This window comes from Sander vitreus, chromosome 24 (genome assembly GCF_031162955.1).
Source record: "Sander vitreus isolate 19-12246 chromosome 24, sanVit1, whole genome shotgun sequence".
Classification (NCBI taxonomy): Eukaryota; Metazoa; Chordata; class Actinopteri; order Perciformes; family Percidae; genus Sander; species Sander vitreus.
In genome coordinates this window covers 8,616,689-8,688,777 of record NC_135878.1, presented here as the reverse complement: position 1 = coordinate 8,688,777, position 72,089 = coordinate 8,616,689, and the positions used below count along the sequence as shown (strand labels likewise).

Below are 72,089 nucleotides of genomic sequence, written 5' to 3'. Positions count from 1 at the left end.
TTATACTCTGCAAAGATCATTTAAGACACAAGTGCTGTCAGGGCAACTTGCCTGGCTTCAGTTTGCACTGAAAACAAAAGAGCAGAGTGTTAGGGTTTCTTTATTGGCTGTTTTAGTTCTGCTCTTTGTGATGATGAGTTTCTAGCATGATTTCCTGTTATATTGTGCTCTTTGTGTGATGACACACGTAAGGTTCTGCTGTGGCAGTACAGGCCGTTTTTTGCTAAGAGTGTATGTGTTCAAAACCTTTGTATTACTTCAAATTGTAATTTACTTAAATCAAACAATAATGAGGACAGGTGAACATGGTATGACAAATTTCCCTCCCATTCATGTTCTTTCCGCTGGACACAAACTCCTGAGCTTTTACTCCATGTGTTGCTACAACATTTTGTTTCCTGTCATTCATTTTGTCATCTGCCTTGTTTACCTGAAATGTCAGGATGTGAGTAATGGGGCTCTGAAGTGAGCTGTGTGCTGGAGGAAAAGGACCAGAGCAGGCCAGCCAGCCATACCAAACAGAGAGCCACAGAATTAGGATACAGGTAGATCCCAATCAGCGCTCCAGCTTCTCCAGACGCGAGCAATGGTTAACGTCTGAATTGTTTGACGCAACTGTGACACTGATGGAAACGCTAGGGTTATGGACTTTCTTTATATTGATAGAGCTAAGCTCTCAGGTTCCAGTTTTTGTGCTAAGCTGGGCTAAATATTAAACTAACATGTGTATTCTGATCTGATGCCCCTATCGGCAGGACGTCATCGACACCATTACAAATGACGAAACATTAAAAAAAAGTCCAAAGTGTCGTTTCTCTTGTGAGGACAGTTTTGTCTCGGACCCACTTCACAGAGATGAAACTGCATCATCTTCTCACTCAACTCTGGGTTTGATGGTAAACAAGCTAATTTCTCAAACTGTTCCTTTAAATCTTGTGAATCTTGAGAAGATAAAAGCCGATATAGAAGAAACAGAGGTCAAATATCAGGTCAGACATGCATTTCCCATCGAGAAAACAGCCATTTTACCTCAGTCGGTCAGTCAGTCAGACAGTCGTGGAGACAGAGGTTGATGAAAAATGAGCCATAACAGAAGGGTTCAACTCTGGCTCTGTAATTACTCTACAAATCTCTGATTTCCCCTCCTTCATCTCCTGACTATTTATAGCTGCTGCATTCCTCTCGGAGAATAAAATGATCTCTTTGAGACAGTACAATGCCAGAAATAACAGGTTTGGACAAACATTTGCTGAGGCGTGGTGGGCCTGGCTGACCATTACTGAGTTCCACTGTGGTTTCAGTGTACTGTTTTTCCCCCTCGTCCATTTATTCATCTGTTATTCTAAATGGCAGTGGGTTAGCTGGGGGGAGGTGGCGGGTAAGATGTGATGGTCCAACAAAAGAGCTTGTATGAACTATGATGAAATCATTTTGTCTGGCAGAGCGCAGCAAGGTCACCCGTTTTCTTACATGCAAAAGAAAACACACACTCATAAACACACACCTTCGTGTCTGCGAGTACTCAGGTGACTACAGGGCTCAGACCTCCCTCTTTGTGCTCAATTTTGTTTATGTTACAATCATAGGACTTCGCTGGCAAATATGATCAACTTAGACATGTGGCTTTGTGTGTATATGTGTATATGCAATCATGTGTGTGTGTGTGTGTGTGTGTGTGTGTGTGTGTGTGTGTGTGTGTGTGTGTGTGTGTGTGTGTGTGTGTGTGTGTGGGTGTCTTTACATGTGTTTAGGTTATCAGAGGAGGAAGGCTTTTCTATAGACTGTGTTTCTTGTCAACTTTTGTTTATCAAGACGAAACAAAGATCATACGTAGCCTGCTTAGCATCCAGGCTTTGTATCCAACGTATTCCCACCAGTATTCATACCATGCTCCACTGGGAAAATACATTTTAACTATGCACTACGGACCAGATGACCCACCCAATTCAAGTTATTTTACATACTGTACTCTTTATGCCACAGCCTCCCTTGCTTTAAAGGAATAGTGTGATGTTTTGAGAAAAAGGTTTATTCGCATTCTTGGCCTGAGAGTTCTAGTTGAGAAAATTGATGCCGGCAGTTGTTTTCACTTAAATATTCTATTGCTTAAGCAACCACGACTGGCACAGTACCGTAGCAGTTTAATTGTCATTGAAACATTCGCCCCTTTGTCAGATCTGTGACCAAACAAATGTTTAATCTACAACCACAAAAATGTCTTTGTTGGAGTATTATCTGTAGGTAGGTAGGTGTATTATAGCTGTTTTGTGACTTGTTAATTGAGTTTTTATATGATCTGCTTACTGCTAACTAAGCTAGCCATTATGCTAACTGTCTCAGGCTAATTTGTTGCTACAACATTCAAAATAACTGTTCATTTACTATTCATCGCCCTGTTATATATGTTTCTCCTCTTACTGTTACTCTTGTGGACTATGTGTATGTTTCCTACAGCTTACTATAAAGATAGTGATATTTTGGTATTTGAGCATAAAGCCTGATTCTGGCTCTATATACAGAACTCTTGTCAGTGTATCATATAGTGTAACATAGAAAGTGTAACCAGTCTGAGTTCTTTTCATAATAAGAGTCTAGTTTTATCAGTGCTATTCTGTCCAGTTCCTACACAGTTTTTCCCTCCTTTAGTGACACATTCTCTGTATCTCTAATATTTTTGTGCCATATGTTGTATGTATGTATGTACAGTGGGGCAAAAAAAGTATTTAGTCAGCTACCACTGTGCAAGTTCTCCCACTTAAAAAGATGAGAGAGGCCTGTAATTTTCATCATAGGTACACTTCCAGAAAAAATCCAGAAAATCACATAGTAGGATTTTTAATGAATTTATTTTTAATTATTTAAATTATGGTGGAAAATAAGTATTTGTTCAATAACAAAAGTTTATCTCTTTGTTATATACCCTTTGTTGGCAATGACAGAGGTCAAATGTTTTCTGTAAGTCTTCACAAGGTTTTCACACACTGTTGCTGGTATTTTGGCCCATTCCTCCATGCAGATCTCCATGGGGCTGTCGCTGGGCAACACGGACTTTCAACTCCCTCCAAAGATTTTCTATGGGGTTGAGATCTGGAGACTGGCTAGGCCACTCCAGGACCTTGAAATACTTCTTACGAGGCCACTCCTTTGTTGCCCGGGCGGTGTGTTTGGGATCATTGTCATGCTGAAAGACCCAGCCACGTTTTATCTTCAATGCCCTTGCTGATAGAAGGAGGTTTTCACTCAAAATCTCACGATACATGGCCCCAGTCATTCTTTCCTTTACACGGATCAGTCGTCCTGGTCCCTTTGCAGAAAAACAGCCCCAAAGCATGATGTTTCCAGCCCCCATGCTTCACAGTAGGTATGGTGTTCTTTGGATGCAACTCAGCATTCTTTCCCCTCCAAACACGATGAGTTGAGTTTTTACCAAAAAGTTCTATTTTGGTTTCATCTGACCATATGACATTCTCCCAATCCTCTTCTGGATCATCCAAATGCTCTCTAGCAAACTCCAAACGGGCCTGTACATGTACTGGCTTAAGCAGGGGGACACGTCTGGCACTGCAGGATTTGAGTCCCTGGCGGCGTAGTGTATTACTGATGGTAGCCTTTGTTACTTTGGTCCCAGCTCTCTGCAGGTCATTCACTAGGTCCCCCCATGTGGTTCTGGGATTTTTGCTCACCGTTCTTGTGATCATTTTGACCCCACGGGGTGAGATCTTGCGTGGAGCCCCGGATCGAGGGAGATTATTAATGGTCTTGTATGTCTTCCATTTTCTTATAATTTTTCCCACAGTTGATTTCTTCACACCAAGCTGCTTACCTATTGCAGATTCAGTCTTCCCAGCCTGGTGCAGGTCTACAATTTTGTTTCTGGTGTCCTTTGACAGCTCTTTGGTCTTGGCCATAGTGGAGTTTGGAGTGTGACTGTTTGAGGTTGTGGACAGGTATCTTTTATACTGATAACAAGTTCAAACAGGTGCCATTAATACAGGTAACGAGTGGAGGACAGAGGAGCCTCTTAATGAAGAAGTTACAGGTCTGTGAGAGCCAGAAATATTGCTTGTTTGTAGGTGACCAAATACTTATTTTCCCGAGGAATTTGCAAATAAATTCATTAAAATTCCTACAATGTGATTTTCTGGATTTCTTTTCTCATTTTGTCTCTCATAGTTGAAATGTACCTATGATGAAAATGACAGGCCTCTCTCATCTTTTTAAGTGGGAGAACTTGCACATTTGGTGGCTGACTAAATACTTTTTTGCCCCACTGTATGTTTGTACAGTATGTATGGCAATCTGCTACGTTCTCAGTGCCTGATAGATGGCCGTGTAGCATGGCCTGTATGATGCCTTTGGAGGGTCTCTATGGAACAAGGTAAAAACCCTACACTCCAGGCCAGACTATAGTTTCACTTCACAGGTGTAAGAGAGTAAAGAGGTGATATAACAGGCCCTTTTCACAGCAGACATTTTGACTCATTAAAAGGAAAAGCACAGTGTTCCTAATACAATTCGTGATGGCTTCTAAAAGAACAGTTAGACCAACACGTGATACTAAAACATCCTTATTGATTAATGCCATAAAAGATACGTGTCGACCACATTGTATCATATCAATATAACGACAGTATATTGTCCCTTCTCTGGCTTTCTCCACTGGTTGTTTGCTCTTTTGTGAAAATGCCTCACCACAATGGTGTTGCATTCCACAGCGACACCCGATGATTTCTCTAAATGTAGACATATTATTTAGGGTTTTATATGCCGGGGCCCTGGCTATAGTTAGTGGGTGTGCACACACTGACCTACAATAAAGTAAACACACTCAAACAAGGCTCTGGCCAGTGAACTTAAAGTGAAGCCAAGTCTCCGTGATGTTTCTTTTTTACCTCACTTAATTCCTTTATTAGATGTAGCAGGTACAACACAGTTATTATCACGATTCTGGGAGAAGAACCCACCCATCAAGTCTGGCACTGTGACATGGAGTCAATCCAGCTGGAGCTCATTTTATAGTATCTGTGAGCTCCCACTATAATACAATATTTCATCTGTGAGCCTGACTGGTAATGGTTATTTTCAGGGGTGTGTCATTACATGATACATGTTGTTCTGTAAAACTGCAGAAAAGGTTATATATAAGTCAAGGCCACTTTCCTTTGGCTTGAATCAGGCCTGAGAGTCATGTGGGATCAAAAAGCAGGGAATTGCCAATTGTAGCTGTACTTATGTACTAGTTTCTGCTCCATGTGACATTTTGAAAAAAACATGGTTCATGGGGGAGAGTGACAGAGACCGAGGGGATGACAAGTCGAGTCATTCTGCGATCATTACGGATGCGGGATCATGAATTATTTGGCACGAAGATAACACTAATTTTGCATTAGATTCACGGCCCAGTGCATCTACAAATTTTCACCCCCAACACACATACATTTGTTGCAATGCCCCTCCTGACACCCTGTTGTTTGTGTATAGTGAATGTAGGTCAGAAATTTGTGTATGTGTGAATTTGTCTGTCTCTCTTTTTTGTGTGTGTGTGTGTGTGTGTGTGTGTGTGTGTGTGTGTGTGTGTGTGTGTGTGAGTGTGTGTGTGTGTGTGGCAGCAATAGACGCACAGTGTGCTATGGAGGTCTCTTGACACAACTACAAATATGAATCTACACACACACACACACACACACACACACACACACACACACACACACGCGCGTAATCCATCGGTAGGCCAGTTTAATATTTCATTTGGCTGACGGACGGCGTCTGCTGCTCTGTGAGCCAAACATCATTACAACACACTAAGTGACTTAACTCTAATTAGAGCTGAAAATCACATTAAAGCTGCTCTGTGATACAGGAAGTAGCTTACCTTACCCCCCCCCCCCAACTCACTAGTTTGGGTTTCTTTCGAAAATGCACCTTGCAGACACAGTATCAAACAAGTAACTATAACACCTTTAAATAAAGTCTAATTAAAGTGTCAGTAAACTGATTGCATATGACAAACAAATAGCACAGCAGACGTTATAGGCAGTGTTGGGCAAACTACATACGGATATCACCTTATTTTTTATCATGATTCATCATCATTCAAATCTCATTTCTTCCTTTACATAACTCATTTTAATTTGCCTACTGATGCACACAGTTCATGTTTTCACATTTTGCTTTTTATTTAACTTCCATTATTGCTGCTTAATGTTGACTCTCAGCAACAACAACACTAACAATCATCTATCATTTTTTGCTATTATTTGGCACTGACGCAGCATAGAAATAAAACAAAACCATAGCACTTTTATCAGTGATCCTGTGCATCCTGTGTGTTTGAATGTGCATGTTTATGTGTATAATTTATGAATGATGAGGGAGTAAACAGCTTCCACTTTGGTAACATACTTTTGCACTTTAAATGTGTGTGTGTGTGTGTGTGTGTGTGTGTGTGTGTGTGTGTGTGTGTGTGTGTGTGTGTGTGTGTGTGTGTGTTTGGGTGTAAGCAGCCTGTTTATATGTCTTCTGTTTCTTTGTTTCCTTCTTTCTTTTTATTTTGCTGGTCTGTGGGTGGTATTAGAGGAAAGATCAGGGATCACAGACATTATAATATGTTGTGCTGGGACATAACATGATGCATCACAAATTGAGAGTAAGAAGTACCATATAAATTGCAGAAGCAAAGCAAATGTGTTATCACATCGCCGCAAGGACCATTACAGCAAACATAACCGCCATTTTACTACTAATCTGTAACAACAAAAACTCTGGAAAGTGCCTGTGGCGTCCCACAGGCATATAGCAAGCCCTGATAAGCATTTACGGGGAAGATTTAATTCAGAATGAGGTGAAATGAGCAGTGAAAAACAGAAAGGTGTAGCACAGGATATTGCAGCGCTTTGAAGAATTGGAGACGCACTACAAGGTGAAAACAAGCTGGGGCAGGAAACAAGAAAAATGAAGGACCATAATTCTTGCAGCGGAACGAACCACAAAACAATAAATTGGTCCGAGGCCCTGGGTGTAATTTTGGGCCAGTGAGTGGCTATTTTTTTCTGAAGACAATTGAAATCCAAAGAAAAGTCTATGGTTTATGGACAGTCACAGGTCAGGGGTCGTTAACTTCCAGAAATGGAAATCTATCATTAAGATTTCCTTCTCAGTAAAGGTCCTCCCTGATCTTTCTAAATAAAGGGCTGTATTCAGTAAACAAGTGTTTTCTTCTTCTTAAAGGTCCAGTGTGTAACGTGTTTAGTTGTTCGTTATCAAAATCTGTGTTTCCCGTTCATAAACGTGTCCTTTTTCATGACTATTTACCTCCACCATCAATTCCAAGTATTCCTTTTGGCTTGAAATTTTACATTTGCGTTCACATGAACTGGGGTAGACGCTCCATATTCATGCTCCATCTTGAAATACGTTAGCCGGTAAGGGACATACAGGACATACTGCTCCGCTTTTTGCGTTTTCGCTGTCACATGACAAACTCACCAGTGCTGCTAATGCTGCTAATGGGTATGGTAGCTTCCTGGCCCCCGGCAAGTTTGAAGAAGAAAACATAGAGGACCACACGTGTTCAAAATCCATATTTCAGGAACAGGAGTCTTCTTCTTCGCCCAGAAAAAGAAAAAGGAGATTGAAAAGAGCAAGAGACCGTCTTTTTGAAGCGTGAAGGCTACCGTAGCTGTAATACGTACTTTGAACTGCGTGGCGCGAGAGAGTTGATTGCGATATATGATCTCAACGCTAGATGGGAGAAATTCCTACACATTGGACCTTTAAACTTGCTACAGTAGCTACCTCACTATCACACTCTCTCCATCCGGATTAAACCATCTTGGATTGCTACTTTAAGCACCTTTATTAGAAACATGAACTTTTAAAACCTCACCAACCCCCTTGTTGTTCATCCCCCCCATTTATTCCCCTGCACAGCACCATGCTTCAGCCATTGCGGGAGTCAGAGATGTCCTTGTTTTCTCCTCCCTCCATCCCTTCATCCCTCGCTGTGTTTGCACTGAACAGATGCCAGCGCTGGGTAAAGTCCTCTCCAGAGGGGCTGCCAGCGGCATATTGGTTTATAATTAATGGAATTAGGGCCGCTGTCTGCCGAGGAGGCTTCGGTCCCAGTGTAGGATAGACTGCTGCCTGCCAGGAAGACAGAGGACTGGAGAGATCGAAGAGGACAGACAGAGATTGACGGATGCAGTTGGATCATTGTCGATCCACTGGAAGGCCCCGGTGGTTTACTCAACACATTCAGGATCTTCATCTTCTTTATCAGTTTGTCTTCTTCTGGTCCAGTCGGCGACACAGTTAACTTTCTATATTCTTAAAGGTACACTACCTAGTGTTTTCAAGCACACAATATACACACATTTCATCCTATCACAAATGAATTGGCTGCAGTGGATTCTGTTCTGACAGTGCTGACCTTTGAGGGAACAGCAAGTCCAAAATGAAGAACGCTATCTGTGAATTTTTTGTAACTGGCTATCTGAGATGGACATGTCAACAAAAAGTCACGTCCTAGACAAACATACAATGGAAATAATCAAGATGAACACTGGCAACCAGCTAATGCTAGCCACTTCACTGCTATACATGCCTCTGGAGATAGGGAGACCCCCTTAACCCACCTGGCCGACAATAAGAAATAATGTTACTACTGGGCAAACTTCAAGATATTGCTTAACCACACTGAAATCACATGTTCCATCCATGTTTAAAAAAAAAAAAAAAAAAAATCTGTTTATTGATAAATGTTTAGCTTTTAATACTGAAGAAGTAACAATATGAAAAGTTGTTATGGAACACAAGAATACCCCATGGACTGCTAAATAAAATACAATTGTCATGCAAATACAATATTGCATATTAAATATTGATACTTTAATTAATAACTTGGTACGTTTTGAATTAAATATTTAACATTGTTTTGTGCAGATTACTTGACATTTATCAAGTCCCACACGCGCTGCTGTAAAAATAATGGCCACTGTCACCAGAGAAGGTGTGAGAATAAAAAGTCTAATGAAAGAGGAAAGTCACAGCTCAGCCATTGGCCTCTTTCACAACAGACATTTTGACTTGTCACAGGAGGGAAAACACAGATGTTACAAATAGCATTCAATTTATCAGGTATCCCAGTAAGTCATGACAGTGTGACAGTCAGTGAGACAGCATGCACGATAAAAGGACCCTGAAACTGAAGCAGCTTAATGGAACTCAGGAATCGTTCATTTTTTATTATTTACACCTGTGCTTTTCCTACTGTGGCATGTCAAAATGTCTTCTGTGAGAACGCCTTTTTGTGTTTTGTTCTCCAGAAATAAAGGTACAGAGGTGTGTGTGTGTATCTATGTGTGTGTGTGTGTGTGTGTGTGTGTGTGTGTGTGTGTGTGTGTGTGTGTGTGTGTGTGTGGAGTTTCTGAAAGAATAATGCACAGACAAGGACAGTTTTGATCCGTGGATGATGGTGGGTTAACGACACAGTGGTTATCACACACACACACACACACACACACACACACACACACACACACACACACACACACACACACACACACACGCACACACCTATTCATGCCCACTAACCTCATTTTAGTCACTTGCGAGTTCTCCTCCCCGAGTTAATCCAGTTAGAGCTGCTCAATCCAGCAGCAGCCGTAAATGCTTCTCCTGCTGTGCCCTGATGCAGCCGAACCTTCCAATCCACCTGAATGTGACATGATACTGCGGCCACACCAGATACACACTCAGCTGCATAAGCATTACACACTCATTTGACCTTTACCATGTTTTGGTTGTGTTTTGTTTTGCAAAGTTAAATCTCCATGAAAGGTGCTGTGGCTATTCTTCGTGGATGAATGTGAACGTTTCTAGATATTTCCTGTGCAATGAACTTATCATCAAACATAATTATTTACACTAAATGTCTTCTGTTAAAAAAACCTATGGTGCAGTATATCAGATGCTCATATCCTATGCCTATGCAGAGACAACTCTCCATAGATCACTCTATTCAGTTAGTCTCACCTTTTTGGTTTGCCAGCTCTTCAGATCCCACCTCTGCATAACTAATCTGTGCAGCCCCTGATAAATATTTCAGAGATGAGTAGTTTTACCAGTGCAGGGCAAAGAAATTTGGGGCTTGCTGCAAAAGATTCAATAAATGTACAGACTTCCTCCGTTCTCCGGCTCGATTACATACCCGTTGCACCAACTCTCTCTTTTCTATAGTTTAGTGCCAACGTGACTTTCAGGCATCATGTTGATAATGCAGCTTGTTTGTCTCAAAACTTCACTGTTATGACATTTGTGTTCGATCACATTATAAACAGGCAGTGTGGCTGGCAATGCCGAACCACTAATTGTTGTAATTGTTAGCAGGCTGCAAATATGGGGCTGCCTGGTCTGAAGACTGTGTGTGTAGGACTTTGTGTATGTGAACATGCTTATGTGTGTGTGTGTGTGTGTGTGTGTGTGCGTGCGTGGCTTTTTGTGTTTCTTGAATATACACCTACAATGTGTGTGCATCATGCATGTGTGTGTGTACATGTGTATGTGTGTGTGATTACTACTCTGAAGACCTCCTCTCTCTGTTTACATTCCAGCTAAGCTTCAAACACTCATGGTTAGATATCGGATAGACAGAAGAGAGGAAGGAAGGAAGAAGGAAATAATGAAAGAAGGGGGGGGGGGGAGGGGAAAAGAGTAAGGAAAAGGAAGAAAAAAAAGGAAAAGTAGGAGAGGGCAGAAGAGTCTGGCAACAACGATCTCTCTCTGTCACCACACCACGCAGTATACATACACACAACAAAATGCAAAGGTTTGTCATTTTGGGAAATATGTTTCTTTGCTTTCGTGCTGATTTAGTTAGATTAGAAGACTGATACCACTCTCATGTCTGTATGTGTTAAATAGGAAGCTAGAGTAAGGAGGCAGTTAGCTTAGCTTAGCTTAGCGCTGGTCTGCAAACAGCTTGCACCCCTCAAAGTTACAAAATAGTGACTCAAATTGAACTTGAAAACAAATCCAAACCCACTCTGTTCTGTCTTGTGAGAGGGAGACGGGGCACCAGTCGACAAGCAGTAAAGAGCGCTGCGGGCCCGTGGCGGCACTGTGGAGGAACAGCCGGTGTTAATCCAACCCGGTAATGGTTCAGCAGGCTGCAGTGAGAACCAGTGAAGGAGGGAAGGAGCGTGAAATCCCAGACACCTGGTGGCTCTTTCTGCACAAGAGTGTGTGCAGCTGGTGTCGAGAGCCCACAGCCACCCGGCCAGCTGTGCTTCCTCGACGGCTCCACTGGCTTACACTGAGGAGGTTACAGGGACTGATATGATATTGGCCTGCTTAAAGAGTTTAAGAGTGCCCCTGCTGTGGTCCAGTCAAATCCACCTTCTATGTTATGGATGTGATGCATTTTGTTTAATTAATTATCTATGCTTATTGGTTTCAGTGTTCTTAGTAGTGTCTGGCTCTGTTTCAAAAGCTTTTTTACTCTGACAAAAGAAAGTTTCATAAGGAAAGAAATTATTCTTGAATTATGAACATTATAACATTCTAAGGGATTTGTTTTGCTATATGCTTTTATGTTTTTGACATACTATAATCAAAACTATACTTAGCATAGCGTGCTGCTAGCTTGGAAGTTATAACGTCCCTGTAAAATACAGGAAGTTTTAGTTGTTGGCAGTGGCAGAGGAGAACTAGGTTTGGAAGTTCATAAAAGATTTGAGATTGCCTCAGTTTATGACTTAACTAACCTTTTTTTTTTAATTATAGAGTATACTACATGAAATTTCAAAACAATGGAATTAAATTAAAATGAGAAATTGAATGTTGGGTGTTAGTGTGACGTTATTACCTAACTGGATTTTTCCATAATATGGTTTCATAAGTGCCTGTAAATTGATTCTGCGTTGGATTTCTATTGAAAGTCACCAAAGCTGGCAGTGGTGGATAGGGTGTGAAATCCAGGGTTGGTGAAGCGAACTCACTGTGCAATGACACAATTATTTACAGAGCGTAAATTAAGCCACTGCTGCCTTATGTAATCACAGAATTAATAGCTCATTGACTCACTCACTTCTGCTAGTCAGTAGGCCGGTGATGTGGTTAAAAGCTCAGCGAGGCAATAAGAGGTATGATGCTGCCGTTAATACAATCGCTTTAGTTTTACCATCATTGACCATGATCGATCCACATTTTACAAGACGCCAAACAGAAGTTTTAAATTGGGCTTTTCTGCAAAACCGTGTTGCACCATTCAATTTCATACAACCCGCTCTGTTGCATGAGAATCAATGCCATTATTGTTTTTCTCTTCGTGTGCATTCTGCCATGAAAAATATTTAAGAAAACCTCTGTCTTTGCCTCTCTTTGTCTATTGTCACAAGTAGCTGAAATGAGCTTCCTCCTCAGGGTGCCAACAGGGGACCCAAGACACTCCCCTGTGGGACTCCACATGACGATTTCAAAGAGAAGTTAAGGATAAAATGAGTTTTTCCTCATGATGTCAGGCTAAACAAAACATCCATCAGTTGCAGAGAAACATTAATGCATCAATGAGCGAGCCAAAAAGAATTTGCCCATTATTAAAGTTGTTCCAAGACAGAGACTGAACACTCTAATTTAGCTTCAAATTTACTTGCTGGCAAGTTTTTTTTATATCAACAATCTTTGTACTACATGAAATAAATTAACAGATTCCAGACTTTTAGAAGCCATATTAGTCTTTAATTGCTTTTCATTTTTCCTCCTAAAAGAAATTGCTTTCAAATGTCTTTTTGTGGACGTAAAAATGTTACTGGCTCAATGTAACGCGATTTAGAGGCGCACATCAAAACCTGCTGGTCGGCCACAAATGCACCAGAGCAGCCATAATGAAATGTTTGTTTTTTAAGGAGATGTGATGTGGTTGTTTTCTGACTCGTTTCATCTTTGGGTGTTTTAGGGGTGTTTTCACCATCTGTGTGTGTGTGTGTGTGTGTGTGTGTGTGTGTGTGTGTGTGTGTGTGTGTGTGTGTGTGTGTGTGTCATGGACCAAAAGTTGTGTTGAGTGTTTTTTCTTGAATATTTTTCAATAACAGCTAAGTTTCTAATCGGCTTAGCCTTTATTCCAACCTGTAACATTCTATTCACTACTTTCATTTCTGGGTCATGAGGTTTGTTGCATTGCTGGACACAGTTCTAAAAAGGAGCAACTTTGAGTTTTACAATGCATAGCCTAAGTCAAGCAATCAGAAAACCAGAGGCTTTCTATAATTGCTTGAGTTTAGCCTGAACCACTTCATACTATGTAGAAGTGAAAATAAAGAAGTATGCACACAAATATTTACTCTAATCTTGAATTGCATTATAGAACCAGTATGGTAGGTTCAACAAATGCTTACAACAGACAGGGCAATAACTTTAACTTTTGATAATAACTTTTAAATTAACAAATTACAATTGAAAAAACCTTTCCCTAATTAGGCTACAAGGCCTTACAGTACCCTTCTCGTTGCATACATGGCATTGCAACACACACACACACACACACACACACACAAGTCTTCAAAACATCACACATAGTGTCACGTGTTGGCTTCACTGACTTACCGTGTGTTGTGTTCAATGGTGTGTAAAGTGCTGCCGCTGCGGGTATTAGCCTGTTTATCAGAGTGTGTATTAACGTGCTGCAGCGCAGTGGGCTGGGGGAACAGAGTGTGTTGTGTGTGTGTGTATGTGTATGAGCGTGCTAGCAGGGGATCACAGGTGTGTTTGCGAGCTCCACAGAGAGCCTCCCCCCCCATAACCCCTACGCCCCCACCCTGAGCATCCTGGGTAATATCAGCGCACCGAGCACCTGCGTCCCTATCCCACAACACACACACACACACACACACACACACACACACACACACACACACACACACACACACACACACCTCTAATGGCCCTGTATCAGCTTGGCATATGGCTCTAATAGCCAGCTGTGTGAGCAGAAATCCAGTGGACCGTACCAACATCCACTGATGCAGTTGTAACATTAGATGTGCGTTAACTATGATGAACACACCAAATAAGAAAATTGTATGCTTTAGCTCTGACTAGTTTTAGGGACACAGGGCTCATGTATATTTATTTTCGGAAGATGACGAGTCTGTGTTAGGCTTCCCACCGGCATTCTTATGTAAAATTCAGTTACTTTTCCATGATTTTCCATAACAAAATCAGCTGTTTGTCATCCTGACTTCCACTCCAGTTGGGCTGAAAATCATCCAAAACAAAAAAGTACCTATGTTTGTATATTTGTTAACCCTCTGCTTTTGTTATTGGGAGCAAGGTCAAGTTAATTACTGAGATCTGAGAACACATCACTAAAAAAAAAAAAGTGATTCAAACTTTTTTGGAAGTGAAAACATAGGTGAATGGTAAAATTATTTTCTGGTTAAACTTTGATCTTCTGTAATTAGTTTCCCCGTGCAATGAGGGATCATTTCAGCTGCACCCACTTTCACTTTTAACTCCAAATAAAGTAGGTAATTGGGGAAAATGGTTTACAACTTTGTTTGCCCCATCAGACTTAGTTGTAGCGACGTTGAACTAAGCTCCCAGAGAGCTCCTTTTCCTGCCCTAACAAGCTCTGCTAATCTAATGCTTGAGGTCATAGATGGTTGATGTAAAGATTAGAGCCATGGTTGAGGGTAGGGGATGGTCTAATCCTAGTGAAAAGTGGCAGAATTCAAATGTAGCACTGAGAGCTGTCACTTGTAGTCTGTTCAGCTGGTCTGTTAAGCAGTCATTTCACACACAAATATTAAGTTTTCACTCAAGGCCAAACACTTAGTCGAGGAGCGGTTGACAGATGGAGATACAGACATTTGTTAGCGTGGCAGTTGCTTAATTGTTTCAAATTGTTATCAGGTGCCCTGGCAAGTAGACATGAAGCTGCACGGAGTTAGCTACGACTCATAAATTAATCCGTTTCTCATGACTCCCAGAGCGAAATAAGAGAAATCTGCACACAGCATATACCCGTCGTATGTACATATGTATATGAGGTACTGTGGTTTGTTACATAAGCTCCAATAGTGTGACCGCAGCGATAACCCCCACACACACTCAACACGAGGTTGCATTTGTCCTCCGTCACGAGATGATGGACGACAGATTGTGGACTGCGGATGGGTCCAGTGCGGCGTTGACCACGTCCAGTTTCACCTTTATCCCCATAGCGACAGCTGAGAGTCGCGTTGATCCCTGACGACTGGCCACTGACACAGTGTCATTTATCATCTTCACACTCAGACTGGCTGCTTCTGTGCATTTCTTCATTTACATTTCTCATACAGTGCTCAAAATGTGTGTTGTATAGGAAATTTAAAAAGACTAGTCTGTGCCCCCCCACCCTTCTAATTGCATGGTACATTTTGTATTTTACATTCATATGTCTGTGGGTTGGTGAGGACTTTGTATTTGCATTTGACAGCTGTTATTTTTTATAAAGTTTGTGGATGAAGTTGAGCATAGGATCAGGACAGCTTTCTTGCCAACTTTTACATGGCAGCACTGAGCCTCTCTTTTACATCTGTGCATCTTAAGTCATTATCTTGTATTACATGTAGTGACTTTTTCGGACGATTATGGGACATTTGGTGCAAGCAGGAGCAGGTCTGACAAGTGATAATTACAACAGGAATGTCTGATTTCATCGGCCGATGGAAGCAGGGTGCAGTTTGAGACGCACTGTGGTTCGGCAGGATGCTGCCGTTAGCTTTATCACAGAGCTACTGCACACTGGGATTGGCTTTTCAAGAGATTTTTCAAAAGACAAACGGGCCAAACTTTCCACACAGAGAATACTTTGGAAAACATTTTATCAGATTTTCATGTCCTGCCCACAACAGAATCAAAGAGCAATGATAAAACATCAAAGTGGAACAAATCAGAAACCTTGTGTGATTCCAGGACAGATATGATTGTCAAACTGAAATACTAATAATGTGCATTCATACCCTGTTCCTTTGTGGCACAAATTACACAAAACAGTGGCAGTGACAGTGGTTGCCTCCCACATATGACGACAGATTCAGTTTTGCAGGTGGTTTGTCAACATTTACATCATAATGTACTCACAATCATGTTCTCTTCCAGTCAAACCGTAAATAAAGAATCACTCTTTTAAACTGTGTAACACTGAGTTCAAACTTTCTCAGATTTTGCTCCTTTTAGTCACATTTGCAAAGACATTTGTAGTCATATCAAAGAAAATAGAAAATAATTACAACAATAATACTCAGATTTTAGTCAATATAAAGTTAGTAATAAATATCAATGGGAGGGTAGTGTGGAGCTGATTTACTGTCAGTAAAGGCTAGAGGTGCACATAGAGCTCCTTTATTGAAAGGACCTCCTAAAGCATAATTATACATTTAAAAAAGATAATGTAAAGTGGGCTTAAGTTTGGGTGGAGGTGATCATGTTATTGCCCTGCAAATGCTGGTCTCATGAGGTATACTGCCCATTGTCAGTACAGTTTATTCTTGGTCCCAATATGAATGCATCTCACACCAACAACAAGAGCCAAGAGTTCCCACCTCTGCTCAGAGAAAAGTTCTGACTGCAGTTTCTCAAATTATTTTAATTGATTCGTAAGTTTTTAATTTATTCCTAATATCTTAACCAGAAAAATAACTGAGGTTTGTGTGGTGAGTTTGGAAGGTTGGCAGCAAACTCCAAATCAGTTTGGCATTTGGCATGTTGTATGTGGGAAACTCCAGGTCTGTTCATTTTACGGCATCCATGGAGAGTCACAGTAGTTCTTTAAAGTTTACTTTCTGCTATATAAAGCACAACAAAAAGAAGCCAAACACTTCCCTTACAGTATTTCTCCTCACAAACTTATCTTTTTTTCCCTGTGAGAACATGTCAAATTCAATTACATTTAGATTACACCTTAAGAGCCAAACTTTTGAGTGTCGAACACTTCACCTCCAAATACAATAAACGTTAGCTTAAAAAGGTGGCTGAAGATTCCGAACTTCTCCAATCACTCGTGCAGCTAAATCCACTTCTCCTCAATCAATATAATGCATATAATCTGTATCCATCCAGTCGTCATAATACTTGGATACTAAATACACAGCTTCCATGTTGCACTAGGATGATGATTGTGAATGAAGCTGTGTACTTCGACAGAACTGTAAAAGAAGTGGATTGTGCTGCAGGAGTAGTTTAAGAACGTTTTACAGTCACCTCTAGAGCCTACAGACTTGTTCCGAAATTTTTTGTGGAATGCCACTTTGAACCCCTTGTTTTTCCAGCATATTGTAGTGTTGATCTAATGCTGTTTAAAATGCGTTCCTATCCCTTAGAAGAAGAAAAAAACAACTGGGTGAAACCCAGAAGATTTAGGAGGAAATGTTTCTTTACGGGCAGCATCAAACCAAAAATACTGGAAGCATTTGAACGTAGTGGTAGTACCGCCGGATCCCTTTTTAAGTCAAACCTTACTTAAATATTTGTCCACAGTTCTTCAGATATTAACGAGCTCTGATCATCAGCTCTGGTAAAGGGGCTGAATGTGTGTGTGTGTTTATTCACAGGTCATCTGTGTGTGTTGGCTTCACAGTTTGATGGTGTCCTTTGCGTTCATCGAAGGTTTTCCTCAGTTCTTGCTTCTCTGCTGTTATCTCTGCTGCTCTGCAGAGTGGGGGCTGTCCATGCTGCTGTAGGGGGACAGGGAGGAAGTCGCTGGCCCTGAGGCTTTCCCATCATCCCCATCTTCCTTCTCCATTTCCACATCTCTTTCTTCTCCACCGTCTTCTCCCTTTGTTCTGAACACCTCCGCTGATCCTCTCCCATCCTCGCTCGACTCCTCAGACACAGAAAGGCCCTCCTCCCCTCGACTCTCCCCCGCACAGACGCCCCCCTCGCTGGGACTCAAGCTCTCCCGGTAGTCCTCCCCGGGGACGGGCTCTCTGACCAAGTTGTGGTGCTTGACGTTGTAGCGCTGGTTCTGGAAGAACTTGACGATTGTGTGCTTGGGTAGATCCAGCTGGGCTGCCAGGGTGTGGATGGCCTCCTGGTCGGGGTAGAGCCCCACATCACCGATGAAGCTCTGCAGGATTCCAAGAGCCTCGAGGGAAATCCGTGTCCGTGAGCGGGCCTTCTTCGGTCCGCCTCCTCCGGGGGTGGGGCTCATGCCGCGCTCCTCTGAGCCGTGCAAGACCAGCAACGGGATGGGCTTTGGGTCTTCGTGAATCGGAGATGGAGTGGTCAGAGGCGGTCTGTGGAGGGCCTGTAAAGAAAAGAACACAAAGGAATAAACTTGTTTTGTATGTGTAAAGATGTTACTAAGAGCATTTTAAAGATTACCAATGAGCGTGAAGTTCTTTCTTGACCTTGATTGCCAAAAATCAACAACCAAAATCTTAATCAGCACGTTCTTCCCCTCATGTATTGTATGACCACTTGTCATCACGTGAGCCTTCTCCATGCAAACTCCATTCACTGATGAAGATCATGAGATGCAGTTAAATGTCCGTAAAAAGCTGTCAAGTGGACCTTGAGTTGTCAGACATCATTATCACTGTCAAACAATCACTATATATATATATATATATATATATATATATATATATATATATATATATATATATATATATATATATATATATATATATATATATATATATATATATATATCTATCTATCTATCTATCTATCTATCTCTTTCCCCCCCGATGGTCTGAAGTTGCTTGATTTGTCGCTAGTCACTTTTAACAAATAAAAATCCATAAGATAGTCGTAAAAATGCTTTTTAGGCACCGACCGAAATGCCTCTAAAGTATCGAGCATCGAAAAATGCCTCGTTGTTTAATATCCAATTGAATACCTAAGGAGTAAATCTCATCAGTGTCAGTGAGCCAATGAGCACGCAGCATGCTTCTACCAAGATCTAATAATGTTTGTGATTGGCTGTCTAACGTTACACGTCGCAGAGACAGACGGGAAAAACTCTACGTTACGCACAGGAGTAGGAGCTGAAAAATAAATAATAAGATTTGTGCCGTAATGTGTATTATTGTAATTTCTTTGCGTTTTATAAAAATCTTATCGAAAAAAGTATCGTTTAGGAACCGGTATAGAAGTCACAGTATTGGTATTGGTACCGGTATTGAATATTTTTGAACGATACCCAGCCCTAATTGCTGCAGATTCATTACACTTTAAGGGTTCAAGGAAAAAGTGCATCACATCAATGTGAACATGCCTCATGATTAAACTCCTTGAACTCAGCTCTTCTTCCAGTTCACTCTGAAGCTACATTAAGGGAAATGTAGTACAAGCGGAAGTGTCACTGACCAGCTTCCATCACCCGCAAACATGCACGCTAAACTCCCAAATTCATCACACAAACAACCACTACTAGAGCTTGTTAACAGGGTGGGGTGGCAAGCACACCCAAACACAGGAATCCAGCACCATAAATCTGTGGTCCATCAAAATTAAAGGACCTAAATAAAGATAATGGCAATTCCTTTTTCTCTGCTTCAATAATTACAGGGAATGTTCTGAATAATATTGAGGTTAGGGCCAGACTGGAGAGCATTTTGGTTTTGGGGAGAGGGTGGGATGAAGGAGTGTTTAGCAGGAAATGTGTGGGCTGGTCATTTACCACTTCTATTTTCAATGACTTATGGGACACAAATATGACAAAGAGGAGGGCTGCTGAGAGGAGCAGGTGGTGGGATCAGACAGACGCAGGGAGACAGAGGAAACTCTTCTGAAACAGCACATCAAGACATCACATACTGGGGTACACATTTTCTCACTCGTAAAACACTTTGAGCCGTGTCTTTCGCTTGCACATGGCTGCAGCGTGGCTGAGAGTGGTTGTGTATCCGTTCTCTCTTTTTCTTTTATCAGATTTTCACACAGAATTTTCTCCTTTTTAATCTTCAAAATAACCACAGATGAATTCCCCGATTGCTTTAAAAGAAATATGAACTAAAAATAGTGATTAACTACATCTGACAATGTAGTGGGACAAAAAAAAAACCCGTTCTGGTAGATTATAGCAGAGCACCAAACCCTGGCTCCTGGCTGTATGTCTGTACCTGCTGGTCTGGGATGTGCAGGACGGTGTGGAGCCGCTCGCAGTGCTGCTGCCTCGACTCGTCTTCGTAGACTTGATCTCTATCGGCTGGCGTTAACGCCAGGAACCTCCTGATGGTGCACAGGTTCTCCCACAGTGTGCGGTTCTCAGGGCTCGGGCTCTCTTTCCACCTGAGCAGCTCACACAGCCAGCCCTGGAGGAGATTTGGATGTTTACTTATTCAATATATGATGATTAAATGAAAAAAAATGTGTTCTGAGTTCTTCTAGATTCTGGCTTTGTTTAAGAAAGCTTTTTGTGGCCGATTTTGTTTTTGTGTTATTGTCCTGTAAGCAGTGAGTATTTGAACAGCTTATGCTCGACTTGATGCATGCGATTGTTTGTTTGTTCGGTGTGTGTTTGGAGCAGACTGCCAGGCTGTATGTAGTTTCCATCACTGCTGGGCATGTGTCACTTTGCTGTGTTTGCTGACAATATGTTCTTCTAAAATCAGCAAAGTGTTGCACATGCTCACATATCTACTCAGCACATGTTTTGGCTTTATGGATACAGCCTCTTATTTTTTAATCACTATGTTTGGTTTTAAAAAAAAAAACAGGGTTTAAACATTGATCATCCGAGTTGTTTTTCCTGGATTAATGCTAATCCCTAAATTGATTGGCGTCACAAGAGTTGACTCTTTTGGAGTGTGTGTATATATATTTTCAAATTCTAAATTGTATTTTGTTTGAACAGAACAGAAGTTGTTCCCTGTGAGGAGAAAAAAAAAGGAAAGGAAAAAGTCTGAGGGTAGGAGTGAGAGTCTGCAAGTGTAAGAGAGAGAGTGTGTGTGTGTGTGTGTGTGTGTGTGTGTGTGTGAAGATTAGATTATCTCTGCTAGGCTGACCCAGGATCTGCCACCAGCTGTTTATGCGCAGCCTTCAGCCTGGAAATTAATGGTAATAATGCGATCATCCCTCCATCATCTTGTCTCCCTTTTGCTCCGTCTTGCATCCTTCTGTTTCTCCTTCTCCACTGTGTTTCCCACCTCATCCCTCGCTCAATTTCAGTCCATTTACTTCTTTTCATTTCAGACGTTTTAGCATCTCTCAGTCTCTCGCATACGTTATTACACACTTGCTCTCAAACCCTGTCTGTCTGTGTAGGTAAAAAAAAAAAAAATTAGTAAAATGTGAGTTTGGTTTTAAAAAAAAAAAAAAAAGAAAAAAAAGAAGGCATTTAAACTGTTTTTTTAAACATAGTCTTCCTCTCTTTGTCTCCTCCTCTCTCTCCCTCCAGTGCAGACTCCATTTGATCTTGCCTTCCAACGCCCGCATTGTTTATCTGAGGATGGAGACATGATGGTATGCCATAGGGTGTTATCAGATCCCCCACATGCCCCCACACACACACACACACACGTTACACCCTCATCAACTCCTTCAAACATCAACCCAGCACAGAACTGTGTACTGTGCATGTGTACAGGGATGTATCACATGAGGTTCCTGTGTGTAAACTCATTCTTAAAAAAATAAATAAATAAAACGTTCAATCAGCATGTCAATGAGACCTTGCACAGTGGAACTTTGAAAGATGTGTTTCTGAATAAAGGTTTAGGCTTGATTCTATTGCAGCCAACTTATATAGTTAGGGTAATATGATAAATAAGAAAAATAATAATCTTTAAATATATAGTTGTTTCTTTGGGACTGACCTGACTTTTATTGGCAGCCACCTTGGCGAACAGAGCCTGGGAGACCTTCGCCCTCTTCATCTCCTGTTGGATCTCATCATAGATGCCTGAAGAGATGTTTACCAGCGAGTCCAACTTCAACGGCAGCTCAGCAGCAGGCATGATGCACTTTGTCTGCTGCAGAGTAGGACACGGAAACTGAAATGAAACCGTAAGTGTGACATCTAACAGTTTGGCCCAGTTACATCACATACAGTTCTATAATCCCAGTTGTCAGGTCCCGTGTGTGCGGACGTGTACCTGTGGAGTTCTGTGTGTGTTGCTGCTGGAGATGTGGTTGGTGGAGAGGTTGTGGTTGGAGTTAGTGCTCCTCTCTCTCTCCTCCTGGTAGATGCGGTCTCGCTCGCCCTCTGGCAGGTTGAGGAAGTTCTGCATGGCCTTCAGGTTGACCAGCAGCGACTGTGAGGCCGAGCGAGGATCCTCCTCCCTTACGAAGGATCTCTGACAGCAGCCCCTGCAACCACACACACACACACACACACACACAAGCTAACGTAAACATCATTGCATTATCTCTGGTAAACAGTGAGGTCTTTTTATTTCAGTTTACCTGTGTGCGGTTGAAAGCCACACGGGCGAACACCGCCTGAGAGATGCTGGCCCTCTTCAGCTCATTCCTGACTTGCTGGTAAATGGCGGAGGAGACTTCGGCCCCTGAGCAGTTGAGGCCGTGCTCGGTAGCGGCCCCGGGGCCCTTGCAGGTCCGTGAGATGGGCGGGTGGTGGAGAAACTGCTGGTTGACTCCCTGTGGGTGCTGGTGTGCGAGCAGGCGGCTGACGGCCAGCTGCTGGTTGATGAGGTGGGCCATGGCGAGCTGCTGACGGACGAGCTGAGGGGACAGGAGCCCGCTGTGGCCCAGGAGAGGTGGACCCTGGGGACGCAGCGGGGCACCGGGGTGGTGCTGGCTGGCGTGGTGAGGCAGACATTGAGGCTGGGTGGAGGTCTGAGAGTCCCCGAGGCCACCCTTGATGGACAGAGCTCCTGGGCTGCCTAGGGTGCCCATATGAGTGGGGGAGGGTAAGTGAGAGGGGGGACGCTGGCTGAGGGACGCTCAAGTCCTTCAAACATCAACCCAGCACAGAACTGTGTACTGTGCATGTGTACAGGGATGTATCACATGAGGTTCCTGTGTGTAAACTCATTCTTAAAAAAATAAATAAATAAAACGTTCAATCAGCATGTCAATGAGACCTTGCACAGTGGAACTTTGAAAGATGTGTTTCTGAATAAAGGTTTAGGCTTGATTCTATTGCAGCCAACTTATATAGTTAGGGTAATATGATAAATAAGAAAAATAATAATCTTTAAATATATAGTTGTTTCTTTGGGACTGACCTGACTTTTATTGGCAGCCACCTTGGCGAACAGAGCCTGGGAGACCTTCGCCCTCTTCATCTCCTGTTGGATCTCATCATAGATGCCTGAAGAGATGTTTACCAGCGAGTCCAACTTCAACGGCAGCTCAGCAGCAGGCATGATGCACTTTGTCTGCTGCAGAGTAGGACACGAAACTGAAATGAAACCGTAAGTGTGACAATCTAACAGTTTGGCCCAGTTACATCACATACAGTTCTATAATCCCAGTTGTCAGGTCCCGTGTGTGCGGACGTGTACCTGTGGAGTTCTGTGTGTGTTGCTGCTGGAGATGTGGTTGGTGGAGAGGTTGTGGTTGGAGTTAGTGCTCCTCTCTCTCTCCTCCTGGTAGATGCGGTCTCGCTCGCCCTCTGGCAGGTTGAGGAAGTTCTGCATGGCCTTCAGGTTGACCAGCAGCGACTGTGAGGCCGAGCGAGGATCCTCCTCCTTACGAAGGATCTCTGACAGCAGCCCCTGCAACCACACACACACACACACACACACACACACACACAAGCTAACGTAAACATCATTGCATTATCTCTGGTAAACAGTGAGGTCTTTTTATTTCAGTTTACCTGTGTGCGGTTGAAAGCCACACGGGCGAACACCGCCTGAGAGATGCTGGCCCTCTTCAGCTCATTCCTGACTTGCTGGTAAATGGCGGAGGAGACTTCGGCCCCTGAGCAGTTGAGGCCGTGCTCGGTAGCGGCCCCGGGGCCCTTGCAGGTCCGTGAGATGGGCGGGTGGTGGAGAAACTGCTGGTTGACTCCCTGTGGGTGCTGGTGTGCGAGCAGGCGGCTGACGGCCAGCTGCTGGTTGATGAGGTGGGCCATGGCGAGCTGCTGACGGACGAGCTGAGGGGACAGGAGCCCGCTGTGGCCCAGGAGAGGTGGACCCTGGGGACGCAGCGGGGCACCGGGGTGGTGCTGGCTGGCGTGGTGAGGCAGACATTGAGGCTGGGTGGAGGTCTGAGAGTCCCCGAGGCCACCCTTGATGGACAGAGCTCCTGGGCTGCCTAGGGTGCCCATATGAGTGGGGGAGGGTAAGTGAGAGGGGGGACGCTGGCTGAGGACGCTCAAGTCCAAATCCCTCTCCACTGTGTCAACAACACACACACACACACACACACACACACACACACGTTTGTGTTGATTACAATTTGTTTCCTAACGCAAATCTAAATCATAAACCTCAACATGCACTAAACTAAATCTAACCTTAAGCCTCTAGTCTGTGATTGCAAATTGGGCCTTTAACTTTTTAATGCTGTTGCAGTCTACCAATTTCTATTCCATTACTTTAGTCACTGAAGCCCAAATGGCCACCTCGAGGTGCATTTTGTCACTAGAAAGTCAAGAAAATCAATAAAAGATGAACATACCTTTAATATCCGATTTGTCCTGTGCTGACCACATCTTCTCAATGTATTCACCTGAGGGGGACACACACACACACACAATTAGGACTGTGCTGTAGAAAACCTCTTTCTAGGATCGCTTTTTGCTTTGCAGCACAGGTTGGTCTAATGGTTCAGAGGACGATCTCAAAATCACAGTTTTATTTTAAGCATTTTATTTTAGGACACTGAAGTCACCTATTTTCACTTACTTTCTCCACGTTCTCCACATAGGCTCAAGAGCGTTTCCTCTTTAGCACTGCATTGAACTTTTCTATTCTCCTGGATTTTAAGGGCCTCTCTGCTCGTCTCCACATAAATCTGCTTCTTATTATGCTTCTGCTGGGTTTTGGTTTAGAGTCACATTTTAGGTTATTAGGGGAATAGGAGTTCTGTGAGTGAGGTTTGGCAGAGCTTCAGATTTTTACCTTCCCAGAGTGTGTGTGTGTGTGTGTGTGTAAGAAGAACTCTTACGCCTGGGTTTTTTGGTGGTGTGTGTGTGTGTTGCTGCTGTTTTCCATTAGGAGTTAAGAGCATTTAGTTTTGTCATGTGTATTAAGGGTGACATTAATGCAAACCATGTGTGACAGTTCCTTCCTATTGAGAGCTGTCAGTGACAGACGTCTCATGCAGCAGATTAGACACATACAGGCTGACACACACATGCAGGGGGTGCACAGAAGAATGGAAAAACTTAAATCAAAAATAATCACATTTAAAGCAACTAAAATCACAAAAGCAAAAGGCTGCCAGGCAGGTGAGTGGCATTAAGTGGAGTTATGATTAGCAGTGAGTGTCAGCTCTGACAGCCTCCACCTTTATGACTTTTCCAAAAAGCAACATGAGGCAAATAAAGTATAAACAGCTGAACAGTTGATGGTTGAGGTGCAGGAGGGGTGGTCACTGAAACTGTGAAAGTTTTTAACAAGGTGGGAGAATTTAATGAGGACAAGTGCCAATAAACTGCATCAGCTCAAAGATAGACAGACACTTCAACAGGGGAGTTACTGAGAACATGAAGCTACCATCGAAGTGAAGCAACACCTGCGACAGACTGCGATTATATGCACACAAGGAACCAGATTACTGTGAAAATGTCTGTTTACATGCGCCGCACTGGTCTGATTGCAATAGGACAGCACAGAGTTTTTCATCTATGCGTGCATGTGTTTGAATTTCACAGATTTCTGTTCAGCTGTGGTCACCAATTCAGTCACTTTCACTTTGTGCCATAATGTACGTTTCATACGAGGAAAATCAGTGGAACTTTATGCTTTCTTCATGTGTACACAGCTGCTTCAGGGCTCAGTGTTTGAAAATAGATGAACGAGAGATGTGAGAGTTACCTTTGATGCGTTTGTACCTCTTGTACCAGCGTCCAAACTCCTGGCATTTAGAGGTGGAGACGTTAATGTAGTAGGAACTGTTCAGTATCGCTGAGATCATGCTCTGACAGAAAAAGGGACGGAGAGAAATGGACAAGAATACAATTACTTAGACAAAAGTAAACATGTTGCTGCAACAACAATCTGCGACACTTATTCTATCATTTATGATTGTTCTTTGGATGGGACACATAATACAGTTTTCTTTCAAACGATTCAGGGTTTGAGGGTCAGGACAGGAAAGGCCTGTGTGAAGTGTTAGGGGTTAGGATTTTTGTTACAGAAATGAGAAATCTCAAGCAGCTGACTGACTGCAGATCTGTTAGAATTCTTCATTCACCCTTCCTTTCCCAGCATGCACTGTGGTCACGTCTACAGAGCAGTAGATGTCACACGAGTCTACATGTGTAGCTCAACATGGGAAACACTGAGGATTAAAACTCACATGAGTCAGGCTGCAAACACACACCACCCACACACTTCCCCTAATCACTAATTACATCATGACTAAGTCCTGTGTATAAATCACAAGTCGAAATGACACGCTCTCAAGTCTAATGACTGCAGGGTGTGTGAGAGCAGGGTAATTGAGGTGTGCGTGTACATACTTTCCCATGGGATGGTATTAATACGTCTGTATGAGAGTGTGTGTGTGTGTGTGTGCGCGTGTGTGTGTGTGTGTGTGTGTGTGTGTGTGTTAGAGAGAGATTACACAGTGCACTAAGTGTGTGGTGAGTTGATGATGAAACCACCTTTTGAGAAAATACTTAGCAGCATTTTGGCTCTGTGTGTGTGTGTGTGTGTCTCACCCAGATAAACATTTATCTCTGGAAAAATTGGAATTTAATTTTGCGACTTGCACAAATGAAACAGAGGTCAACTATTTCTGAAATTATGAATAAAAGACTTTATTCCACTGAACTGCACACTGGAGACTTTATTTACGGTAGCTGTGGTGCCGTTGAGAACATACCTGGGAGAGGGGACACTCCTTGGCCAGCGCGCACTGGTTGGTCTCTCTGAGCAGCTCTCTGAGGGCGTTCCTCACCGTGGCGTGGGTCCACTGCTCTGACGGCAGCTCCTCAAGCCGGGCAAAGCTGCACACGAGTCGTTATACACCGAGTCAAACTTTCATTCACTTAAAGCAGAGGCTTTAACATTGGTCAACCTGCTATAATCATTGAAACACAGTATAGTTATTCAAAGAAGCAGTAAGTGATGTCTGTTATCAGTCACTTAGAGGTCTTTGGTCCCTGTTCAGAGCTTTTCATCTTGGACAAGTCACCAGTGTTCATTGTTTGCTGCTCTTACTTTTTTGTCTTTTACTCCTTTTAAATGCAAAACAACCCAGAGTGTTGAATGTGTCTGTGGTGTAGCCAGACCTTACTCCACAGCTCTGTGGAGATAGGTCTGGCAATGCGAGACTAGGTCCCTGTAGACCCCTCCATCCTCCTGCCCTGTGTGCAGTGTATATACCCAGTCACCATCAAGCACCATCACACACGGTAGCTTCATTACCGCAAAGTCACTAACAAATCTACCAAAAACTATTCCAATGCTAAACCAAAACCAATGCTCATGCCAATCGGGAGCTTTTTCCAGCCTTGTCTAGTACACATTGTGATTGTGAAACCATTTTGGGTGACTTTCTTAGTGTGTAAATAGTCAAAATTAATGATGTTAAAAATCAGTACAAAGCAACAACTAGCAAATTGACTCCCATGTGATTTGAACCTAATACATGTATGACAAACATGCTACACATGCTGACCTGTGCAGTATGATCCGCAGTGTAACCATGTGGTAAACGTCCAGCAGCATGTCAGCCACTGTTGCCTCTGGAGCGTCTGTTAGGTAGTGGATGGGCATCGGCTTCCAACGGCCCACTTTAATGATGCCTGGAGAATATAAACAAATGGAGGACAACGAATACATAAATAAAGCATGTGTTCATTGTCTGTTTACAAGTCTAGATTTAAAATAAGAATATTCCATTGGGCTGATAGAAATCTCGTTTTCATGCATTTGCGTTTTCTTATTGATGTAAATCAAACCACTGGTTTTGTGTTGTGTGTGTTGGGGAGCAGAGTTTAACAGACGACCCTCTTAGTCTTGGAGCATCATCCTGGGTTGAACATTCCCCTGGCCTTCTAACAACCGTGACTGGAAGTGCAAATCTAAACAGGCCTAATCGCGTTAGGATCTGCTAAATCAAACACAGACCCTGCCTGGCCTTAGCCTGGCAGTAGATAGAGTGTGTGTGTCTGTGTGTGTGTGTGTGTCTGTGTGTGTGTGTGCGTGCGCGTCTTCATTGCATGAGGATGGTGGTGTTAGGGGCAAAAGAACAAAGGCTGTTCTCTTGGGACTCCACAGTTGATTAATCGGAGGAGAAATGTAAAATCAACTCAACATTAGAGACTGAAGCACACTGTGAATGAGATGTTGATGTACTGAATAAACACTGTGAGGTCATTGTTCTCCTGTCTTACAGCACAATATTTCTTCTCATAACTGGCAGTTATGATGTGTCCTGCAGCTGACTTTGCTTTAGAAATGATTAATACTTTGACATGTCATCAACCGGTTACTGATATGAATTTACAGACCTACTTTCACATTTTTAAAACTCTTCCTGACCTCAGATATATTCGATTACAGGACTCAAAAATTATGTTGTCAGTGCAGATTAAATCTCATCTTACCCACCAACCCACACTTCTATCTAGAGCCCAAACAATACACCGAAATAGCAGATATTATCTGCTGATTTTAGCTCATCGAAGATATATCAGTATCTGCAGACATGTTGGTCAATAAGGAACACGATTTTGCAGTACAAAAATGCTAAATAATATTACCCAAATATAGAAAATGGTGCAGAAGTGTATTAAATTAAATGTATTAAAACAAAAATAAATGTAAACAACAACAACATTGTCCCTCAGCATGAATACAATGTGCTTTGGAGCAAACTGGCCATGTCAAAGCAAGTAATGAATGAAACCAATAATTAACTTCACATGCGGTGTGTATTTTAAAAACATGTTCAAAATAATTTGGTTCAGTTAAAATAAGGTTTGGGTTGTTTCTGGGAACCTCTTGTGGTGTGCAAGCCGAAAAATACGGTAAATGGTTATTTGTAATTGAGTAATATCAGTGAATGCCTCCCAAAACATCGCCTGGAGTTAAATTTAGGGATTTTTTTTTTGCTCAGCAATTCACCTAATCCCATGTTAAATCCAGAACAGTAACCATATACCCTAGACAAGAAATAGCTTCTTTTTAATTAGCCATAATGTTCAAGTTAATTAAAAGAAAACCCCCTGTGCCAGTTAAGAGTTTAAAAATACTTGTCCAGCCAAAGTTATGCAAGACGCAATTCAACGGCAGAAGAAAATAGAAGAGACTCTGTATAATTTTGGTTGTGACCACACTGGGGGAAATATGCATGACTCCAGCCAAAAATTATTTATTTGAAAAGAAAAGGCTTATTTCTCAGAACAAAACCTAGCCATTTGGTAGAGGCGAGGGGGGGGGTCGCAGGGCGTCGGCCACTTGGTTAGACTGCCCTGTGTTTACGGGACACACCAGGAATGTCAAACTGTGCTCTCTCTGTGTGTGTGTGTGTGTGTGTGTGTGTGTGTGTGTGTGTGTGTGTGTGTGTGTGTGTGTGTGGTTGTTTCATAGTCGACTGGATGTTGTCTGCCTTCTTGTTTTGATCTTAAAATGATGAGGAAAAAGTTTTGGTGCTGGTCTGATACGCACAAGTCCAGACTTAGTGTTTGGTTTAACCTTCATGCTGCCAGGTGGGTGAACTGAATCACATCAGGAGATAAGTGTTCGAGCAAGCAGACAGATTTATCTTTGAAATACCTTCGTGGTGAATACTTTTTTCTGTGAGCGTCTAAACATTTCGGTACTCAGTACTCGCTATTGTACTATGTGGCAAACCCCACCCATCTGGAAACCACTTATACTCTATTAAACTGCTGCTGGAAATAATTAATTTCTCATCAATTACCAAAAGAAAGACTGAAGCATGAGATGTTTCCCATTAGCAACGTAATAAGGGAGAAGTTTGGAATTCCTGCGTTTCCCAGATGTGATGTACAGAGGCTTACAGTTTGTCAACAACCGAGATTAAAAATATTTTAGAGTTCTTTTAACTTTCTAGTTGTCAAAACTGTGACCTGCACAAAAACAGCGATGTGACGTCACCGAAGCTTGGATTTGGGTCCACTCCTCGCCCTGATCTTGGTGCCAGGAAATACACATTTTGTCAAAGTGGAGGACGCCAGGGTGGAGCTAAGCAGGAAGTGGAAAACACCCTGGCTGTCAATCAAGCAGAATGCCATTAAACACGTCCTTAATAGCTTCTTATTGGAGCAATGATTTAAATAATTTATAATCAAAGTTGCCATTATCAGACACTGATTTATTCTGGATTAAAAGTTATTGATTTTACTTTTTCCAGATGAAAGAATTGGCAATTTTCTTGAAATTCAAGAAGAGGTCAACTAGCCCATGCTGTTTTAAGGGATGGATTGAGTACTTTTGAACGGGTTACTTTATAGAGTCAGCGGTAGGGAAGATATATTTCAGAACAGTGTGGGGCTCCTTTTTGGACGTAACAGAAGAAATGTCTGTCTGATTTTTATAACTGGCAGTTGGTATAATGGACAAGGCATGTTTATTGTTACATTTTTTAATCACATTTTGTTTTGTTTTTGTTGTTTGTTTATTTTATTGGTCTGTATTCCTCCTATTGTCAGGTTCGTTTTGTGTTGTCTACAGCTGTGTCTCATTTTCAAATTGTATTCAATGGCTGACAGGTGCAGCCTGAGTTCATTTGATCAAAGAGGGGAAGTATTTGGGTAGTAGCCAGATTTCTTTTATTGATCCCTTTGTTGTAGTTTAAAAGGATGCTTCTGTTGTGTGTTGTATAAAAAGAAAATTTAGGAACAAGGAACATATGTCTGAACATCTGGTGTCCTGTCAAAATATCAATAAAAAAAAAAAATTAAAAAAAAATTAAAGAAATTCAAGAAGAGGAAGTGGAGCCGAAGACGCCACACCAAAGAAATGAGTTATTAAATCATTGGACAAACATGTTCACTAGCTTTTTTTTTTTATGTTTCAAAAATGCTCAAAATTGTCATATTTGAATTGTCAGACAGGGTTGCATTTTGACTGCTATTCACTGCCTCATTCTATCATTTCCAAACAGGATTTTCTTTAATACCAACTTAAAAGGGGTGATAGAATGCAAAACCGATTTTACCTTGTCATAGTTGAATAACGACAGTTCGGTGGGTAAATAGGACATACATAGAAGCTCAAAATCCCATTGATACCCCTATCCTCTGCAAATCTCACATTTTGAAACCGACGCTGAAAACGGGCGAGTCTGAACAAAGCTGGAAGCTGACGTCAGCATCCCAACTCCTAGTCTTTGTCACGCCCCAACATTTGCATAGACTACACCACTGACCTGAGGTCAGCTTAGTCTTCTGAATCTAGCTAGGTCATGCAGATCTCCAGAGGTCCGCTGTTGAATTACTAAATTCACTTCTGAGACTTTTTTATGCGAGAAATCAACTATGTAGAGGTCAAATATGGGCCGGTTTACGAAAATTGATGGCTAATTGCAAATTGTGTCCGTCTGTGTGTCGCAGTTCAGCAGGAGCTCAGCAGGCTACGTGACAGTGGCCGGTGCTGCCTCGCCGCCCGGCGTGTCCTACTTCATAGACTCGCTGTGAGCTAGCTGGATCTCCATCACGAAGGGAAGCCCGCGCAAAGTCACCGGTTCTGGGTTACTGGACTACAAAATGCCGAGGCCCTGATGGAGCTCCAGGGCCTGCAGCTAGCCGCGATCTTTACCCATAGGATTGGAGGGACAGTAGCAGCTAACGAAATCCCTAATGTTCACAAAAATGCATTAAATTGAAATCGGACACCATAGTTAGCTTTATAAGACCTTGGAGTAGAAGTTATATAAGTGGCGTGACAAAATTCAAACTAAATATACTCTAGTTATGCCGGCAGCTGGCAGCCAGCCAGCTCCGCAGAGCGCGGAGCCCCGAGCCCCAGTAGTCCAGTAGCCGAGAAACGGTGACTTTAACTGGGTATGGAGGTTGCCATTTCCTTGTCAGACTGTGTGGAGCTCTTAAAGTCTGACACGTATTACCAAATTTGCAATTATCCATACATTTTTGTAAAACGGCCCATATTTGAGCTTTATATAGTTGATTTCTTGCATAAAAAAAAGTCTCAGAAGTGAAGTAGCCCGACAAACATATAACGTATCTCTGAAATATGAGACCTGCTGTCTCGTCTCCAATGTGTTTCTATGAGGTTCGCTCAAACCAATCAGCGCGCAGCTCATCTAAATATTCATGTGCATACCATATTTGGAAGAAAAGCTCTTGTTCCAAATAGAGCCATATTCACAGGGTAGTTAAGGGCCTAATAAAATAGCATTTGGGCAATTTTCAGCCCAACCAATGTTACATACCCTATTAGGAGACCTTAAGTAACAGTGTGAAATACCCTATATAATCATTCTATCACCCCTTTAAACTGTAGTCCATGTCAATATAAGTACAGCACATTCTTTTGCTATAGTATGGCTTAATGCATGAACCCTTTTCATGTAGGGAAAAGCTGTGTTTAAACTGCTGAATCCAGAATAACTGTAAAGACAGATGCAAAAGAAGCAAAGAGCACCGTTTCCTGCAGATTAGATCAGCCCTTGGGTCATTTGGGGTGTGGTGATCACAGAATGCATTACACACAGTTCCATTAACAGTCTGATTTATTTGATTGAGAGAATTGGACTGGTGCGTTTTTGGGGACAGTCCACTTGTCCGCAAAGGTTTAAATCAGAAAAGCAGCTGAATAGCCGATGAACTTGACATCTGATTATAGCAACAATTTACACATTAATAATTTTAACTTTGTAGTGATAGAGTTATCAGATACGTTTTCATTGAACTGAAATTAAGAGAACCCGAATGAGTGTATTCATTCACACACACACACACACACACACACACCTCTACTTACCACACACACCTCTACTTACCACTTGCCTGTACAGCTGAGCTGTGTGAGTATCCCAGAGCGACCAGTGCTGTCTCCACCAGCTGCGTGAAGAGGACATCCTTATGAACCAACACAAACTCAGCGTGACGGTCGCCATGCCCCTCACAGTCACCAGCTACGCTCACATCGGCATGCTCCACCACACAGTAGACTGGGATCATCAAACCTGGCAGACAGACAGACAGAGGTTGGGACCGGCCGTGCGTGCGTGCGTGCGTGTGTGTAGTCTGTTCTCTTTCCAGAAAGTGAGGTGGCTCAAATGTTTTCCCGGATGCATATTCTCCATACATATGTTGTTTTTTTCCGCTCATCCAAAAAGACTTTGCACAGTTTTAGATAAATCGATGACAGGATTGCCCAATTTGGTCAAGCATTTCTGGGTGCAAACTGCATAAAAAAAAAATCCCTCAAAATTCAACATGACAGCTGGAAGCGGTACACACAGATAGCTGTATTTACAGCTGTTCATGATAGCAGCATCATCATGGTCTAGAAGCCGGTTAGTTCAGACAGTCAAAGCAGTAAAAATTATCAGCCGTTTTACGTATTAAAATTACAGTTCAAGAAATCAGCAAATTTGAAATCCAAAAATCTGTAAATTGTTCATATGAATCACTGCCTTTTTGGCCATGGTGGGGGTCTGCAGGTTAGAAACTAGCCTTGTGACTGGAAAGCTCCCCATTTAAATCTCTGAATCAGTTAGGAAAGTGTGGTGGGATTCTTTTTACTTGTTTCGCTATTACCGTGCTCCTGAGCAAGGCACAGAACAACTACAGAGCAACTAAACTGTTTTGCAATGAAGAGATATGTCCGCCTCTCCATTTTTCCTCTGTGAATATGTTCTCAAATCTGGCTGGGAGGAACTTTTTTTGGGAGGATTTTTAAGCTTCTTTTTGTCATCCATGTTTCAGCGTTTTGAACAGGATCGGTGTGAAAGGGATTCCTACAAATACCAAAGATGACAGCAATAGTTCTCAACAAATCTCTGCCTGTTGGGTGACGTAATGTGTTAGCGTTGCAGCAGTATAGCTGCTTGGTGGTCTCAGTGGAAGACTGGTTAAACTGGGCAGCTGCCAGTGTGAATGTAAGTCAGTGTAAGATTGCACAGCTTCATTTGTGTTTGCACCACACATTAAAACCCACAATGAATACATCTTGTTTCCAGAACAGCTCTTAAAGTGTTGCCTGACATAATATCTATATTATTTAGCACTCAGGAGCGATGCCATAACTTCAGCGGTGAAACCGATTCCAGTGCGTTGGTCTAGACTCGTTATTGGGCAAGTCCAGAGAGCTCCTCCTGGAATCATTCACACCGATCCAGTCCACTGTTCTGTCCCACAGGAACTGCTAATTAACAAGCTATCAATCCTCCTCCCGATGAGGCAGACACAGATCAGTCGGAGCCAAACCAAGGCAGCATCAGGCACGCTATCGACCAATAAGCCAACCACTCAGTGGAAGGGCGGAGGGAGGAAACCTAGCCGAATATGTATGTGTGTGTGTGTGTGTGTGTGTGTGTGTGTGTGTGTGTATGTGTGTACTGTTACAATGTTTGTGTGATGATGCATGATGATGTTTTCAACTGCATGAGAGAATAATGGGCATTTGTGCGTGGGTGTTAGGTATTTTAGAGCGTACATGCTGCTCCGAAATACCAATGTAAAATGTGTGTGTGTGGCCAACCAACCCACAGACAGTAGACGCCAACATCATCCACATGTCCTTGGTAGACTTCATTTTGGTGCCTTGTGCCAAAACTTCAGCATCAATACAATTATGGATCTTTATGCTAATATTTTAGCAGGCCCCGACCAAGCAAAAGAAGGCCAAACACCATCAGCCATCAAAGGCATTTGCCGCGTTGCACTCGTTTGCACATACGAAAAGTGACGAAAATAGTTGTGTGTTTGAAGCTCAAATCCTGCTGGCACTTGGGATGAAGGATACTAACCCAGACATATCATCTCAAAAGTATGGATACATTTAGTGGGCTACTATCATTCTACAATTGTAATTGCATGCCAAGTCTAACAGGATAAACTCAGGAGGAAGGTTAATGTTATACAATGAGGCGATCTTATAGCATAGTGGTTAAAATGCATACTGAATAACCACAACCACCCCGGTTGTTTCTGGCTGGGGACCTTTGTTGCATGTCCTCACTTTTTCTTCCCAACAACAACTTCAATAATCAGTTCATTGTATTACGTCTCCAATCAAGCCAAAAAGAATGTCCTGCTTCTGGCTTCTTAAAATTAAGGATTTTCTTTGATTGCAGTATCTTTGGATTTTGTAAAGACCACCCCAGAAATGTAAAGACTCACCTTGGGCTCTGGGAAATTGTGATGGGTTCATTTTCAAACAGGACAGATACAAATAAATGAATAGCAGATTAAAAGAGGCCTCTGTGATAAAGTGTGAAAGGAAAACAGAAAAGTAATAGAGAGGATTGTGTCAGTGTGGACAGATATCTAAGGAACGATTCCAACATCTAACTTAATCCAGGCCTTAAAGCATTTAGGTTCCTCTCACCCACTAGTGGTACCTACATCTGTATCTCTCTGCTACATTAATCAAGTGAAATCTTGTGTGGTTAAGGGGAGACTTATTTTGTAGTGAGTGCAGGTCAACACTTTTATTATTGCTACAATTCAAAGTAGGGCTGGGCAATATATCGATATTATATCGATATTGTGATATGAGACTAGAAAATCTAAGACGATATGTCTTAGATTTTGGATATCGTAATATGGCATAAGTGTGGTCTTTTCCTGGTTTTAAAGGCTGCGTTAGAGTAAAGTGATGTACTTTTCTGAGCTTACCAGACTGTTGTAGCTGTTCTGTTATTTGCCTTTACCCTAATTAGTCATCATATTCACATTACTGATGATTATTTATCAAAAACCTCATTGTGTAAATATTTTGTGAAAGCACCAATAGTCAACACTACAATATCGTTGCGGTATCGTTATCGAGGTATTTGGTCAAAAATATCATGATATTTGATTTTCTCCATATCACCCAGCTCTAATTCAAAGTGTTGCTAATATATTTTAATATAGAATTTGTATACTTCACTATGTAAGGTGATGTTTTGTGTTTAGGAAGGAAGTTTAGCACTTGTTTTATCTTTTTCGTACTCGACTTATTCCTAGGAAGGAGTTACTTTATTTTAAATGTATTTTCGTGCATACATCTGCTATTTACAAGAATTTGTTTGTGTACCATTGTGCGTTTCAGGAGCTTCAGTCCAAATAAATGACTGAACACTTGTATTTAAGCAAGCATGTACATATCTGTGTCAATGCCGCACCTCCTAGTCGCCTCAGCGGTGTGCCGTTCTGTCTGGTCCGCGGAGCTGCTGGGCTGCCGTTGACCTCCAGGAGGCTCAACTTGCACGGCGGGGGGCCACTGGAGGCCGGGCTCTCCCCTCCTCTCTCCTCTGGGCTGGTGCTGTCCCGAAGGCTGGGGCTCTCCGTTCCCCCGCCTGCACCTCCGCGCTGCTCCATCACCCTGAAAACTCCAGGAGGAGCACCCAGCACAGAGTGTGAAGCTGGGAGGAAACACAAGAACTTGCTTCAGTGCTCAACAAGAAATACAGTCAGGTCGCATGACGCTTAGGACACTGTTTTGACGTGAACACAATTAAAAAATAAACAAAAGCCACCACTACATATTCAAAAAGCCTCGGCTTCAATCCACAGAATTTAGTGTCCTTTAGCTTTTTGATGTCAGATCTTAACTGGAGTATGAATGTGATTGTTTGATTAAGCCTACATAAAAGAAAACTGACTTGTATATCACTGAACATGAGCCCATCGAGTTCGAGAGGGGTAAGGAGGAGGAGTTATGCAGTTATTATACAGTACCAGTGACTCTTTCCCAACTCTGATTAAACCAAAACAAGCTGAAATGGTCGTCATACACCTACACACTGTATATCAAGTACATCGTCTTTTATACTCTGCCAGTGTTGACAGTGAAAAGCCATTATTACAGACTGTTTCATCAACAACTGGTCGCTTTGTTCAATTCCTCCCCGGCCAATTCGGCGAACACATTTCTTTGTTATTCACATTGAAGAGAGGCAGGGACGACCACAACAGACAGAGTCAGAGGCATCTGGGACGAATCACAGGTCAACAAGTGGCGTTCACTCAGACTAAATACAGACAAGTATATTATTCTGTGTTTACACACATTGGAGTAAATTATATGTTATAATGACAGACGTGAGCGAGTGTAAGGAACACTGTGACAATGCACACTTGTATTCTGTAGGTAAGAACACAACCAAAAAGCACGTAGAACTAAACAAAAAAATGTAAAAAATATTCAACACTTTTCTGTCAACATACTTTATGATATAGGTGGTATTAACATCAACTATTTATGTTAAATCATAAATATTATAGTTTTTATTGTATGTTATATTATAGAGCCGTTTTACTTTATTAATGTGCTAATCTACAGTATGTGGCTTCATATATATATATATATATATATATATATATATATTATTTATATACACACACACACACACACACATACACGATGACTTAAAGTACAATGGGTATGATTTAAGCTTTGACTTTGTACAAAAGGAAAGGCCAGAGTATATCATTAATACAGGTCACAATATTACATGGCTCTTCAGAACACTAGAGGACATGACAGCAGGACAGGACTCTGTCAGCAGAGACTATAGGAAGTCATTGGGCACTAGTTCTAAACAAGCAGCCACCTTAAAACCACCGTTTTTACACTTTGGTTTTTGTACGGATTAAACAAGATATCATTTGTTAATTAATTTGCCTTATATGTGCTGGTAGGTGGATTATTTTGATTCCCATTGGCAGACAGAGCCAGGCTATCCGTTTCCCGTTTCTAGTGTTTATGCTAAGCTAAGCGGTCTCCTGGCTTCATTTTTAGCAAACAGATACGAGAGTGGTATCGATCTTCTCATCTAACGCTTTGCAAGAAAATGAATACGTCTATTTCCCAAGATGTCAAACTATTCCTCTAAATGCTGACATTGTTAAAACATTAAACATTTTTATAGGTGCTTTAACTGTAAATGACTGTCATTTGTCATTTTACACACAGAACTCATATACTGTAATCTGCTGAGGCTCGTAAACCAGAAGTGTAGGCATTAAACATTTAAAAAGCAAACAGTCAACTTAAATGTTTACATCTCAGGTCTCCATGTGGTTTCTACACTATAAAAAAGGTTTCTTTGCACTGGTTTACTGCCAGAAAACATTTAGAAGTCAGTAAAGCCTTAAAAAATATATTTAAATAAACTTTTTAAAATTTTTTGCTAAATAAACTCTGCACAGTATCTTTGAGAAAGCGGTCTGCTCTCCCTGCTTTGTGTTTTTCCTCACACTGTGTGGTTTCCACTGGTATGACCGGTTAAGACGGCAGCGACACATACATCTGAACCCAAAAGCGATACATGATTATAATAAAGCACACATGAAAAATGAATAGCTGCCATTTAAAAAAGCCCATCCAACACAAACATTTAAATCACACAGTATGGAGCGACGCCCACCTAGAGAGAGAGAGAGAGAGAGAGAGAGAGAGAGAGAGAGAGAGAGAGAAATATGTGTCTCTTTACCACTAAGGCACTAAATGAATGAAATACATGCATTTCAAAATGTGCACTCAGACTCATATTTGTTAAGAGCAACTTGTAGTGTTTGATGTCAGTCACAAAACTGGTGTACTAAATAGTATGGATGGATATTGGAACGCAGGGACAGTCCCTGTGCGTCCTATACCCTATAGCTACCATGTTGGAAACCAATAGCAACTTCTCCTTTTTAGCAGTCCCAAGTGCAACAACAAGGAGAAGGATTCCTTACGCCACCCACAAGATACTTCATATGTGGGGCACCTGGGTGGCTCGCCTGGTGGAGCGTGCGCCCTATGTGCAGAGGCTCAGTCCTCGACGCAGTTGCCGCGGGTCGGCATCCGACCTGCAGCCCTTTGCTGCATGTCATTCCCCCTCTCTCTCCCCTTTCAATCTGGGCTGTCCTGTCAAATAAAGGCCTAAAATGCCAATATTAAAATCGATTAGTTGTCAACTTTTAAATTAAATCGCCGGTAGTCAGTTTGAGTAATTTAAGACAAAAAGTAAAAATTCATTGATTCCAGCTTCTTAAATGGGAATATTTTCTAGTTTCTTCTCACCTGTGACAGTAAACTGAATATCTTTGAGTTGTGGACAAAACAAGACATATTTCACAATTTTCTGACATTTTATAGACCAAACAACTAATCGAGAAAATAATCAACAGATTAAATTGACTATGAAATAATCGTTAGTTGAAGCCCTATATATAATATATTCTTAAGATACTTCATATGTGATAGTGTCCCCGGAAAGGTTAAGCTGAGCAGGAACCCCAGCCAGGAATTAAACCATGAGTTTATCACTATTGTAGGCCAATACCAACCGGGGAATTGAGAGCTATGCTATGGTTCACTGCACCAGTACTGTTGTGGCAGGACTTTACCTATAACCTGGCCTGCTGACTGACAACAATCAAATTCTAAACATCCCTTTAGAAACAGACACCATGTGTTTCTACAATATACGATTAAAAAGCAGTTTTATTTCTAAAAGACCATCATGTCAATAGTGCTGCTAGTCTCTGTCCCTCTCGGTGCAGCTGTCCCTCCCACACTGCCTTTGCAAATTTACCCATTCATCCTTTTTTTATCATACAACAGATTTAATGATTGCTGAGCATTCTCCAGTCCACCAAAACCAAAAAAAAAAAGACATTTGCCAAAGAATCCATTTCCCATGGTGGGACTCATTTACACTCCAGGGACGAATAACAACTAAATGCGCCATCTAAATCATTTTCTCAAATCAACACACACCAAACAAGGACACAACGCCAATGAAACACACACTATACGAAACTAGGTTTAGACAGCGCACACACCACGAGCAACCAAAACACCCCTCTCTCTCTCTCTCTCTCTCTCTCTCTCTCTCTCTCTCTCTCTCTCTCTCTCTCTCTCTCTCTCTCTCTCTCTCTCTCTCTCTCTCTCTCTCTCTCTCTCTCTCTCTCTCTCTCTCTCTCTCTCTCTCTCTCTAAAGAGATTTGTTCTTTTAGTTTCTCAATATAAGCGCAGTACAGCATAACAATGATCCTAAACCTATAGACATGGAAGCCCAGGAGTTTTAAGGGCCAAACAATGGATCATTCTGAAAAAGGATGTGAAGATGGCTGCATCACCTGAGAAGATAGCAAGTTAGTGCTGACGTCAGCGGGTCGAAGACTTCATACATCATAGCAGACATTTTGACTTCTCACAGAAGGAAAAGGTCAGATGTTACTAATAACATTAACAATGGCTCTGTTCTAGTCAAGCTTCCCATTAAGCCATGACAGGGCTCAATGTTTATGTGCTGCATACTGCATACCAAATTACGATTATGAAAGTATGACATAACAGCAGACTGTTTAAAATGAGCTATACTCAAGCAATACGCTTTTCCGAGCTGCTGTTGAATGAAGAGTTTATCATAAATGTAAATCAACATTACCTCTTACAGTACACTCAGTGTAATATTTTCCAGTTTTCTTTGAGGTCAAATTAAAATCATTAAATAACAGTGTTTTCTACAGTACATGATATACGAGCTCCTGCGTTTGTCCTCTTAACTGTACCTTAATGTCACTCGCCATCACTTGTAGTAACTTTATCCAACGGTAAATTATTTAAACTGTCTGCCTTGCAAATTCACCATTTGACAGTCTGAAAAACCACAATACATTTTGGGGCAGTTGAGTATGTCCAGTAAGCTCATGTCTGATACTCAGAAATTCTAACTAATGTAGTATACATTTGCATATTTCTCACATACACAAAAACCTCATTTTACTGTATGCAGTTGGAACGAACTACATACTAAATTGTACGTCATACTTAGTACGAATAGTATGTTAGTATGCGATTTCGAACAGACCCAGTGGCTCAGTTCCAAATCTCATACTTTTAGTATAGACAGCAGCTGCCCTTACAAAGTACATACTGTTGCATGCAATTTTCATACAATTGGGGCATATCATTGCGCCTTGAACTTTGACCGTCTTGCTCATATGTGCTGCACAAAGGATTGTGGGTCAGAATAGCCAGAAAAGCATGCTGGCTTACATACTGCAAAATGTGACCGGATGCAGTAGGACATCCTGGTATTTTTTGGCATACTAAATAGTATAGTAGTATAGGTATTGGAACTCAGAGTGTGTGTCAGTGAGCCAACACGCGCAATACTAGGACCTTCGACTTCATACTTAGACTTTCGCCTTCATTTGAGCATTATGAATCTAAGTTCAAATTGAAACCTGTTTATTTTCATGCCAAACAGAAACCAGTTATTTACTAGGCTACTATAAATACTTCCATTAAGACCTTGTTATGCTTGAAAAGTGTCTTTCGCTCACTCGTTCACACACATGAAACCACTTCAAGTGACACATTCAGAGGGTGTACAGCCAAGAGACCACACACTCCCAACACAGACTTTACTAGCACACATGGAGGCCAAATGTACAGTCACACTCAGTAGCCTCCAACTGACAAATCACATAGAAAACCTCAGCTTGCTGCAAAATACTAGAGTAGATTAATTTAGGCAGGGTCTAATTTAAGGGGTCTCTTGAGTGTCTTTAAGAGAGCTTTCAGGGCCTTTAACACCTTAAGAACCCTTGAGAGGGTTCACAAGGTCCTTGAAGTAGGTTACAGTTACAATAGGACTGGCTGAATTTTACTAGAGTCTAATTGGGGTCTGGTGGCACCTAAACATTTGTGGGCAGGGTCCCACTTGACCCCTCAGAGGGTTCCAAAGGGTTCCAAGTGACACTTAAGGGGGATCAAGTGGTCCTTGAGTGGCTAAAAAGACATCATAAAAGCATGTAAAAAGACAAGAGGTCAAATCTCTGGGTCCTTGTTTTGTTTGTCTTGTGCACAGAAAACCAGCGTTGAAAGTGTTTTATGAGGAGGAAAAATCATTCATCACATTTGTTAGATCTCAAGGATACACGCAATGAGTTCTGGTGAGCAACACTAGACGTAAACGGAAATTTTGTTTGTTTACAAGAGAACTCCACAAGGCACCTTTAAAGCTGCTCAACCAGCCTCACAATGAGCTCTTACTACACGGTCAAACTCCGCATACTTGTACTAAACTTCCTCAATTAGTAGCTGATTAACTCTTAACCAGTGAATAGGCTACGAATATACTTACTGCAAATGCATAAGCAATAAAAGCATATTTTATACCAGAAGTGGAGGCAAACTTCGCTTAAAATACAGTCACCAGACAGGAGATCGACAGGAGATCCTGCTCAGGCTCTCAGATCATGCAGGTACATTAAAACCAGCACATTAAATATCAAGTATTCATAAAGCTAATACATCATGTAAAACCCTAGGGAAAGTGACAGCTCTATTTTTGACAACAATACATCTGTATTTGGGTCAAAAGACAACATCATCAAAACTAATGTTTAGTTTAGTTTCATCAAGGTTATTAAGAGTTGAAATATTTGGTTACATTTAGGTTTTCGATCAGGCCTTCACATACCTGAATGGTTATATACAACAAATATACATTCACATTGTTATCAGGGCCCTATCTAAAATTATTAAAGTCTTTATTTTGAGACTTTGTCTTTTTGTTTCTACTACTTGTATTCAGTAAAATAAATACATTTTAGTAGGCTACATATGAGACTGTGGGAATAATACTGTTAATTGTCATTTTCATCAGCATGTTTTTAGTTTATTTGGTTACAGCAGACCACTAGCCTTCTATTAGGTCTATAATATCATATTAGGAAATCACATAACATTACTAAGTCAGATTCTGTTTCTGAAATGTTAATCATTTTTATTTTATTACCTGATTAGAACTTGTTTCAGCGACGAAACCCCTACTTGGTCTAGTGTGAATAAGCGACGAATTCCGTTCAAATACCACTCAAATAATAATTTGTTCATTATTTATTACTCATTACCAGCAAATAAACACCTATTGTTGACACTTACTAAATCTCTAGGACATACTGATAAATTCGGCATGCATGTACAAATGATGACTTACTTTATTGTTGTTAAGTCTCAACTTTTAGAACTGTTACTTGACTGTCGCGCCCACGGCAGCATTAACGTTACGGATATTAGCAGCTAAGTGGAAGCTTTTCACCTGACGTGACCTGGCAGACAAACACAGCTGCAGCTAATAAAATTAAGCTAATAATGGCTCCGTTTGATTCAGGTGTGCCAAATGAACCGCCATTGACCAATATGTATGTCAATGAGCACTGACAAAAAAAAACGGCGCTGACAAAACTCAGCCTCTTATTGTTAATGCTCAATAGCACACTAGACGTTCTAGCTAGGCTATATGTTAGGCCTACTCATTGTTAATTGTATTAACTACAGCTATGTTTAACTAATGACACCTCTGTGTAAAGGGGCAGTTAAACTAAAGGATATTAAAATAATTGATGATTGCCAAATTGAACAATATGTCGTTTTGAAGAATGCACACTTCCTAGGAACTTTAAATTGAGTTTGGCTTGTGGTGTCGCGTTAGGAGAGCACACTTATAGGATTTGAACCAACTTCACAACTTGTGTTAGTTGTATATAATATGTTTTCCACAATTAAGTTATGACCAGTGTCCCTTTATTCCCCTTTACAGTCTATGCATTAGCATTAGGAAGTGTCTTTATGTTTTAATAGCTGTTTTTTTTAATTGAAATAAAAATATTAGTGATAGGAAATCATTTAAATTGATAGTAAAAATATGTTTCCCTCAAATCCAGTTAAGACAATAAATAATGTTATTTGAATACCCTTTTACCTTTTATATCAGCTCTTCTTATTTTTCAACTTTCTTTTTATATTTTTTCTACATCCTAGGCTACATACAGTAACATATATTGAGTCATTTCTCTATATACCAGTTAGTTACATTTTCCTCACAACATGAAACTTGACAACATGCCATTTCCATTGCAACATGCAAAAGCTGTCAATCCAAGTGCTGTATGGGAAAAAAAGCATGTGGCAGATGTTTTCAAGTTAAAATGAAGCTTCTACCACACAAGGAAAACTTATTATATATTTTATGGTATATTGTAGGCATATATATATATATATATGCTCCAAAGTGTTTTCAAGTTATTTGAAAACCATATAAAAAATCTTTTAGTAAAGCAAAACAAGACAATGTAAAAGTTGCAATGTCAGGGCTATAAAAGGAAAACAAAAGTCACTCCATAATTAGAGAAATTCTATTTTATAAGAAAAAAAAGGCTATCATGTTATGAAAATATAACAATCTTAACTTTGATCAATTAAAAAAATTAAGTAATTCAAAGCATCTCATGTCTAATGACGATTTACTATGTATGTGTACCGAATATTTGTTAATGCAACAACTTGTGATTATTTTCACAATCATAAACTGCATTTTCTAAAAGGAACCCCACATTTAAGTCACGTCTCATAAAAAGTGACAGCTCTGTTGTTTTGTAGTAAAACTATGAATATCTATTTTTGTCAAATAATGACAAAAGAATGTTTTTTATGGTCAACGTCCCATTTGGTTATATTTAAGGTTCTACCTCCACAAGACCAACTGTTACTCGTGCATGCAGTGTTAAAGCATGACATTTTCTTACATACAAATATGCATTTTGACATGAAACTAGTCTCACATTGCCTATGTATCAGTTCAAAGTGCTATACAACTTGTATCACTTCATTGTCAGGCATGTTTGCATCATAAACTATTTGATCCGTAGTTTTCCATCAGTTGTTACAGTATGAAGAACTTTTATAAATATAAGAGTAAATGCTCACTCACTTTTTAAGAAGTCACTGTGCTTGCTGGGGAATAAACTCCATCCATTGGTGTAAACGAGAGAATCCAGCCTGAGACAATATGAATTTCCCAACGTTTCCCTCCGTGTCAAAAGCAGCACACCGAGCGAGGAGATATAAAGACAAGGAGTGATGAGGACAGACTGCTGCTGCCTGCTGAGTAAAGAGCAGTAAAATGACACATGTAGAGGGAGAGAGGGAGAGAGGGCGGGAGGGAGGGAGGGAGGGAGGAGATGGAGTTTGGGAGGGAAACCCCGAAGACAGATTGACACACATGAAATAATCGTTACATTTATTTGCTGTCTTCAAATGATAATCTGTAACATTTAAGCTCTCCAGCAGAAAACATAGTTTAAAAATAAAAAAAAAATGAAAAGCTGAGCAGAAGTTGTGCAGCATGTGGGTAAAAAAAAAAAAAAAGAGCTACCTCTTTATTCTAGAAAGCCGTGCACTAAATAAATAATGTGATCACAGATATAGAAAGGATAATTCATTTCCCAGATGTCGTGATTGCAGAGAACAGGGGGAGAATAAGTTGGGGGAAAAAAACGTTAGAAGTTCATCATTGTAACAATGTCACAAATCTTACATAGACACACTGAAGAGATACACACCTGGGTTTAAAAAGTTATAAATGATCAGAATAGATATAACAGAGAAGCTTACTGTCTGACTCCTACTGGTGGAGAAAAAAAAAACAAATTCAAAGGAAATGTCGGACCTCAGCTGGACCTTTCTTAACTTGCAAATCCTACAATTTATAACTTTGGCCCAAAAGTGAACGTTTTCCCTTCGACCATAAATGATAGATAGGGGTAGAGAGGTTTCGGGGGTATACAAATTGTTTAAAATGTCCAATCTTCAGTGGACTGCTGTGCTTAACCCTGGAGAAGATGCCACTGTTTGCTTGTTTTCCCTCGTCTTTAATATATTTTGTACAATGTGTATACGGGTGATTCTTTCTAGAGCTCCTGTTAAGTAAAGTGATCCTTGTCTATTTTTGTTCCCTTATTTCAATTAGATGGAATAAACGGCAGTGGCATTTATCCTTTTGCCATCCTTATCTATTCTATTCTGTATCTATTGTTCTATACAAAGGGAACCCATGGAGAAGAGAGCTAACTGCGCTCATCGAAGCCCCCTCTGTATAAATAAAGGTTGACTGAATGAATAAGAAGAGGTCATTTTTCCTAAATGGCCAGCAGACTTAGGAAGTCATTTTTTTATGAACAATTTACATTTTAAAAACATCTTGTTGTCACAAACAACAAACATGTCTTAAGTCACTTATACCTTACAATATCAATGTGATATTTGTTTTTTACAATTCTTGTAATTAATCTCAAAAATGTGATTAATTTATTCTCCTAATTCTGATGAAGTTTCTGACTCAAAACTGAGGCAATTTACCAAAAGCTCACTGTACTCTTCAGTTGGGTGGGATTCAAATTATAAATACCTCTTATTTAATGTCACTGAACAGTATGACTATAATGTTTGAGCAGGCAAGTGATAACTCTTCACTTTTAAAGAAAAGAGATGAAGTGTGTACTATCCTGAGAAATGATTCCATATATTCTGTCCATTCATCACTTAGTTGTTTGTAAGTCTTTCTGTTCAAATAGCAGGGCTGGTGGTCAACTTTCCTTGATTTATTCTAGATGGAAGAATAGTCACCTATCATTACTACTCAGGCTGTCTGCCTTCCTGTCGCTCCTCCTCTGTGGTTTGTGTATGTGTGTGTGTACACTTGTCTGTCCTACATCATCCTAAGTAGCTTTGACAGCTCAACACAAGTTGCAAGACGTGTGTGTGTGTGTGTGTGTGTGTGTGTGTGTGTGTGTGTGTGTGTGTGTGTGTGTGTGTGTGTGTGTGTGTGTGTGTGTGTGTGTGTGTGTGTAATGGCATGGGTGGCAATTAAAGAGTGCTTTCACAAGGTTCAAGCCAGCTCGTATTACCTGTAACAGCAAATATTGATGTTCTGTGTGTGTTTTTCTGGAGCTTTATATATACTAACTAAAGCATTTGTGATTTACTTATATATCATTATTATATGACCAAAGGCTGTATATATGCAGAGGAAATGATTATTTTATACCCAATCTGTTCAAAATCATTTATACCCAAACTGACATTAAATTACAGTTTTATGTTTTTCTCAAAGTAAAACACATGTTTAATGTCTTTGTGCATGAAACATGTCATTGTAATTAAGTTGCAACTAATGGATTATCCCCCCCCATCATCATCATTGTCTGATGATAAACTTCCAGATAAATCAAACATCTTAAATGAAATAGGGAAAAATAAACATCACAATTTCTTAGAGCCCATTGTGAATTCATTAAATGTCTTGTTTTGTACAGACAACAGTCCAGTTATTCAGTTTTATGCCATTAGCTTTGACTTATCACAGCAAACAATTATAGAGAACCTCTGAGGAAAGCTGCTGTCTTTTTACTGAGGAAGTGCTGCCCCCATGTGGCAGTGTTTGGTAATGACATGTGGGTTATGGCCTCCCACCAGTTCTGACCATCTGACCTAAAGTATAGACAGCTACATTATTATTTACTATATTACTTTCCTATCTAAAAGTTGGCCCTGTTCTTACAAAATGATTACACACTTAGTTCTGCAGTTGTTCCTTATTACTGCCCATAGTGTAGTTGTTTTTATCTTTTCAAGACAATGTCTTTGAGACATTTTAAGTGACGTTTGGAGAGGTGTCTTGAAAATGGGGGAAGAAGCCAGAAACAGAGTTTACCAGAGTTTCACCAGCAGTGTTCTTATAACTGCAGTTGGTTTTGACTGATTTTTGGAAATCGTACATATTGACATATTTTATAAAGTTTATAAAAGTATTGAAGTTGGAGAATGTTTCCCCATGGCGTCTATCTACCGTTGAAATAATGTTCCCTTATGTTTCCATAGAGTTGCATTGCAGAGAACCCTAATTGGTTGGGTTCAGGTTAAGGTAAGAGGAATATTGGGGAACATAAAATGTGAAACAACATCGACATCTAGTGGCCATTTGACAAGCGGCAGCTTGAAATGTATTGCTTATTTGGTCCCCTCGGTGCGTGACAGTTGAACGTTCAATCATCAAATAGAGGTCTATATGTTTTATGTCAGTGTGTTTGTGCATATATCTCTGGGTGTGTTGACAGTATACACACACGGTTTACAGTTTGCTGTAAAGAGTTGGTCGGTGGCTGAGGTCTTTATGCTGTGTAATCCCACGGCCTGTTTCTGGAAAACATGACCAGCAATGGAACCACTGACTCAAATTTTGGATCTCATTCTCATGACAAAGCAGTTGTCTCAATTACAGAGGGCTCTGCAGGTATAAAAGAGAACAAGGTTCACATACGAGCGCACACACACACACTTTTAACATTAGTTTACACACACATATTCAAGGGAGACCACACGGTGGAGCACAGCTGGTCGCAGGATGGGCAGGGTAAGTAGAAGCTAAAGATGTCAAGTTTGTGCCTCTTGTATATTATTATTACAGTCACATCACTTTGCATCCAATTTTCCACACAAATACTGTACATTTACAGCAATTTTTGAAAATCCCACAAGGACATTTAATAACTCTTATTGCTGTTTTGAAGATATTTCCTGGACATTCCCAAGACTCTTCTAAGCATCTGGATTAAAACATATTCTTATCTCTTGCACCATTAAAAAGAAGACAATTTTAAACCAAGATCCCAAAGCCATATTTCCTATCCAGGTAGCAGGAAATGAAATATGAATATGTGTTTATCCAGATTTTGAGGATTCTGGACATACCTTCAAAACAGCAATACATGTTGTTTTAATGAGATGCTGTGTGCTGTCTTCATTATTCAAGCAACTGGATGACCCCAAGGTCTAAAGTGACTGTACGCAGGGGCTAACCTGTTTCCAGTTTTGCTTAAGACTACAGTCAAAAATGCCTGTGTTGATGTAGGACGTTTAACAGCTATGGAATAAAATGCCTTTAATTTTGTAAGCTTGTAAACTTAGTTTCTGCATTTAGCTCTTGGCTTGCAGCATTTAGAAGGTAGAAAAGTAGTCAGAAGTGAAGCTGTCCTGCTCTTTTTCTCTTGTGGCTCTGCTGTTTCCTTTACAAAAACCTCACGACTGTTGAGGTCTGTGTCAAAAGCCTGTGAGTGTTTATGCACATACATCTTTACAGACAGAAACCCACTATGACTTGTCATAGTTAGGAAAAGCATAGGTGAAACTGATAACCTTAACGATGGCTCAATTCCATCAAGTGTCCCAGTGAGCTATTTCAGTGAGTCAGCATGCACAACACCAGGGTCTCTCCTAAGTGGAATGCAGCCATCATTAATGGTTTTGAATACACCTGTGCTTTTCCTACTATGACATGTCAACATGTCTGCCGTGAAAAAGGTCTATTACTTTTTCCTGATATCAGATTCACTCGTGTGCCTTCCCCCAGATCATCTTCTACGAGGACAAGAGCTACCAGGGTCGCAGGTATGAGTGCGACGGCGACTGCACCGACTTCCACTCCTACCTGAGTCGCTGCAACTCGGCTCGAGTGGAGAGCGGGACCTGGGTGATCTATGAAAGACCGAACTACATGGGCTACCAGTACGTCCTCAGCAGAGGCGAGTACCCCGACTACCAGAGCTGGATCGGCCTCAACGATAGAGTCTGCTCCTGCAAGATGATTCACATCGTAAGCCTCCGAGCCTTTTTTAGTATGAGAACGCTTCCATTTCAAGATGCTGAATTATGTCGCAACAAAACATTTCTGCATCACACCTCCTTCATTCTGTTTACCATTGAGTCTTGAAAGCTAATTTTCGTAAAAGTAGGGACAATATGCCAACGGCAGAGATTTTGTCCTTCTTGTTTAAAGTTTCTGATGCTTAGTTCTAGAGATTTTGTGGAGAGAAAGAAGCAAACTGCAAGCAGAAGTCCTGAAGGCTAAATATCAGACAGAATGACTTGTTTAAACAGATGCTTGATATTAGTTCAAACCTACCACTTCTCCATTGTGCCATCCACTTTTTATTCCTCAGCCATTTCTTTACTCTTCAACCACACACCCTCTTCTTCACAGCCGAAACCTGCATCCATCTCTCAGTCAGCTTTTTCCCCCTTCCATCCATGTTTGCACCACATCTCTCCAAAAACCTTCAATCTCCATTTCCTCTTCTCATCCTCCTCCAGGCCAGTGGAGACCCTTACAAGATCCAGCTCTATGTCAAAGGGGACTTTGCCGGTCGGGTGTTTGAGGCGACTGAGGACTGCCCCTCCGTGCTGGAGAACTTCCACTGGAGGGAGGTTCATTCCTGCAGGGTCCTGGGAGGCTGGTGGGTCTTCTACGAGCACCCTAACTACAAGGGCCGGCAGTACGTGCTGGAGAAAGGCGAGTACCGCAAGCCGGTGGACTGGGGCGCTGTCTGCCCCACTGTACAGTCTTTCAGAAGGCTAACTGAGTAGCTAAGGTCCTTTTTTTTTTTTTTTTCCCCGCCCTGCTGTTTGGCTCACGGTCGTCACAGCAGCCATGGCTTCAATAAAACTAAATGATGAGAAAGGACTGTGTCTTCACTGTGTCTGAGTGTCTCGCAGTACGAGTGCAATATACTGTCCATTGAGTGACCTGTACCTGAGGCTAAACATACATCCAAATAACATACATCTAAAGAGTATGCCTTGGAAATTGGTTAGCAGTAATGGAAGTACGCACAGTTTATAGTAAAGGAGCTAAACGTGTACACTCATGGGTCTTGTCCTTTAAGCTTCTTGCTATATTTGTGGGATGTCTCTGAAAAGCAGTAACAGAGTGGTTTTAAGCAGATTTGGGAGAAATCGGGCTGAACTGAATAAACAGTTCATTTATATCATTAACGGTGAAAGGAGTTTATTACTGATCCTGTCAAAACAAATCAAAATGAAACTGTAAAACAAACTATTTTATTATCGTATCTGCATACAGCTGTTGTTCATTGTCATAATAGTTTAAAATCAATGTATTTACAGCTTAACTCACATGCCAAACTTTGGACACATGATTGTCATGCAGTGAGTTGTGCGGCATGCTGGTTGGTCCTGTCTGTCGAGTGTCCGGATCTTCCTCCACTGTTCACATCGGGGGCTGTCCTTCGTTGATGAAGCTGAGCTGGGTGGTGTGCTCCCCCCCACTCCACTCCTGCAGGTCCAGTAGGGGTTCTCCGGGGTGTGAGGCCATGCTGGAGGGCTGGAGAAGGGGCTGGAGCTGAGACTGGGAAAGGGTACGGGGATAAGACGAGGATGTGAACTGGGACTCAGACTGGGACACGAGCAGGAGACGGGATTGAGGCTGCTGACTATCGGGTCCTGATAAGTCTGCCAAAAGGGGAGTGATGGATGATGGATGGCTTGATGAAGAAAGAGAGGAGATGGAGGAGGGATGTGGCACAACTGTGTGCTCATGGGATGAGCTGTTGAGTGACGGGGCAGCCGAGTGATGGGAGACTGGGGGATAACGGGAGGTGAGGATTTGGGAGGGGGGACACTGAATCGGATCCAACTCTCCTTGTAACAGCTCCGTCATGCTCGGCTGAGGAGAGGGCGGTTCAGGTACCAGGACGGATGGAGGATTGTGATTGTCCGAGCAATCCACAGGTGCGTGTTGGGTAAAAAGGGGTGGGGCCGGGGAGCAGCTGTATGACGACACGCTGGGAGGCCGAGCCACGGTGCTGGCCATCAGTAGTGTGGAGGGGTTGTGGAAGAGGGGTTTGAGAAGACTTGTCATTTCTTGCAGCTCCTGACTGACGGCCGTCACCTGGCGGGAGAGGACGCTCATCTGGAGAGACGGGAGTCAGAGGAAGAGTCAGTACTGCAGTCTGTGTTTGGGAAAGTCCCTGTAATACAATGAAGTCAAATCTTGGCTTATAGCCCTGCGTGGATTGAGCTAAATGAATCCTTAATGCTCCTTTTTTTTTACGACTTTCATTTGGGATGCAAACTGCATCCCAAAGTCTTTCATTAACTTAAAATATGGATTTCTTCTTTTTTTAAATAACTAGGGCTGTTTGAAAATGAAGAAACATTTATGTGACTAGTTTGACAACTGACAGAAAATATGGGCTGTGCAGTCAAAGTGCAACAACAAACACCATAACAAATAAAAACAAGATAAGCAACAATTTACAATAATAGGACACTATGACAGGCTTCAACCTAAACACCAGTTTAACTTTAATAACTAAGTTAACTGACAAACAGTGGTAGAAGAAGTATTCAGATCCCTTACTTAAGAAAAAGTACTAATACCAACAAAATCTGTTACAAGTCAAAGTCCTGCATTGAAAATGTTACTTAAAGGCGCCCTGCCACACGTATTTAATTACTTTGTGGTAATGTCTTAAGTTCTACCATGGACTCTGTAACATTTTTTGTGGAAAAAATGCCTTGGATACCTTTTTTCAAGCCATTCTAGCGTGGTATAGAAAGCCTGCAGGAAGACTCAGCTCGATTTGTGCCAGTTCTCATTAATATTCAACGAGCTAAGCTGCTTGACTCTGATTGGCTAACAGCTAGCCAATGAGAGCCTGGCTATCAGCATCCTTTACCCAGTGCAACTGGGCGAGTTCATGAATAGTAATGAGCTCAGGCAACATGATGTCAGACCGACCAGCTTTTGTTATTGGCCTGATTCCTCCGCTGATTTCTTTTTAGTGGCTAGAGCTGACAGAGGAGGTAGCAGCTCATTTTCACATTCACCACATAAGACAAACACATATGGACCTAACATATTTCAAAAAATGAAAGTAAAAACGGTTTTGTGTGGCAGGGCACCTTTAAGTAAAAATATGTAATATATGTCAGGAAAAAGTACTAAAGTATTACAAGTAAAAGTAAGAAAAAATTCTCACATTTTAGAAACTGGAAACGATCAAAACTGTTCAACAGTCAATCAACTAAGTGTTTAACAGGCTAATCATTTCATTTCAACTTGTAAAGTAACTAATAACTAAAGCTATCAGATTATTGTAGTGGAGTAAAAAGTTTTTTTCTGAAATGTAGTGGAGTAGAAAGTAGAAAGTGGCCTAAGTGCAGTACTTGAGTAAATGTACTTAGTTACATTCCACCACTGCTGACAAATAACTATGAAATGGCGTTTAAATTGGGGATCACACCAATTTGCATTTGGTCATAGTCATATATTCATTAAAAAAAAACTCTTTTTTTGTCATTTCTAAATCAACGATGTTACAGTTTTTCTCTGTAACACCTCAGTATGACCAGCTTTACCTCGTGTTTTAGCTTAGCGATAGTCTGCATGGTGTTACCGTCATCATGGGCCCCTGTGGACAGATACAGAAATACACACATGCATATACAGTACACACGTATACATGCAAGTAAGGACTGACCGATAATTAAGAATATATTAGTGATTTATTCAAACAATTTATCTTTGCAGCTCTATAGACCACTCAGTCTGGTGTGTGTGTGTGTGTGTGTGTGTGTGTGTGTGTGTGTGTGTGTGTGTGTGTGTGTGTGTGTGTGTGTGTGTGCGTGCGCTAACCTGAGGCAGCTGAATCAGGGATGGGAAGAAAACTTTGAGATGCAGTGGGAGAAAAATCTAAATTCCGGTCATGAACACTTTGGTTTTCTGCCTCGATCGCATCTAGAAACCTGAGGACAGACAAGAAGAGTGAGTCAATGTCTTCCACACAAGACAATACGTTAAGAAAGTGAGGATTTTAATTTTCAAATGGCTTTTCCGTGTTCAAGACAACATACAAGATCCCATATGATCTCTTTTGACTTTAGATTTTACAGAAACACAAACTGGACATGGTTTAATCGCCAAAGCAACAAAAAGATTACTCATTCCTTCACTGAATCCAAGTGCAGTTTATTATTATGAGGCCTCTTCTTCTGTTTTGTTAGATAGGCAGCAAAGCTAATAAAAACCTAACCATACAAAAACCCTTTAGAGTCAGGGATCTCCAGGACCCCAATTAAGATCATACAAATACAAATACATTCTCTGCTTGTTGCTGATTGCATGATTTGTCCTTTAAAAAGAGAATTCATTAATGCTTCTTGTGAGCAGACATGTCAACGTAATCAAGATTTCTTTCCAACTGTGATGCAGCTTTTTTCCCTTTAAGTGCTCATATTATGCTCATTTTCCTGTTCATAATTGTATATAGGGGATGTATCAAAATAGGTTTACATGGTTTAATAAAAAGAAAAACTATATTTTTGTTGTACTGCACATTGCTGCAGCTCCTCTTTTCACCCTGTGTGTTGAGCTCTCTGTTTTAGCTACAGAGTGAGGCATCGCACTTAGGTAAGGACTACTAGCCAGTCAGAAGCAGAGTATGAGGGCGTGCCACGCTAGCAGCTAGACGAGCATTATAACATGTGTTACAAAGTGAAGCACGTTTGTCTCTGAAGTAAAGGCTGGACTACAATAGAGCTGTTTGGAGCAGTTTGTGAACAGTGATTTCTCTGGAAGATGGTAAGTCCCTTTGGAGTGGACTTTGGGCTTTTTCACGACACAATTTATGCTTGTGTGCACCCTCACACAGCTGTACTAAAGTGAATGGATTCCTCCAGTCGAGCATCTGCTGCCACCTCTCCAGGGACTCAAATTAGCCTGTAGATGGTTTGTGTTTAAGAATAATGTCACAAGTCAAAAAAGAGCACAAGTCAAATTCACACAGTGGGTTACTGCCACTGGATGAACAAGTTAACACTAAGCCCCTAACCCAGTGAATGGTTCCTCACCGAGGGCTGAGGTCCGGCTGCTGGCAGCTGAAGCTCACCCCAGGGATCTGCAGGCTGGCAGGCCGGGTGCGATTGCTCACCGGTCTAAAGGTTCTCGCTGGCAGCAGCGGGGAGCGCAGGCCTCTGCCCAGTCTGCTCGGGGGAGGCATCTTGGGGAGTGGGGAGTTCTCACCCTCGGACCCTGATCCCTCCTCGTCCTCCTTGATGGATGGAAGCTTCTTCATGATCCCTCCGTTGCTCTCGCAGCCTGCCTGAGGAATTAAAAAGAGGGCAGAATACAACAAAGTGTAATCATTTGTTTGAAACACAGAGAGCTGCTGCAATTCTTTTTATTTTTATTTTGTAGCTGTGAGTACCACCTACATGTCCACACGTTCTTTAGTATGCATGCATACTGACAGTATTAATTACAATGCTATTATGCTTAGCATAAGTGTATAGGTTTGAAATGGCACACAGCACGAGAATTAATAGGTCAGGAATGTTGAAGTCACTCTTTCACCAGATGGGGGAGCTGCTTAGCCATTGAAAGCATCACTGAGTGAACAGTTGCCATTCACAATAGCTGCAATGGTGCTGAAATCCATTCAGTTTGTCAGCAGGATCGCACTCATTCAAAACCAAGCAAGCGTCGACGCCATTCACTCCCAAAGACATTCAGCTCTGAAGGTTCTCTATAACCTCAGATGAAAGAATATAGAAGATGATGTTTGTGGATGTTTATGACTCCTAACAAGTCATATCCAAACAGATTGTTCTTTTAAAGTAAAATTCCTGCAGTCAGCATGTTGTTACTGGTGGCTGGTTCTTGGATTTATATTTCCTGCATCTTCTGTGGACTGTCATTAAAAGCAGATTAAAACACTGCCAAACAAATCCAGTTTTCTCTTTTCCCTTTTTGCCCCCCTGTCACCACCACTCTTCCCTTCCCTCTGTTTGTTGTCTTCTCCATCATGTCTTTGGCCCACGTGCTCGACTGGTATTTTTAGATCACAGAGGTTTAATTTTAGCGGTGGTTTGCCTGAAGTGATCCAAGTGGAGAAGGGTTTGTTTGGCATTTCAACAGCATGTGTCACCCTTGATATGCAGCATGCTGCTATAAGGGCTCCATACAATTCTGTGTGCATTATTGCAGTTGTAAAGATAGAGAAATATGTGTATGTTGCATGTGAGAGATGTTGAAATATGGTCACTGTACATGTAATATGTGTGAGTAATTATGCATGTGAGATGTACTAGACACGAGGCACGAGACAACATTGGACAACACAGCATGTGTGTGTGTGTGTGTGTGTGTGTATAAATGATTCTGTATCTGCACGGACAAATATGCTCTGTAATGGTATGTTGGTATATGAGAGCTGCATGTGTGAATGTCTGCAGTGTGTCGGCACGTGACTGCAAATATCGGCGAGGTTCTTCCTCTTCCTTTCCCCTGCAGCTACCTTTCATCCTGATGTTTTCTTGTCTCGTCTCCATCTGGTTGTTGTTCTATATTTATCCAGTCAGGGATGACCCACTCCTCCCCCATCCCTCTGATAGCGCTATTTTTAGTCCCATGCTGCACTCAGTGCTGCTGTCGCTGTGGTGAATATACCATAGGCGCCCGGAGTACAGGGGCGCCCATAAAGTAGAGGGCCCCCCCCCCTCCACTTTACGGCACCTCCCCACGTTCTTTTAATGTCAGGAATTCCTGAACCCCGCAAATGCTACTTTATTGCAACAGGATCAAAAGCCGTTGTGTCAGAAACGTTTTGTTAGGTACGTCTACATATATGCTTTCACTTTTATCTGTGCAGCTGTTTGCACGGCTCCGCCTCAGCTGTGTCTCACGGGCATAACCGTGACCTGAACTGAAGTGTTTATTTATGCTTTAAGTCTATTTTTCCGAAAATACGCGCAAACGCGAGGTTGATGCTCAATAAAAAGGCACCGAATAATATATACATCTACATTTTGCAACCGGCGGAGCAGTGCGCTTGGAGAGCGGCTAGAAGTGCTCCCTTTCCTTAATGGGAAGATATAGAGTGGGCTAAATGAACAGACGAATCGTTCCAATCAGTGTTCTTTATTGTTGAATAGCAGCAAAACAAAAAAAGAAGGGAGACCACAGTTCCAGGATAGTTCCAGGATTTAACCTCACAGGCTCACATCTCGACAGGCTCCGAGCACCGAGCAGCTGGGCTGAATGCGAGCTCACTGGAAGCGCTTGTTACTGAATGCACAGCATGTTAGTGCTAGTTTGTAATGTGTACGTGTGTGTGTGTGTGTGTGTGTGTGTGTGTGTGTGTGTGTGTGTGTGTGTGTGTGTGTGTGTGTGTGTGTGTGTGTGTGTGTGTGTGTGTAAGGTACTGACAAGCACGTGGTGGTATCCAACCAAGGGTAAATGAGTTTTATATATATGCTTTTTTAAAGTAGCTAGTGTCATTGAGTGTCAGCTACAGAAGTTCTCGCAATCATTTACATATGACAATAAAAGTTTCGTTGAAATCTTTCAACGTAGAGAGAACATATGCACCATGTTTGTCCCATACTACTGTGTGTTCAGAAAGCTTGCTGTATTTTGATGCTTCGATCCTGCGAGATACAGCAAGAAGCACACCCAATTCACATAGTATTTCTGTGACATTTAAACAGTTTGTTTAACGTGCTTGAAAGTCGAATAGAAACATTTTTTTAAAAATGGTCAGTGAGGCCTGACAGCTGAGCAAATAGCTGCAAACGTCTTACTTTATTTCTCTATCCAAAAGTGAACCGCATCCTTTCATGCACCTGCTCCCTCACTCACTCGTTTTATAGAGATAAGATGTTTATCATTTAAAAAAAAAGGTGGACTAAGACTAAGTGGACTTACAGCCAATCGGGGGGGATTAGTTGTCTTAATCAAGCAGGAATCAACATGTTTCCAGACTGACTACATATATGAATTTGGCAATAGATGTAAAGATGTCTTCTTCAGCAAAAAGTAAAGGATTTCATGTATGCCAAAGGCCCATATACTAAAGCTAGAAAGTCTATTAGGTATAATTTAAATAGTTTTCATGCTGCTATACTGTCTGTGCCCTGATATTTCCCTTGGACCTCTGCTCTAGTTAGCAAGCTTACTCACAGTGAAAATGTGACTTAGTTATTTCCAGTATATGCTGGTTATTCATGTGTACGCTACAGCTGAGATCCATCTGTAGATTACTGGCATCTGAATCGTCCATGTTTAGCCCATGTATTTATCTGTTGGCTGGAGCTCAAGCAGAAGCCGTGGCTTCTTTCCTCACTCCCAGTCCAGATGGCTAATCCTTTTTAAGTGCAAAGCCATCACTCCGGCATTGCATAAAATGTTGGGTGGAGGAGGTCACTGCACAGCTGAGTCTAATATAAAAAACAAAAGGAGTCTTCTTTCTTTAAGGCATTTAGAACATGATATTAGTTATCTGTAATACACTTCTATGGTAATATAAATAATGATAGTGGTAATATTACATTTACCAATGGAAAAAAACAACACCGGAAACCTGGACAGAGAGACTGGCTGTTATACCTTACAGATATAGGGTGATATTAGGGTAAGAGGTTGTTTGGGTGTCTGATCAGGATGCCTCAGATCAAGTTTGACTGGGAGGAGATTCTCCAGATCATGCCTGAGGGACTATACATCCCATCTGGCCTGAGAACATCTTCGTATACCACAGGACGAGCTGGAGGATGCGCTGGGGAGAAGGATGTCCGGGCTACTTTGTTACGCCTGCTGCCACCTCGACACAGATTCAGATAAGTGGCGGGTGATTGATGAATGGACAACGCAAAACTTATGTGTGTTTATTTGTCCCCAACTTGTTGACTAACTTTGTTTCAGAAATTATGTTTTAACCTTCCAAACTAAGATTTTGACTGTGAGCAGAGTGATCAGTGATCAGAAAAGCATCGGCCATTCTCGTACCTCTGTGCTGTGTCCCTCCCGGAGGTTGTACGTCAGGTCATGCTGGATCTCAGTGATGAACTTCTGGGCGTAGTCAGAATAGAGACAGAGCACCTCGCGGAGGCCTTTCAGGCTGATGTACTGCAGGTCACAGTAGGTCAGGGCCTTCACACAGGCGTTGGTCTTAATTACTTCCTCCTGGGTCAGACAGTCGGAGCCAATCAGGTCACCCCGACCTGGAAAGCAGAGACACATACATTGTGTCACGTACTTATATAGCTGATATATGAGCCGTAATGCAACAGATGCATTTCATATTTCCTTAAAGCTTTAGTGCGTAACTTTTTGATATTATTGAACGTCCGTTACATTCGAGCCGTTGCGGTTATTAGAAAAAACACATTCTAGAGCCAATAGGTTGAATGTGTGGTTAGACTATTTTATATTTCTGTTATAGTATTCACCATAGGATACAGATGGACTGTTTTAGGTTACAGCAGATGGTCTTTATTATTCTGTTTTTCTGCTTTCTCTCTCTACCTCACTGCCTTCTCCACAGCTGTAAATCCAAAGTGGCAATGCCAAACCTGTGTGTGTGTGTGTGTGTGTGTGTGTGTGTGTGTGTGTGTGTGTGTGTGTGTGTGTGTGTGTGTGTGTGTGTGTGTGTGTGTGTGTGTGTATGTGTGTGTGCAAAGCTACACAGGAGGGAGAGGAGGGAAATGTGTTAGTTTGTGCATGTTTCAATATTCACACAAATGTGCATGTGTATACACAGCAGGTCCAAGATGCTAATGAGTTTCTTCTATAGGCAGCAGTAACTTCATTATTTACACCAGTTAGATCATTAATATGAAAAACAGTGTTGCCAATTTGCTCCCAGTGCTTTATACCGTTCTGATCTCATTCCAGAGCTGTTTGTGTTTCTCTATTCTGTTTCATCCATGTTATGCAGAATGAAAGTGTCAGTGTTGTTTTCGCTGTGCGAGGCTGCTAGATTCCTGTTCCTGTTTTGTCGTCATGTCCACCTATTTCGGATGGTTTGCTGGTAATATTGGACTTATATTCATCAGGAGGCCAGAAATATGATTGAATTATATGAATTATATTGTTGCTCCATGTCTGCTGGATGTGTAACACATTCGCCATGACAACTTTATCAGGTGATTATTTGTCAATGTTGTGTTTAAATCAATGAATGTTGTTTATGGATTTCCTGTTCAGCTTCTTGCTGCTCCCCAAACTGTTCAGTCTTTGGGTCACACTCTATCTTTCACTTGATGCTGTGTGACTTGTTTGCCCACGGGGGCAGTTTAATATGGGGATAATTGCAGTGTTTAATCATAATGTAGCACTAGGCTGCCCTCCTTCATCAAGTTCCTCTTCATAAAAGCTGTTTAAATGATTAAAATCTATTAAATTCTGGATGTCTAATATCGCCCTCAGAAATAAAAAGCCCTTTCTCATCTTCCGCTCATAATGCTACAACAACAAATAGACCAAAGATAAGTCTTAGAACTTATGACATGCACCTACAACTCCAAAACAAATTCCTTGTATGTGTAAAAAACTTACTTGGCAATAAAGCTTTTTCTGATTTCTGATTCTAAATGCTTAACAAAACACTTCATGGTCTTGCTCCAGCGTATTTTCTAAATTGTATGCCTCATATACACAAACTCTATCTTTAAAATCGGTAACAACACCCTACAGTGTTCTGCGTTATTGTGTAGCTTTTTATTAAGGTGCCATTAAATCCCCGAGTCTCCGACATGTCTTTCATCATCTTAGATATGAGAAATGAACTTTTCCCAGTAAAAAAGCTTGCTGAGCTCCATTACTTACTATGGGAATGGCCATGGTGTAGTTTAGTTAACACACCATCTTCTTCTTGCTTCGCATGGTAGTAGACGGCGGTTTCTGAGTCACTTTACTGCCAGAATCTAGGAGGGCTTCTATGGTTTGGAGTCCAAGACAGAGAAGCCCTTTAAGATTCAGGTAGCAAAATGACTCACTCAGACTGCAGGCCCAACAGGAGGCTTGAGCCAAACCCACAAGCTCCAAGCAATGATGTACTTACCTACTTATTTAACCTTGTTCTGAGCAGATCTCTCAAAAGAGGGAGTGTGGAAAATGGATAGATGGATGGAGCCAGTCCTCCCATAGCATCTCATTGTGGGAATGGGTGCTCTCCATGGTGCTGAACCTCAGTGGTGTTGGCTATGTGATATAGGGTGTGTTTGGCATGTATTGCATTATATATTCTTATGGTTTAATTATCTAATATGTGCATTTTGAATGTCAATATATCAGCACAAACTAAAATATATATCCTGATCATTTTAATTGCCTTTCACCACAATGGGTTTTTCATGGCTGGGATTGATAGTTTGATTGTTTTTACCAAAGCAGCTCATTTCCGTTTTTGGGGCAAAATCTTTTGATTTTCATTCCAAAAAATCCTAAATTTGTTATAAATACACATACTTTAACAAAGACATGTTGGTTGTTTTTTTGTTCTTTACCCAGAATGGCCAGCACAGTGTTATCCTTCAGTACTTCCATGGAGCCTGAACATACGAAGTAGATAGCCTGGAGGGCATCACCCTGACGTATGAGGAACTCCCCGGGAGCGCAAAAGGAGGTCTTGATGATGAGGGAGAGGGAGCGCAGACACCCCCTGCTGGCCGATTCAAAGAGCGGCAGCTGCAGCAGCTCATTATTCAGATGCATGGCGATGTCGGCCCTTAGCTCATCTGGGAAGTCCTTCAGCAGCTGTGGAGGGAATGAGAAGGACACACACTGTATATCCCCTCTGCAGTGAAACACAGATACACAAAACACAATTCTAAAACTATGGATGAATCCCTATCTCTCTCTTAGTGGCTTCTTTCCTTTGTGTGTCATCATTTGAATGTGACTGTGTGGGAAAGTGGAGGTTAAATTAAAAGGCAAAATTAAACCTTTAACTTTCCCACATAGTCACAACTAACTGATACATGCGTGACAGTTTCTGGATCAGCTTTTTTTTCATTTTGTTTGTCATTATAGCAAATGCAACAGCTCTCTATATACTATACCATATTATATAGTGAATTCCCACTGTATGTGCGGGTAGCAAAGCAAAAATCTTTGCAGGGGAAAGTTGTGGGTTATTACCTTAGTATAAGCGTCATTTCCCCATCATGTTATCTCTTTAAAAAGGATTATGTAGATTTAAAACCATGGTAAAACACATCAAGAGTGAGTTTAGTGTCTATGAGGTCATTAATCCATGAAATTAGGCTAGCTGCCCCAGTTTGATAGAACCCAAAACAAAACCCAAATCCTCTCATGACTTTGAACAGTTTCTTTAGGGAAAGTCGCAGAATTTGCACTTTTAATTTTAGAAGCCAAGCAAAGTTGATCCCATTGTAACGGACAAGGTCAACCCAAGCCACAGAGGTCATATACCCATCTCTGAAAGGCAAAGGAAGAGTCGGACATTCCCAGAAATATGCTCGTTTGCCATCTAGAGTAACGCGATGCCATCGTATGTTCACATTCTCCTGTGGCAAAGGCATTTAATCTTATTAAAACGTATTCCTGACGCAGCGAGTCCCTCTTACCTCACTGACGTCGATACCGTTGTTGACAGACCAGGTCGTCTGGAAACATTCCATCATGCGTTGCTCAAGGGCTTTGGGCAGCCGGTGCACCCGGATAAAGTCCTTCAGGTCCTTGGTGCGGGTGTGGTAGAGGGAGCGCCGTGAGTACATCCTCTGGATGATGGCAGTCACATTACCAAACACTACAGCATGCATTAATGCTACAGACAAAGAGACAAAAGCACCAAGAAAAGCTTAAAGGATTTCTGCCATAGTTCAGTTTTAGGGTAACTGTACTATTTCTTTACAAAATGGGCAGTTAAAGTCGATTCAAACTGCTTTAATTACTGTGTAAGTGGCTGCTCTGGTCAAAGGTAGAAAAATACATCTACACATGATCAGCGGTAGATTTGCTTTGCACCACTGTAAGCCCTATGGACAGAGCAATGCCTTGGGTCCACCTGAGGTGTTGTGCCTTGCTCGGATTTTGCGCCACGATGTTGCAGATTCAAACTGTTTGTCGGTGACCTGTCAATGTGACTTTAAGGAGGATAATTGACAGTGCCATCATCTGTGTTAATTAAACTACATAACTCACAAACATCTTTGCTAGCCTGATTTTTAGCCATGTCAGTGATGTGGTCAGTGATCAGTTTGTCTGCTCAGTCCACCACTTTGGTTCAGATTGGAATTTTCACTAGTGAATAGAAAATCCTTGTAGTGACAAATTGTGTATTTTAAGTTTCCACAGAGACAACAAAGTATGACTGCTTTGGTGTTGTGTTAATCCCACCTCCAATCAGCATGGTGCAGATGGAGAAGATCTTCTCAGAGTCTGTGTTGGCTGAGACGTTGCCGAAGCCCACGCTGGTCAGACTGCTCAGAGCAAAGTACAGCGACGTCACATAGGAGCTCCTGACGGACGGGCCACCGCTCAGTGTCGTGCCCGAGCCGCTGGGCGTCCTCGCTCTGGTCCTAGTGCCATTCCATTGGCCTAAACCCAGCAAACCCGCCCCAGTCAGCGGCTCCAACCCCGAGCCGTTCCACTGGCTGGAATTGGTCAATCCTGCTGTCATGGTGCCTTGAGGCGAATCAGAGACTCCCAACAGGGAGGTCAGTGGTGCCAGGAAGTATGGCGTTCCCAAGCGTTTGGCCAGTTCATGAAGCCAGCCTGGAGGGAGGAGGGGCAGTCCAGAAGAGTTTGTCAGTTTAATGAGCTCCAATGTTAGATTATTTTACTAGAAGGCTTCATTAGCAGTGGTAACAAGGCTGGAACGGCAGATTAATTATTTCTGTGTTGGTGTTTGTGTATTTGGAAGGAGTACAGGCCAGACACTGCACGCTAGTTTATAATGTCAGCTTTTATTTGAATTCATGCACGGTGCCTATTATCTTTTCTAAATTTGTCTGTCTGAGATTTTTGTTCTGATTATATTCTTCATTGTTTAACCCTTTTGGACCCAGACCCCATTGTAATGGACATCTAATGTTTATGGTCTCAGCCAATATAATGGTACTGTTTTAAAATGTAACTTTGGACAAATGATTAAATAGACTCTAACTAACCAATACGTGCCAAGTTTTGACATTTAATTTGGACAGAGTAGGGTATAACAAGACCAGCATGGCAGCCAGACAAAACAAGAAGTAGAGTAAGGAAAATGTTGTACAGTATATTACCATTTATATGCAGGACAACGTTTCCATTTGTAATCAACCTCTAGGAGAAGTGAATGCTGTTGCATTTGAGGAATAAAAACCCTGTGTAATTGTACATGGATGTAGCATTCATATAGTGCAGTGTTTCTCAACGGGGGTGATACAGCCCCCCAGGGAGCGTTCAGAGGATGACGGGGGGCGCTGGAAGCAATATTGTGGAAAGGGGGAATCGTTGAGGTGCCTTTGGGGGGCATTTGTTTTAAGGCGAGTTTACACCAAAGGTTCACAACAATAGGAGTTTACACTTTAAACTACTTGCAAAAAACAGTGGTCTGCAACCTGCCAGGCGGTAAGGGACCTGGATAATGGATAGGGGGGCGCTGGTCCCAAAAAGGTTGAGAACCACTGATATAGTGCTTTTCAAGCTGAGAAGGACAAAGCCTTAAAAGCCTCTCATTCACCCATGGACACACACTCGTTAACCAAGAACAATGGAGCGCTGCCGTGCTCATCGGAAGCAATTTAGGGTTCGATGTTTCCCTCAATTACCAACCCTACAATTAATGTACAACCCGCTGTTCCACCTGAGCCACCGCCGCCCCATGTCCATCTGTGTATCAGTGAAGGCCCTTTCTGTATATCTTTCCACCACTGTTACCCCTCTGGTCTCCTCCTGTCTCATTCCAAGTTGCTGACTTAAACAGGATAGCCACCATCACCTAAAGCACCTCACAGTATTGTTGGTGTTTGGCACTAGTGAGCACAGTAGGAGGGGAGACAGATCACCATAATTAGAAGTGTTTTCTCAGTAAAAGAACACAGACCACACACTTGAGTGTATACAAGCACGTCTCAAACTCTGGATAGGGTTCAAATGATACAGATTATATTTGCTTTGTTCTTTGTCTTTCCATCCATTAAAACCATTCCATGAACACACAGGACTTCACGACACACACAGACACAAACCTATATCCCAGGAGGCGGGGCTATTACTTTCGATCTCGCTGCGTCCGATGAGGTACCAGATGCAGGCCATCCAGTGGCCCAGCAGGGCGAACGTGGACATGAGCAGGGTGAGGACTACGGCGCTGTACTGGGAGTAACGGTCAAGCTTCTGTAGGAGGCGCAAGAGGCGGAGGAGGCGCACCGTCTTCAGCAGGTGAACCCCAAAGTTCTGGGAGACAGAGGAGTCATACATTCATAGGTATGAACACATCTAACACAAGATTGCTCATTAGGATGGGATTAGTTACTCCTGGAGAGGTACAGCAGACTTTAAACCAGAATTATATTTCATTTTAAAAGTTGCCCTAGTAATTAGAAATCGCCCATGCACACTGAGAATTTCAATCAGGCATCTTGACAGTGAGCTGTGACACTGGGGGGACCTGCCCCATGATCTCACTCATAGTGCAGAAAAAACGTCAAAGGTTGCTCCGTAGATTGTCTAAATCTTGTAGCTCACGTGGGATTAAAAATACTTTCGCTTAAAAAGTTACAGCTTTTACCGGAGAAGTCACCCAGAGAAAACCACTGCCATTATGGTCCTCGACTGAAAAAATCCCTGTCTTACTAAAGTAAAAATTACCTCATCACACATTGTTCCTTTATTGATTTCCTTCCTCGCCTCTGTATTAACTGAGGTTGCCATTCCCTGCTTGTTTCGGTGCCCAATAAGTGGTGTTTTAATTGAAGCAGCTCTGGATCCAACACAGATTAATTACACCCCACACATATAGGATTTCATTAATCTAGCTATCTAGATATGGATCCATTCAGGCAAATTAATTCAGTAGAGAATGAACAGGTGTATAACACCTCTGCCTCACTCCGGTGTTAATCACAGACACAAATACCTACTATTTCTGAGCAGATTCACTAGTTCAGTTAAATCCATTACACCAACATCTAGCTCGCATCATTTTGTTTTCGAACACTTTGTGACCCTCTCAGATTCAGTGATCCAGTATCTATCGTACTGTATCTGTTACACAGCCAGAAGGCTCTGCACTCAATATCATCTGGCTAATCTACTCGCCTGCACCTGTAATTTGTAGTCGACATACTTTTTTTAAATCATCTTAATTAATGGTTACTCCATAATGAGTTTATTGTTGAAGCTCAGACTCCCAGTTTCCTTCCATCGAAGTCACTACAACAAATGGTGAGAGCAGGACTTCAAGAAAATATGGAGATAAAAAACAATGTTTTGTTAACTTTACTTTGCCTTATCTTTGTAGCGTAACATTTGCATTTGTAGGCTCTTTCTTGGTCTTAGCGTCTGAGCGAGAATCGAACAGCAGCAGCATTGATAAAACAATGACTGATTACCACTGGCAGCGCCCATAGAGCCTCTGCCTATACATTACGTACAACGTAAATCACACCTAAAGACAAACAAAAGTGCAACCACAGTCAGGCATGTATGATTTATATGTACTCTCCCAACACTCTTATATACACAAATGTGCACACATTATACAAATTTAACAAACCAAAACTGTATAGCTGTCTGTGTGCATGTGTGCATGTCTGCGTGTGTGCGTGTGTGTGTGTGTGTGTGTGTGTGTGTGTGTGTGCGCGCGCATGTGTGTGCGTGCGTGCGTGTTTGTGTGTGTGAAACCCACCACACTGATATTGAAGGCGTAGAGCAGGTCAAAGGGCAAGGCGGCGATCAGATCGACAAACAGCCAAGATGTGACATAGTGAATGCAAATGCAGCGGGCGTCGTACACGACCTGACCAGACGTGCTCACGAAGGTTGTCCGGAAGTTCAGCACGATATCTGCCACACAAAGCTCACAAATTAACACATTATATCTTGTTTTTTTTTTGTTTTTTTTAAGTAAAGTTGCCTTCTTTTGTTAACATCACACAGAGCCATGTTTCCAGTGTTTGTGCCAAGCTTCATATTCACCGCACAGACATGAGAACGGTATACAGTACATCTTCTCATCTCGTCAACTCTCTTCCCCCAAAAAATATCTAAACTTTCAAATGAAAACACCATGACAGTAAGATCCAGGTTGTGAACATATTTCCTTTATTAAGCCTTCCTCAAGGCGGGATTAGTGGACTGGGTTGCCAGAGGGGAGATGGCAGGTTGAGATACAGTAGAGAAGAAGAGGAGATTGTTAAGGAGGTTCAATTAGCATACAGCTCCTGTGTGTTAGGAGGAGATGGAGGCACTTGCATACTACGGTGCAGCTAACTGGGTCAATTAAGAGAGACGGAAAGGTGGTTTCAGAGCTGCTTGATTTAATTATGTAAACCAGGAGGGGGTTACCCCTTAAACTGATTAGAAGAAAGTGGAAAAATGATGCTTAAATGGGTAGGAGCAACATAGGAGGACATATTTTTTCTTGTTATATAATACAATAAGACAACAAGCATTGCCCTGAGTAGCTAAAGCCTGATATAGTTTATTCCTACAATACCAGATTAAAAGAATCATGTAAACAACGTATATAAAGCATGTGAAAGAAGCCTTACCGATGATAAAAAGTATCTCCACCAAGATGTCACTGACACTTGGAGGGTTACGTGCCGCTGAGGCGCCGTCCTCTCGTATCTCCACAGCAGTGAAGCAGACGTTGTAGGGAACGGTGACGGCGACGTAGAATGTGGCCAACAAGATGAGCCAATCCCAGCCAGCCTTAAACGCACCGTAGTGAAGGAGGAGGAAACGGGACTTCTGGATGTCCGCCACCTTGTACTCTGGGATTGGGTTCGCGTTGGCTCCGAGAACACTCTTGATGTGGAAACACACACACAAACATTACTAATAAAAGACATCATTTACCAATATTAGGGTTAGATTTTTTTTGTTTTTAACTGATCAATAATTGTAGCACTGACATGTTGTGGTTGAATTCTACATAATTCAAAGGCAAATTTAAATAAATCAGTCAAACTTGGAAACGTAAACAGACAATATTCAAAAATGAGGTGCCTTCAAAGTATGTCTCAGTCATGAAAGCATTGATAACATTGATTGTGTACCCAGAATTTACTAAAGAGGTTTTGAACAGCTCACCGTAGGTCTTATTTCCGGCCGCAGCCATTTTGTCAGTCAATCGATTTCTAAATGCAAAATAACAGGAGAGAGTAAAGATGGAAAGCTCCTAAAGTTTAGTTCCATATGAATGCACGGATTATTTCTTGTTTTGTCGTTATTGAATAACAATATTGACCTCGTAGTTGAAAAAGGAGCCTCATATGGAGTCCGTTCATTCGCATTCGGATATCGACTCGTTTTGACTGCCGAGGTGGTAGCAGCCGGAAACAAGACCTACGGTGAGTTGTTCAAAACCTCTTTTTAGTAAACTCTGGGTACACAATGTTCTCAATGCTTTCATTAAGGTGTAGAGCCCCTGGTCATACTTCAAGCAAAGTTTCATGTTGTGTCGAGCTTTCTTAGTGTTTAAAAAATAGCTATTTTGAGGCTAGCATAAAAGTGCCCCTAGCACTCCCATTCAAAAGGCCATTTGACCAAAAAATGAAAATATGGTAAATTTTAAAGTGGCGATTTTGTCCTAAATATGGTTTTAAATGAAAGTTTGACTCGGGTACATTCACATAAAGACCCTAGGTTGCATTTTGGCGAGAGTTACACTTTAACACAGTACTTGACATGAAAGTTTTCTCTTTCAGCAAAAGCAAGTCTGTAAGATGAATCTGCTGACCCTTATTTGCCATGGGGGTCATTGTAATCAAAAGAATTAGCCTCCAAAAATATCAAAAGTAGGTCAAATCCTAACTATGACTGAAGGTATATAGGACATGTCTCACATTGTTGATCTTCAGCTTGTTCTTGGTTTTGTCCTGTTTCTGTAGGTGTCCAGACAGCTGGTAGAGGACGGCCCGACTGCGGCGGCGCTCCATGTTGAAGCCTGCAGGGCGGCTGATGGGGTGGATCTCCAGGCCGGTTTCCTTATCTGAAGACAAGGACACAAAACTAAAAAGACATGGTGGCAGGAACTGCCATTGTACAAACCTGTGGTTCCCAAAGTTGGATCTAGAAATTGTCATGGATTTACCAAGGTATAACAAGTTTACTTGGACTGCTCTCAAACTCCTATCATATCACAGATCATACACCCTGCAGTGCCCTGCTATTTCCTGCTACACCATGAAATACAACTATATCTAGTCATAGTTCCATTATCTTTGTGACTATTATGGCCACTGTTCATCACACCCCAACCGTCATTGTCAGACACTGCCTACCAAGACCCTGTCTGTCTGAGGTTTCGCTCAGTTTTTCCTCGCCACTGTCGCACTAAATGCTTGCTCTTGGGGGGGGGGGAGTTACTGGAATTGTTGGGTCTTTGTAAATTATAGTGTGGTCTAGACCTACTCTCTGTAGTGTCTTGAGATAACTCGTTATGATTTGATACTATAAATAAAATTGAAAGTCTGATAGATTCGTGCCCCAGCTGCAACCCTCTACTGGATAATTTCATGTGAATTATAGTAATTGTAAAAATGCCTCAATTTTTTTTCATGCTGTCTCTTACCAATGTCAGATTCATTGTCATAGTCCACGTCTTTATTTTCTGTGACATCCTTATGTGAGACCAGGAACATAACTACTTCACTCTTCTCGTTCTTTATGGGCACAATATCCAGCAGACACCGGAACTTGGACCCTGTTAAAGACAAGAAATTGGAGTTTTACACCCTCAATTAGAAAATATTTTTGACTGACACTGCCAGTATCAAACATGATTAAACTTGACAATATCCTCAGCCGTCTGCTGGCTTACCACTCTTCTTGTACAGAATGATCTCAGTCTTGAACTCCCGTTGTTCATCCAGAGCTTTCTGCATCTGTGAGGTGAGGGGGTCGCTGGTCTCGCTACCATACAGGAAGTGACACATGCAGCTCTTCTGCATCAGCTCACCGCGGGCGAAGCCGGTCAGTTCACAGAAGCCATCGGAGCAGTAGACTATGGGATAGAGGGACTGGACTTGGGCATTCCCCAGGACAAAGTTACTGTCTGGTTAGGAGGAATCATGGGAAGATAACGGGGACGGTAAGGGAAAGGAGAAACAGAATAGGGATAAAGCACAATTAGGGAAGATGGTGAGCAGTCTGTGCACAAGCATCCATCACTTCAATCAAAGTGGGAGCTCAAGAGATCCTTGATGGTGTTTTAGAAGGATCTCAGTCAAGAAACACAAACGCATAAATCAAACCAAGCAGACATTTTAAATGGCGTCTCTTCTTTTGCTAAATTTAATGTCACTAGAGAGTAGTTCAAATCAACTAAAATCTTCTTCTGGGACCAAATGTTGGTTCACAAAGGCACAATTTGAACCTGTCATTTTTAATGCTCCGAAAAAATATACTTTAATAGTGCAAATAAGGCACATACCGTTTCGGCCTTCCTGAGGACGTTTACCTTCTTTGAACATTATCTTTTTTTTTTGTCCTGCACCAGCCACTACATTTTTTTTAGGTCAGTTTACTCACTAAAACCCCAGCAAACAATGTCCTCTTATTGACCAGCTGTTAAAATTCAGATGAGAGAGTTGAAAACAAGAGTTCAGCCATGCTAGCAGCACATTAGACTGTACTTATGGCGCTTTTCCATTACATGGTACCTACTCGCCTCGACTCTACTCGCCTTTTTTGGTTTTCCATTACGAAAAAAAGTCCCTGGTACCTGCTAACAAGTACTTTTTTTAGTACCACCTCAGTCGAGGTTCCAAACGAGCTGAGCGGATACCAAAAGGTGACGTGAAAGCGACAGACGGGGGTGTCCTGAACAAACCCGCCATTTTTAAATAGTTTAGCCAGCTGTGTTTTATTTTTGCTGCCTCCAGCTTCATTTGAAACAAAATGTGTCTTCTGGCTGTGGCAACAACACATCATCGACATTCTGTGTGTGTGTCGCGTTAGGTCACGGCAGTTTACTGCGGCGCCACTATGACGACCAGCCACGCTGAGGCGGTACTAAAATCTGCAATGGAAAACAGACGCACAGTGAGGCGAGTAGAGGCGAGTCGAGCAGGTACCACGTAATGGAAAAACGCCATTAGTCTCGCATGCTAAAATAGCTAAATACTAACGTCAGCATGCTAACATGCTCACAATGACAATGCTACTGATTTTTAATTAGCAGGTATATCATATGTTTACCTCTTTCTCAGTTAGTTTAGCGTGTTAGCATGCTAACATTATCAGTACAAAGGTATAACTGAGGCTAACAGGAATTAAATATGTTAGTACTAAAGGTATTTTGACCATAAACCAAAGTATTAGATTGATTTAAATGTTGGCCGGATGGTGGCGCTACATTCTAGTGCAACTGAACACTGACAACAACAAGCAAGAAACGATATAGCACCTCACGGTTTTACATCATATCACTCCGCAGATTGCCAATCTCAACCAAGCGAGGCATTGGTCCACCATATTATGTAGTTCCTGGTCTAAATTAACTAAATTAGGCAATCCACTAAATAAATCTTCATAAAATAAAAATCTAATCTTACATTACCATTTGCTAACAGCAATAAGTATATTGAATTGGGTACTTACATTACTTTTTCCTCTGGGTTTTTTAGCCAATGGCTGTTGGTGTAGTGGAAGGTTTACACTGGTTAACAGGGTATACACCTTTTGTTTCCCTAGAAAAAAAAGCCATTGGAATGTATACAAGACCCACTTCCTCCTCGATAACCTACTCATCTAGTACACCCATCTCATCAATTACCGAAACACCATATAGACCTACATACTGACCTATCACTGTGATTGGTGGAAAGAAAGCGGCTTAATCATAATTCTTATTATTTATAGTTTATATTATTACTAAGACAGCCGGGTGATTATATTGCAGTTGTGAGCTCACCCTTTCAAGACGGAAAACAGTGTTGTTGCACGTCAATCACATTCACGCTAGGTCATCACTTAAGAATTCACTAAGATGTCATCCTAACTCAAAGAAAACACAATTAAATGTCATGCACGGCTTCCCTCCCCTCCCCCACTGCATTCATTCTGGCTTTATGTTCTCCTCTGCACATTGAAAGGCTTTGGAGTAATTCTGCTCACTTTGAAGAGCATCTCCTCAGGGAGAATTTTACATGTTTGCTGTTTTTCAATGATAGTCACTTCATCTTCTCTTTCTCATCTTCTGCTATTGTTCTCTT

The 72,089-nt window shown here is 41.6% G+C and overlaps 2 protein-coding genes across 2 annotated transcripts; both read right to left on the bottom strand.

Moving 5' to 3' along the window:
• Positions 1-17,175: 17,175 nt before the first annotated feature.
• Positions 17,176-50,120, bottom strand: LOC144513064 (DNA-binding protein SATB2-like). Its single transcript, XM_078244128.1, has 13 exons — positions 50,020-50,120; positions 44,992-45,164; positions 36,397-36,636; positions 33,061-33,246; positions 27,748-27,874; positions 26,950-27,073; positions 25,938-26,040; positions 24,577-24,627; positions 23,771-24,291; positions 23,454-23,666; positions 23,175-23,330; positions 20,106-20,297; positions 17,176-18,283 (listed from the first exon to the last, which is right to left on the bottom strand). The coding sequence occupies exons 1-13, from the start codon at positions 50,028-50,030 to the stop codon at positions 17,672-17,674; spliced, it is 2,709 nt and encodes a 902-aa protein (XP_078100254.1). The 5' UTR covers positions 50,031-50,120; the 3' UTR covers positions 17,176-17,671.
• Positions 50,121-50,937: 817 nt separating this feature from the next.
• On the bottom strand, positions 50,938-70,266 carry LOC144513058 (voltage-gated delayed rectifier potassium channel KCNH8-like). The gene is made up of 14 exons (XM_078244123.1): positions 69,695-70,266; positions 69,446-69,577; positions 68,718-68,863; positions 67,419-67,677; positions 66,554-66,711; positions 64,893-65,100; positions 63,058-63,435; positions 62,286-62,485; positions 61,203-61,452; positions 58,702-58,916; positions 54,768-55,018; positions 53,554-53,663; positions 53,277-53,329; positions 50,938-51,825 (listed from the first exon to the last, which is right to left on the bottom strand). The coding sequence occupies exons 1-14, from the start codon at positions 69,822-69,824 to the stop codon at positions 51,124-51,126; spliced, it is 3,192 nt and encodes a 1,063-aa protein (XP_078100249.1). The 5' UTR covers positions 69,825-70,266; the 3' UTR covers positions 50,938-51,123.
• Between the last annotated feature and the right edge of the window lie 1,823 nt (positions 70,267-72,089).

What these genes read in the sequence shown, in the direction of transcription:
- LOC144513058 (XM_078244123.1), bottom strand. Translation starts at nt 69,824, where the DNA reads ATGCAGAAGAGCTGCATGTGTCACTTCCTGTATGGTAGCGAGACCAGC. An exon ending in ACAAGCTGAAGATCAACAAT is followed by an intron (nt 67,678 to 68,717) that starts GTGAGACATGTC and finishes TTCCACATCAAG; the next exon opens with AGTGTTCTCGGAGCCAACGC. An exon ending in CACTGTGCTGGCCATTCTGG is followed by an intron (nt 58,917 to 61,202) that starts GTAAAGAACAAA and finishes TCTGCTTTCCAG; the next exon opens with GTCGGGGTGACCTGATTGGC.
- LOC144513064 (XM_078244128.1), bottom strand. An exon ending in GCACAGTGACTTCTTAAAAA is followed by an intron (nt 36,637 to 44,991) that starts GTGAGTGAGCAT and finishes GTTTCCTCCCAG; the next exon opens with CTTCACACTCTGTGCTGGGT. An exon ending in GAGGTACAAACGCATCAAAG is followed by an intron (nt 24,628 to 25,937) that starts GTAACTCTCACA and finishes TGTCCCCCTCAG; the next exon opens with GTGAATACATTGAGAAGATG.